The sequence below is a fragment of the Lathyrus oleraceus genome, chromosome 3, assembly GCF_024323335.1.
Source record: "Lathyrus oleraceus cultivar Zhongwan6 chromosome 3, CAAS_Psat_ZW6_1.0, whole genome shotgun sequence".
Taxonomy (NCBI): Eukaryota; Viridiplantae; Streptophyta; class Magnoliopsida; order Fabales; family Fabaceae; genus Lathyrus; species Lathyrus oleraceus.
The window spans coordinates 348,490,919-348,560,855 of record NC_066581.1 but is presented as its reverse complement, the minus strand read 5'-3'; the positions used below and the strand labels follow the sequence as shown (position 1 = coordinate 348,560,855).

Sequence of the window (69,937 nt, the reverse complement as noted above, 5' to 3'; positions counted from 1 at the left end):
CACAACCATTTCAAGCAATCTATAGTTTATTAGAATCAGCTCAAGAAGATCTTTCATAAATATATCATGGCATGGCAAAGGATTGAGTTCGAATACTTACTTGGTTTTGAAGCAAAATGTGAAACAGGGCTGCTTTGATGGTTACAAGTGCAAACAGATGCAGGCAATGCTTGGTAGTGAAGGATGCTTGAAGTCCTGTTGCTCAGCTATGCATGAAGATGTCCAAACCACAATCTGCCATTGTTGTATGCTTAGTGAAAACAGAACATGGAAGGTCGTGCAGATGATGATTGATTCTTGCAAAAGGCTTCAGATGATGGCCATATGATGGAGCAATGAAGAAAGGTTTGAGGGTTTTGGAGCTTTGAGCAGAAAAATGTCAATCGAGCCAAAAGGAAAAATGAGAGAATGAATATGTTTTCTGTGATGGCTGCTGTCCCTAGAGAAAATGAATCATGTGTGCAGTCAGTAGTGTTTTTCCATGACAGAAAATCTGATGCACCAAACTGTTATGTGTAAGTACAAGCATGGTTGTGGAAGTATGGTGCAAACATGTACTTTTCCAATTCTTAAGCAACTAAGACATGGCTTCTTGTTTTGCTGTTAATTTTAGGCTGCAAGTGAGGCTTCAAATGACAGAGAAATGACTTGCTAATTTTCTGTTTGAAGGTACCAAGGCATGGTTCAAATGCAAGCATGGAGAGCATGGGTGAAACTTGTACTTTTCTTCCAATTCAAGCAACCAAGCATGGATACATGATGGCCTCATGTACTGCATAATATGAGCTTGCAAACACATTCTAAATGATATTTCTGAGCTGTTCCAATTGGCCAAATGCTAGAAAAATGTTTATATCAAAAAGTCAAACATTGGTCAAACTTGCATTTAAATGAGAAAAGTCAAAATATGCCATCTTGATTGGTGAAGTTTTGGCTCATGAAATTTATATTTTTGGAAAGAGGGGATCAAATGTGACTTGTAGGAAAAAACCCCACCAAAATTGGCCAAACGGTTTGGGAGATATGGCCTTTTGAAGTTCAAGATTTTCTGAAATCGATTCGATCATAACTTGCCAACCACACATGGGAATTGAGAGTTCTTGGACTTTTTGGAAATGGGAGAACAAGATCTTCAACTTTCATGTTGGGCAAAAATTCATTTGAAGCTTGTATCATGATGTAAGTTTGAGGATCAAGACTTTCCATTTATGGCAGGTTTCAGTTACAGGTCCAGTTTCCATTTCTGGAAATTTTCTGTTTGACTTCAAATTCTTCCATGATGAGGTTGGACATGACATATGAGGCTTGTATAGACATGAATGAACTCCTTCAAATCAATTCCATCCACCAAATCACTGATTAAATGGCCAGTTGACCAAGTTTGACTTTCTGTTGACTTTTCTAGGGTTTTGCATGATTGAACCACTTCTGATGAATTCCAAACCCTAATTCCTTGAGACCTTGATTTCCAATGATGTTCCAAGTTGTGTGAACTCTTGATTATTGGTCATGGTGCCCAAATTCTGCAAGAATGGCCATCATCCATTGCTTTGACTGACTGTTGACTGTCTTTGACCTAATTGCTGATAATTGCTTCAACTGCAAGCAACAAGGTTAGACTGACAATATTTTTGTACTTTTTGGATGATAAACATATGAAAAGCAATAATATACAAATGCAAAACATGCTTGGTGATCAAGAACCACACACACAAGGCAACCTACCCACTAGGAGGGAAGCAAAGGCATGCAATGATCCTTGAGGCTATGATATGAGATGATATGGGCCATGAGGGATCTTAGGGCCAAAATTGGGGTCTTACAGAATGGAAACTGTTGTTATACGTAAACTCGATCAAAGGCAAGAAACTATCCCAATTTCCTCCTTGTTCCAAAACACAAGACCTTAAAAGATCTTCAAGTGACTGAATAGTCCTCTCCGTTTGACCATCAGTTTGCGGATGATACGCCGAACTTAAACGCAACTTCGTACCCAAAGCACTTTGCAAACCTTCCCAAAATCTCGAAGTGAACCTCGGATCTCTATCCGAAACAATGCTCGACGAAATACCATGCAAACACACAATCCTCTCGATGTACAACTTAGCAAGTCTCTCCATCGAATAATCCATCCTCATCGGAATAAAATGAGCACATTTCGTCAACCTGTCCACAACGACCTAAATCGCCTCACAATTACTCGATGTTCTCGGCAAACCCAAAACAAAATCCATAGAGATACTATCCCACTTCCACTCGGGAATGGATAACGGTTGCATCAAACCAGACGACTTTTGATGTTCAATCTTTGACTTTTGACAAGTCAAACATGAATACACAAATTCCGCTACATCCTTCTTCATACCTTGCCACTAAAACATCTTCCTCAAGTCTTGATACATTTTAGAAGCACCAGGATGAATACTCAAACCACTTCTATGCCCTTCCTCGAGAATTCTCTTTCTCAGATCCGCAACATCCGGAACACAAACTCGATCACGACACCTCATGATACCATTCTCATCAATCCGAAAGTCACCACCTTTGCCTTGATTAATCAATGTCATAACATCGGCCAATTTCAAATCTGACTTCTGACCTTCTCTAATCTCGTCAAGAATGCCACACGTAAGCTTCAACATACCAAGCTTAACACACGAAGGCGTCGCTTCACAACCCAAACTCAAATCTCTAAATTGCTCCAACAATTCAAACTCTCGAATCATCAACATAGACATGTGCAATGACTTCCTACTCAATGCATCGGCTACAACATTCGCCTTTCCAGGATGATAATTCAAACCAAAATCATAATCTTTCAAGAATTCCAACCATCTTCTTTGCCTCATATTCAATTCTTTCTGATCGAACAAGTACTTCAAACTCTTGTGATCACTAAACACATCAAATCGCGATCCAAACAAGTAATGTCTCCAAAGCTTCAACACAAACACAACGGCGGCCAACTCTAAATCATGCGTCGGATAATTCCTCTCATGAACTTTAAGTTGCCTTGAAGCATAAGCTACCACTTGCCCTTTTTGCATCAAAACACCTCTCACACCCAACAAAGAAGCATCACAATACACCACGAAAGTTTCTAACGGATCCGGTAAAATCAAAATAGGAGTCATAGTCAATCTTCTCTTAAGCTCTTGAAAATTCACTTCACACTGCGAAGTCCAAATGAAAGCTTGACATTTCCTAGTCAACTGCGTCAACGGTAACGACAACTTAGAAAAACCTTCAATGAACTTCCTATAATAACCAGCCAAACCAAGGAAACTTCGAATCTCAGCAACAGACTTAGGAGCTTCCCATTGAGATACAGCTTCAATCTTCGTAGGATCCATAGAAATACCACCACTCGAAATCACATGTCCAAGAAAACTTACTTCACTCAACCAAAACTCACATTTGGAGAGTTTAGCAAACAACTTCCTCTCTTTCAACACCGATAACACAACCTTCAAATGCTCGGCATGGTCCTCTTCGCTCTTGGAATAAATCAATATATCATCGATGAACACAACAACAAACTTATCCAGATAATCATGAAAAATTCTATTCATATACTCCATAAATACACCAGGTGCATTAGTCACACCAAAAGGCATCACGGAGTACTCGTAGTGACCATACCTTGTCCGAAAAGCAGTCTTTTGAATATCCTCAGCCTTTACACGAATCTGATGATACCCAGACCTCAAATCAATTTTGCTAAATACACAAGCTCCAACCAGCTGATCCATCAGATCGTCAATCCTCGGAAGTGGATACTTGTTCTTAATCGTCACTTTATTCAGTTGTCTATAATCAACACATAATCTCATAGAACCTTCTTTCTTCTTGACCAACAGAACAGGTGCACCCCACGGCGACACACTAGGACGAATAAACTTCTTCTCAAGCAAGTATTCAAGTTGACTCTTCAACTCTTTCAACTCAGAAGCAGACATTCTATAGGGAGCCATCGATACAGGACTAGTTCTAGGAACTAAATCAATCGAAAACTCAACCTCACGTTCCGGCGGTAAATCCCTTATATCTTCCGGAAATACCTACGCAAACTCACAAACTATTGGCAATTCTTCAATCGTCCTCTTCTCATGAATATCCAAAGTTGCCAATAACATAAACAACTCGGCACCATCTTGCACCGATTCATCAACTTGCTTAGCAGACACAGACCAATCTTCCTTAGCACCAACCTCAGGAAAAATAACCGTCTTCTCAAAATAGTTGATATACACCCGATTAAATTCTAACCAACACCCTCCTCGAATCCGACCTCTCTTCGGGTTCAGGAAAAGCACAACATTCTCAAAATAGGTTAACTAGCCAACACTGCACTCTTGCATGCAACACATAATGTCCAAGCTCGATACAATTGGAACATCCAAGAAAAGCAGACGCTTCTCCCCCGCTTATTTCATTCCCAACCTGCCAATGGAAAATAAAACAAGCATCGACAGTGTTCTCACACACATGTCGCATACTAGGGAACAAACATAATTAAGCAACCTGGTCGGACGGACCGACCTGCTCTGATACCACTAATGTAACACCCATTTTTCTATCCCAAAATACTTAACATATAATCAGAGTAAATAAGCACGCATATAAACAAAAGGGCGTCACATCGACGTTTTCAAAAACTAAAAGCTTTCAAAAACCAACATCATTCATCATCAATATACAATACACCTGGTCATTTAAAATAACATATTTCAATTATCATGAATATTCAAGAATATGCGTTCGCAGCGGAAAATAATGAATACTCATGCATTTCATAAAATGATCCATGTCCCATACCATGATCATCTCTCAATAATCTCCTCAAGATAAAATAAAATCATATCTAGAATATTTGGCACTATGGCCTCTCAGACAGCAATTGCAATCAAACATGTTCACAGGTAATAACATAATACATATCCAATTAAGATATGAGTTCGATACTACTAATCTACCCCGTGTTATGTAACACCCTTCTAAAATACCCCAAATATTTAATTAAAATAGCAATATATCAATCAGAGTAATTATGCAATTAAGGGTGTCACACAATCATTTCACACCATTCACCATAATAACTGTCATGCTCTTTTATTAATTCCAAACATAAAGCATTTGCACAATACGCAGCGGATAGAAATCAAATCAATCATGCAGAACATGTAACACATTACATGTAAAATTATTCAACAAGGTAAAACATCCCGTCCCGATGTTACATCTATCAGAGCATGACCCACTAAGGAGACTACACTAGACTCCAAGCACTAGCTTCTACTCAATCACTGCTCGTTACCTGAAAAATAGTTGTAAGGGTGAGTTCCTCAATCGATATAATAAGCATTATAAAATATCATGCAATGTTAAGTAATTTAACACATTTCATCACCCTAATCATAACACCCATTCAGTAACGGCACATCAACTCAAACATCATACTCAACACCAACATAAAGCACACGTATAATCTCAATTCATACTCAACACCAACACAAAACACACGTATAATATTGGAATACATCCATTCATATTATACGCCATACATACATTATGCAATGAGACTCCATGCATGCGGTACCGACTATTCGTGAACATATAGTTCACCTCACCGATCAAATCCAGATACGGCTACCAAGCCCACTAGTCCCACTCATTTGAGACCTAGTGACTCACTCACTAATTCCTCACCACGGGAATTAGCTACCACCAACTCACTAGTTCCTCACCACGGGAATTAGCTACCACCCCAAGGGCTATGCTATGCACGCTAATCACCTAGCATGCAAACATCAACAACAATCCACAATGATTTACTCACTAATTCCTCACCATGGGAATTAGCTACCACCATAAAGGCCACAATATGCATGCTAATTCACCTAGCAATGCAACATCATCAACAACAATCCACAATGGACATATGCTCACACTCTAAGCCATAAAACAGTCCATTCACCAACACATGCATAACATATACATTCACAGCATTATGCATACCATCATACATTCATCAACACATGTATCAAAACATCATATCATGTCAAATAATTAATCACAGTATTAGCACACTCCACTAATACCTATACTGCTCAAAACAGCGGGAATTAATCCCTATTACATCATACGCCCATATAGGCCAAACACCAATTATGCACACATTATTCAAATATTAATTTTTTACTTTTCCAACAGTGTTAACCGGTTAACGCCCTGGGTTAACCGGTTAACGCAAGCAAAACAGCAATACTTCACAATTCCTAACAGTGTTAACCGGTTAACACCCTGGGTTAACCGGTTAACGCAAGACAGAAAGCTGTTCCTGCGCTAACACGAAGCAGAATGCAGAATTCTCCGCATTTTCCGCCGTTGGAGGACTTCCGGACCTCCGATTCCGATTCCGTAAAAAGCTATACGTTCGGGAAATCACAACTCACACAAATACAGATTCAATTACAACTTTAACACAACTTATCCAACACAATTTTTCAGCATTCAACATCCCAATTAGGGTCAATTCAACGGTTTATCACTACCCATTACATATTAACCCATAATACCCATTAAACGACGATAAACCCCCCTTACCTGAGTTAATCCGGCAAATCTTTAAGCTTCAAGCTTTTCTCTTCTCCAACCTTCGTTCTCTTGCTCTGTCTCTTTGCCCTTTTCCCCTTTTTGAGCCGCTTCTCTGTTTTCACGTGAAAACTCTTTTTACCAAAATGGAACTCTTTTTCCTTATTTCCAACTTATATATTTTCCAATAATTATTATTCCAATAATAATAATAATAATAATCCAAAAATTCCAATTATTTAATTAAATTAATAAATATAATATTAACTTAAATTAAATAATTATCTTATTTTTATCGGGGTGTTACAACTCTCCCCCACTAAAAGAGTTTTCGTCCTCGAAAACATACCTCAAGCGAATAACTCCGGATAAGACTCCTTCATCTGACTCTCAAGTTCCCAAGTCACATTGCCACCTGCTGGTCCTCCCCAAGCTACCTTTACCAAAGCAATCTCTTTACCCCGCAACTGCTTCAACTCTCGATCCTCAATCCTCATAGGTGATGTTTCAACAGTCAGGTTATCTCTCACCTGTACATCATCTATTTGGACTACATGCGACGGATCAGGAATGTACCTCCTCAACTGAGACACATGAAAAACCTCATGCAAATTCGCAAGTGACGGCGGTAAAGCGATACGATAGGCTACCTCCCCTATCCTCTCCAAAATCTGGTAAGGACCAATAAATCGAGGTGTCAACTTCTTCGACTTCAAAGCTCGACCAACACCAGTTATCGAAGTAACACGAAGAAACACATGATCTCCCTCTTGAAACTCAAGTGACTTCCTCCTCTTGTCGTGATAACTCTTCTGACGACTCTGAGCAATCCTCATCTTCTCCTGAATCATCTTAATCTTTTCCGTAGTTTGTTGAACAATCTCCGGTCCAACCACAGCACTCTCACCGGACTCATACCAACATAAAGGCGTCCGACATCTCCTACCATACAAAGCTTCAAACGGTGTCATACCAATGCTCGAATGAAAACTATTGTTGTAGGTAAACTCAATCAAAGGCAAATAACAATCCCAAGCACCTCCCTTTTCCAAAACACAAGCCCTCAAAAGATCCTCCAGTGAATGAATCGTCCTCTCAGTCTGACCATCAGTCTGTGGATGATATGCAGAACTCAATCTCAGCTTAGTTCCCAAAGCCTTCTGCAAACCTTCCCAAAACTTCGATGTAAATCTAGGATCTCTGTCCGAAACAATACTCGACGGGATACCATGCAAACTTACAATCTTCTCAATATACAACTCGGCTAATCTCCCTAACGGATAATCCATTCTGATCGGAATGAAATGAGCCGATTTCGTCAATCTATCGACAATCACCCAAATAGCTTCAAAATTCTTAATCGTTCTCGGTAAACCAGAAACAAAATCCATACTGATACTATCCCACTTCCACTCTGGAATAGCCAACGGTTGCATTAGCCCAGACGGCTTCTGATGCTCAATCTTTGACTTCTGACAAGTCAAACAGGAATAAACAAAACTCGCAATTTCTTTTTTCATTCCCGGCCACCAAAATAACTTTTTCAAATCATGATACATCTTCGTAGCCCCAGGATGAATACTCAAGCCACTACGATGTCCTTCCTCAAGAATACTCTTCTTAAGTTCGGTAACATCCGGAATACACACCCGACTACCAAATTTCAAAACACCACTCTCATCAACTCTGAATTTACCACCTTGACCTTGATTCACTAGAGTCAACTTATCAACCAAAAGCACATCGGATTTCTGACCCTCTCTAATCTCATCCAGAATACCACTCGTTAACTTCAACATTCCCAATTTAACACTATTGTGAGTACTCTCACACACCAAACTCAAGTCTCTAAACTGCTCAATTAAATCCAATTCCTTAACCATTAACATAGACATATGCAATGATTTCCGACTCAATGCATCAGCCACTACGTTTGCTTTACCCGGATGGTAATTCAAACCAAAGTCATAATCCTTCAGAAACTCTAACCATCTCCTCTGTCTCATATTCAGCTCTTTCTGATCAAACAAATACTTTAAACTTTTATGGTCACTGAAAACCTCAAATCTTGACCCGTACAAGTAATGCCTCCATAACTTCAGAACAAATACCACCGCTGCCAACTCTAAATCGTGTGTCGGATAGTTCCTCTCATGAACCTTCAGTTGTCTCGAAGCATAAGCCACAACCTGCTTATTCTGCATTAACACACCACCTAAACCCAACAATGAAGCATCACAGTAAACCTCAAATAGTTCTGACGGACTCGGTAATATCAGAATAGGAGCAGTAGTTAACCTTCTCTTTAACTCTTGGAAACCTTCTCCACATTTTGAGTCCCAAACAAACGCTTGCCCCTTTCTAGTCAACATCGTCAATGGTAACGCCAACTTAGAAAATCCCTCGATGAATTTCCTATAATAACCAGCCAAACCAAGAAAACTCCTTATCTCAGAAACTGACTTCGGAGCTTCCCACTTAGATACCGCTTCTATCTTAGACGGATCAACAGCAACACCATCTCTTGAAATCACATGACCAAGAAAACTAACCTCTTCTAACCAAAATTCACACTTTGACAGTTTAGCAAATAACTTCTTTTCCCGCAGAACTCCCAAAACCACTCTCAAATGTTCAGCATGCTCTTCTTCAGATTTCGAATACACCAAAATATCGTCTATAAACACCACAACAAACTTGTCTAGGTACGGATGGAAAATCCTATTCATATACTCCATAAATACACCAGGCGCATTAGTCACACCAAAAGGCATTACAGAATACTCATAATGTCCATACCTTGTTCTGAAAGCAGTCTTCTGAATATCCTCAGTTTTCACACGTATCTGATGATAACCCGATCTCAAATCTATTTTGCTGAACACACTCGCACCAACCAACTGATCCATCAAATCATCAATCCTCGGCAAAGGATACCGATTCTTGATCGTCACTTTATTCAGTTGCCTGTAGTCCACACACAACCTCATAGTACCTTCTTTCTTCTTAACCAATAACACTGGTGCACCCCACGGTGACACACTCGGACGAATAAATTTCTTATCCAACAGATCTTCCAACTGACTCTTCAATTCAGTTAACTCAACAGCAGACATACGGTACGGAGCCATCGATATCGGCCTAGTACCAGGTACCAAATCAATCGAGAACTCAACTTCACGCTCTGGCGGTAATTCATTCACTTCTTCCGGAAACACATCAGGAAAATCACACACCACAGCTAGATCGCAAATCACCAGTTTATCTTTAGCCTCCAAAGTCGCTAACAGCATAAACAACTCTGCCCCATCTGCTACTGCCTCATTCACCTGCCTCGCTGATAGAAACAAACTCTTTCCTTCCTCAATCTCAGGAAAGATCACAGTCTTATCAAAACAATTGATATAGACTCGGTTAAACACCAACCAGTTCATACCCAGAATAACATCAATCTGCACAAGTGGAAGACACACTAGGTCCATCCCAAAGTCTCTACCAAAAATACTCAAAGGACAATTTAAACAAACTGAAGTAGTAGTCACTGAACCCTTCGCAGGAGTATCAATCACCATACTTCCATGCATCTCAGATATCTCTAACTTAAGTTTCACAGCACAATCCAAAGATATAAAGGAATGAGTCGCACCTGTGTCAATAATAGCTACAAGAGGAAAGCCATTAATATAACACGTACCTCGGATCAAACGATCATCTGCAGAAGTCTCAGAACCCGATAAAGCAAAGACCTTGCCTCCCAACTGGTTCTCTCTCTTCAGCTTAGGACACTGTGGGCTAATATGACCCAACTCTCCACAGTTGAAACAAGTCACAGTCTTCGACCGGCACTCTGCAGCCAAATGACCACCTTTTCCACACTTGAAACACTTCCTCTCAGCACTGGTACATTCATGGACACGATGTCCAGCCTGACCACATCTGTAACACTTAGCAGGGGCACTAGAGTCTCCCCCACTAGGCCTCTTCATTCCACTCTGTCTCTGGAAACCTTTGCCAGCTGCATACGGTTTCCCACGATCATTCTGATTCTTGCCTTTCCTATCAACCCTCTGCTGATAGCTTTCCGCTCTGGCCTTGGTATCCTGTTCAAAAATCCTGCAACAGTCAACCAAATCAGAAAACACTCTAATCCGCTGATATCCAATAGCCTGCTTGATCTCGGGACGCAACCCGTTCTCAAACTTCACACATTTTGAAAATTCCCCAGTAGCCTCATCATAGGGAGTGTAATACTTCGACAGCTCTGTGAACTTAGCAGCATACTCAGTAACAGACCGGTTGCCCTGCTTCAATTCCAAGAACTCTATCTCTTTCTTTCCTCTGACATCCTCTGGAAAGTACTTCCTCAGGAATCTCTCTCTGAACACAGCCCAAGTGATCTCAGCATTCCCAGCAGATTCCAACTCAGTGCGGGTAGCAACCCACCAATCATCTGCTTCTCCTGACAGCATATGCGTACCGAAACTGACCTTCTGGTTATCGGCACACTCAGTCACTCGGAAGATCCTCTCGATCTCCTTTAACCACTTCTGAGCGCCATCTGGATCGTATGCTCCCTTGAACATTGGAGGATAGTTCTTCTGGAACTCACTCAGTTGACGAGCAACTCCCATTCCCACAACATTCGGATTTCCCCTAAGTACTCCAGCTAGCATACCCAGAGCCTCAGCAATCGCAGCATCGTCTCTCCCTCTTCCAGCCATCTCTATTCTGAAAACCCAATCAAGCTAAAACAATAAGTACTGATAGGGTTACACAACACCTTTCCCGTACAGGGGAAACAGAATAATTACGACTCGACTCGACCGACTATGCTCTGATACCACTAATGTAACACCCTTCTAAAATACCCCAAATATTTAATTAAAATAGCAATATATCAATCAGAGTAATTATGCAATTAAGGGTGTCACACAATCATTTCACACCATTCACCATAATAACTGTCATGCTCTTTTATTAATTCCAAACATAAAGCATTTGCACAATACGCAGCGGATAGAAATCAAATCAATCATGCAGAACATGTAACACATTACATGTAAAATTATTCAACAAGGTAAAACATCCCGTCCCGATGTTACATCTATCAGAGCATGACCCACTAAGGAGACTACACTAGACTCCAAGCACTAGCTTCTACTCAATCACTGCTCGTTACCTGAAAAATAGTTGTAAGGGTGAGTTCCTCAATCGATATAATAAGCATTATAAAATATCATGCAATGTTAAGTAATTTAACACATTTCATCACCCTAATCATAACACCCATTCAGTAACGGCACATCAACTCAAACATCATACTCAACACCAACATAAAGCACACGTATAATCTCAATTCATACTCAACACCAACACAAAACACACGTATAATATTGGAATACATCCATTCATATTATACGCCATACATACATTATGCAATGAGACTCCATGCATGCGGTACCGACTATTCGTGAACATATAGTTCACCTCACCGATCAAATCCAGATACGGCTACCAAGCCCACTAGTCCCACTCATTTGAGACCTAGTGACTCACTCACTAATTCCTCACCACGGGAATTAGCTACCACCAACTCACTAGTTCCTCACCACGGGAATTAGCTACCACCCCAAGGGCTATGCTATGCACGCTAATCACCTAGCATGCAAACATCAACAACAATCCACAATGATTTACTCACTAATTCCTCACCATGGGAATTAGCTACCACCATAAAGGCCACAATATGCATGCTAATTCACCTAGCAATGCAACATCATCAACAACAATCCACAATGGACATATGCTCACACTCTAAGCCATAAAACAGTCCATTCACCAACACATGCATAACATATACATTCACAGCATTATGCATACCATCATACATTCATCAACACATGTATCAAAACATCATATCATGTCAAATAATTAATCACAATATTAGCACACTCCACTAATACCTATACTGCTCAAAACAGCGGGAATTAATCCCTATTACATCATACGCCCATATAGGCCAAACACCAATTATGCACACATTATTCAAATATTAATTTTTTACTTTTCCAACAGTGTTAACCGGTTAACGCCCTGGGTTAACCGGTTAACGCAACACAGAACACGCTTTCTGGCAAAACTCAACAGTGTTAACCGGTTAACGCCCTGGGTTAACCGGTTAACGCAGACAGAACAACAATATTTTCACAACCCACAACAGTGTTAACCGGTTAATGCCCTGGGTTAACCGGTTAACGCAAGCAAAACAACAATACTTCACAATTCCTAACAGTGTTAACCGGTTAACACCCTGGGTTAACCGGTTAACGCAAGACAGAAAGCTGTTCCTGCGCTAACACGAAGCAGAATGCAGAATTCTCCGTATTTTCCGCCGTTGGAGGACTTCCGGACCTCCGATTCCGATTCCGTAAAAAGCTATACGTTCGGGAAATCACAACTCACACAAATACAGATTCAATTACAGCTTTAACACAACTTATCCAACACAATTTTTCAGCATTCAACATCCCAATTAGGGTCAATTCAACGGTTTATCACTACCCATTACATATTAACCCATAATACCCATTAAACGACGATAAACCCCCCTTACCTGAGTTAATCCGGCAAATCTTTAAGCTTCAAGCTTTTCTCTTCTCCAACCTTCGTTCTCTTGCTCTGTCTCTTTGCCCTTTTCCCCTTTTTGAGCCGCTTCTCTGTTTTCACGTGAAAACTCTTTTTACCAAAATGGAACTCTTTTTCCTTATTTCCAACTTATATATTTTCCAATAATTATTATTCCAATAATAATAATAATAATAATCCAAAAATTCCAATTATTTAATTAAATTAATAAATATAATATTAACTTAAATTAAATAATTATCTTATTTTTATCGGGGTGTTACATGTTACATGACCAGAGCATTGACTCACTACCTAGTCTTCAAACTAGAATACGGAAGCTCTCCGGCTAAATCTCGAATAAGTTACCTTCCACTTACTGCAGCAATACTACTCCTGAGTATCTGCACGATGCCCATGTAAAGGCAACATTCAAACAGAAAGGGTGAGAATTCAAATCATTATGAAGAAGTATAATAAGGCACAATGATTAAATCAACAATTAACGGAATTCATCACACCTTGTATAACCATGTCAATAATATTAACTAACATTTATTTCACATGTTTCAACATCCATCAAAACTCAAGGAGTATAATATTAAGATCCCATACTATATTTCCAAATATACACATAACTACAATTATCACATAATCATATATTTTGCCAAGTTATGTTTCCAAACATCACCCAATTCAATTACCATATCTCATACACACATCACAATCACATCAACGCATACATTCAATTTTCACATAACTCTAATGTGACTCAATGCAAGACATGTGACTCTATGCATGCGGTACCTCAATGTGAAGCCAACGTTTCACCGCTTTCCGATTCAATATCTAGAATCCAGGCCACGCTTCCGATCCGGACAAGATCAAAGCCACTACGCCTATTTCCAATTAAGGATCAACGTCTGCTACGCCTATTTCCATTCAAGGATCAACGTCTAATACCATGTGAACTCACAGTTTCACCGCTTCCACTATGAAGCCGACCATGCCATGAATGAATGTACAAATACCAATACATATGCAATTAAGATCATCTCTACCATTTTAACATTCCACATATCACCATAATTCAACTCTATGAATCATCCACCAATGGTACATATACACATTCATAACAATATATCATTCACAAATATAGGCTAATTATCAAATACGCACACTTAGATTTCATTTCAAAATGAATACAACTTTTAAAATCTCAATTTTTCATTTTTCAACAGTGTTAACCGGTTAACGCTTTTGGTTAATCGGTTAACGCAAAACAGAATACACTTCTTGGCAGATTTCAACAGTGTTAACCGGTTAACGCCTTTGGTTAACCGGTTAACGCAAAAACAGAATGCTATTCCTGCGTTAACACAAAACAGAATGCAGAATTTTCTGCGTTTTTCATCGTTGGAGGACTTTCGGACCTCCGATTTCGATTCCGTAAAAAGCCAAACGTTCAGAAAATTATAACTCATACAATACACTAAGTATATAAGGTTAATTTACAGTTTTAACACCATTAAATCACCACAAATCAAGAATACTCATCAAAACTTAACAATTCTAAAAACCATGAAATTTAGGGATTTCAACGTAAACATATTTCTACCCATTGACCCAATCATACTAACCCATAATAATAAGGATTCCCCCCTTACCTCTTCAATTTTCTGGAAACCTTAGCTTCTCTCTTGTTCTTCCCCTCTTCTCCTTACTTTTCCTCTTTTCTTTCTCTATTGCCGTCAAATGATTAAATGAATCCTACTTCTCACTCTCCTACCTCTTATTTATAGTATTATATTTGGGCTTAAAGAATGATACCTCTAATTTAATTATTAGGCCCAATAAGACCTAGTATTATAATATCTGTATTTAGTTCAAATAAATTAAACCAACACAATATACCCACCAAGTTAATTAATTCAATTATTCATTATATCTCATATCAACTAAATAATTAATTAACACACCAAATTAATTAATATAATTCAATTGTTATACTACCTAACAACCCATTAATTAATTAACACTCCAAATAAAATAAAATATAGTAATAATAATATAAGAAATAATTACTAAAATTGGGTTGTTACATCATGAGTTATCTTTGGTCCCAAATTGGCTTCCAAGAGCTGGAAAACGGGGAGTGTTCGAACCCAGTGGTTAACGAAGGTGCATATAGTCGGTGGGATGGTCCTCCTACATGGAATTGTTGAGCATAGATTGTGAGTGGAAGAGGCTAGGGAGCTTCTTGGATCATTTATGGCTACTGAGCAAGTAGGATAGGCGCACTGCGGCCGCTACTAGTCGTTGAGTAGCGAAACAAGTAGTTTTTGACGGTGTCATTGCTTCTGTTCTAGTGAAACAAAATTTGGGCGCAAATTCAGTGGAATTAATTGGATACACATATTTACATCCCGATTCGAGTGGATATGGATATAAGGTCAAAAAAATCGTGGTGATCTTAGAATTCCGATGTCGATTTCCACAGACATTGTCAATATTCCACATGAGGACAAGATGAGGATTGCTTAAATTGAACTACAACATAGCTTTGATTCTAATGTGCTTGGACGGAGCTAACTTGCAATATTAGTATTCTAATATTCAAGTTAGTGCAGGAAATGAATAGTAAAATTTCAAAGGGGGAGAATATACTTATAAATGGCGCACCAAATCTTCCTTTTATAACTGAAATGTCAAGGTAAAACGTAATATGCAGACGACTGTAGGATGAATCTTAGGGCTTTTACTAATTATCTCAAAAGATAAAGTTATTATTTAGTGTCAATATTTTTTTAATGACAAACATAATTAATATAAATAACATTCAAATCATACCAATATATTCTAAATTAATTCTGTAAATTACAATAATCAACAATATTAATTCAATAAAACTTACTCATATATCAAGTGGATAGACATTTATATTCAGATTAATTAAGTAATCCGGTTTGATAGACGTAAAACTTTTTTTATAGGTATTAAGAATATATTTAATTTAATAAAGTTAAACAAATTTTAAGTTAGGCAGACGACTTCTTTCAAATCTTACATATTTTCACCATTAACCATATTCTTAATTTTACTCTGTTTTTTATCCATAAAATAGAAAGAAAAGAAAAACAACACATTAAAGTGAATGAAGGAAGTCCATGAGCATTTAATTTGACATGGCATCCCATAGTTTTATATCGTCGAAATTGTTTTTAATTGTATTTTGAATGTAATTTATGTTTAAAAATTTTTGGTAGATTAAAATGAAATTTTCGATATGAATAAATTTTTTAGTAGTATATTTTAAATTTTTGATATAAATTTTTGATATGTTTAAAATAATTCTGAAAATTTAAAGTTTACGAGGTTATATCAAAAATTTCAATTAAAATGAAATTTTTGGTTTGTGTGAAATTTTTAACATTAAGAATTTGTTAACAGTTTTGGATGATTATGGTTGCACCGAAATTTTTTGTATTTATAAATTTCAAAATTTCTAATAAAATTAATTTTAAATAATTAATATCGGAGATTTTGGAATTTTCAATATAAAATCCTGAATCAAAAAATTTGGAATCGTCTAAGGATTTTTAAAAATTAACTTGAATACTATAAAATTCGAAAATAGGTGAAATACTTTTTTAAAAGGGTGCCAGATTTAATTGGGTTGACAGAGAAGAATTATGAATGTCCATCAATAATAAAAATTCACTGTGAGTATATATTAAATTGATTAACTTTATAATCGATTAAAAATATAATATTAAACAGTTTGTTGCACAGTTTTAATAAATAAGTCTGTATTTAAAATTATAAAAATAAAATTTAAGCTAAAATTAAATAATTTTATTAAAATACTATTATAAATTTTAAAAATTTCTCATATTAAAATTTATTCTAAACCACTATATATATATATATTAGTTCGACTTTGATTAAAATTTAAGGACAATCTAAATATAGACTCCATGCTATTTGATGTAAGTGATTTTATTTTTTTACAACAATAATGATATTTGTTGAGCATTATGCAAACACAATTGTCAACATGAAAATTTGCAAACTTTCCAACTTTCCTTTTTTTTCTCAAACATGACCTTTTCTTAAATTTCAAACATGACCTTTACTTAAATTTCTTATTCCTCTATTACCAGTTCCTTTATCTTTGCCACATCAGTGTGTGCTTTTCCCTCCATTTTTCTCTTTAGGGATTGCCTTAAATAATCTCCATACCTAACTTTCTGGTACATCTTGAGGTTTTGAGCATCAATCATATGATCAAAGGGCTCAACCTCGACATCATCTCGAGGGAACAAAAATGTCGCATAAGATGTCCTTCTCTTGTTCTTATTTGTCACTGCTCTGTGTTCTACACTCTTGTATTTTCCGTTACTCCATATCTGCTCACATCACAAAAGGATCACATTATTACATATATATCAAACACGACACAGATACTAACACTTAAATACGTATAATGAATATAACTAGATGTGTCTATGTCAGACACAAAATTATGTCAGACACGTGACATGTCTGTCTACTTTCAATCTACGGTCTCAGGTCTGAATATGTTGACACTTTAGCCGTTTTCTTTGGAACCATATGATTAAGACCAAAAAATTTACCTCTATCACATCTCCGACATTGACAACTAGAGCATTGGGTATAGGAGTAACCGGTACCCAGTTTCCTTCGTGTCGAATTTCTAACCCGGGCACATCATCATCTTGCATAAGTAAAGTAATGGTGCTTGAATCAGAGTGTGGACTCAAACCTAGAACTTCCTCAGGAGTATTACAAGGAGGGTAATAGTTGACGCGTAAACCTTGAAGTACTTCTTTATGTAGTCCAACAAGAACATGCTTCTCCAACCCCATGATAACAGACAAAGAACTCAGAAGTTCATCACCAACTCGTTTCACTTCACTCGAATAAGCCTCCGTTATCTCCCTGCATTACCACATGAATTCTATCAAAATTAAAACATGTACATATACTATTCGAGATTGAAATTGTAAAAATTGTATACTTGAATTCCAACGGTGTTCTTGGCCAAAACTGAAGTTTTCTGAAACGGTTGGGATATATGAGTAAGAATAGTGTATCTGTCCAATCAAGTGTCTGGTCTTCAGAAACAACATACGCATGTCCATAACCATGTATGTCGTTTGAGAGCATTGCATACTTGTCCTTCTCTTTTATCGGAAGTTTGAAAAACTCATATGCTACATTTCTCATATTTTGCATAAGTTCTTTTTGCACACCATGATTCACTATCTGCATAGTAATATATTTGAAATTTTAAGCCGCAAGTGATGATTATTAGTTATTAGTTATTTTGTATTTGAGGAATTACCTGAAAGAAACCCCACTCTTTGCAAGCTATGTCAAGTTTCAGCATCTCCTCCATATTCCTATTTGAAAGCAGTGTCAAATCAATGACAGGAATCTCAGAAGAAAGGTGAGGCTTGTAATTTACTTTCTCCATTTCTTCTTGATTCCTCATGTATCTTATAGGAACTTGAAAAGGATTCATCTTCACCATTTCTTGAACATTTGGTACGGGTAAAGATGGACCAAAAATCGGTGCTTCGTCTATGTTGACACTCATCTTTTGTTTGCTTAGTGTAGATTGTTAGCTTTGAGAACTTTGAAAGAGTCACTACATTTATGTAGTTTTTTTTGAGTTTGTTTGTTAGTAGAGGGAATCTTGAAATTCTCTAGAAATAAATATACCTCTGCCTAGTCGATCCAAATGGAAATTATCAACTTTAGTACTAATATTTTTATGTAATTGTTTTGGTTCTATCGAAACTATGTTTCGGAGATTCCAAATGAACAAGGTAAATTTCAGTGACAAGGACTAGTTTAGTAGTAAGTAAATAGACACAAATTTATTCATTAAGAATTATACAGGCACAATTGACAACATGAAAAAGGCAACAAACTTGAGGGGGAACAACTTCATTTTCCTTCAAAATTCGTTTATCTTTGTCGCCCTCACATGTGTTTTTCCTGCTAACTTCTTATCCCGGACGTGTCCGAAATACTCTCCATACGTGATTTCCTTGTACATCTTGGGATTTTCATCATCTATCAAATGCTCAAATGGTCCGATTTCAGCATCATCCCGAGGATACAAAAACGATACAAAAGTAATCCTTCTCTTGTTCTTATTCGTCAGTACTCTGTGTTCCACACTCTTGTATCTCCCATTGCTCCATATCTGTCATGATTACAAAAGGAAGATGAAACAGAAAAGTGACTCTATATCTTCTATAAGTATTCACTAAAGAAATGAATAAGTACTTACCTCTATTACATCTCCAACATTGATGAGTAAAGCACCTGGTATTGTTTTAATTGGTATCCAACCTCCTTTGTATCGAATTTGCGTTCCCGTTGCAGTATCATCTTGCATACCTACTATAAGGGTCCTTATATCACAGTGTGAACTCAAACCAATCACGTTCTCAGGCGCGTTACAAGGAGGGTAATAGTTCGCACGTAAACCTTTACATAATTCTTTATGTAGTCCAAGAAGAACATCTTCCTCCAACCCCAAAAGCAATGACACGGAACTGATAAGTTGCTCACCGACTCGTCTAATTTCACTTGAATATGCCTCTATTATATCCCTGTTAGATAATCCTATGAGATAAACTGAGATACTATGTGACATGATAATATAACAAGAATACCTACTTCAATTCCTCGGGCCAAAACTGAAGCTGCCGGAACCGGGTTGGGTAAATGGTTAAGTTAACACGATCAGACCAATCAACCGGAGCATGCCCATAACCTTCTAAACCACCCGAGGGCATTGCATACTTGATCTTTTTCTCTATCGGAGATTCGAAAAACTCAGCTGCTGCATCCTTCATTCTCTGCATCAGGTCTATCTCTACGCCGTGATTCACTATCTGAAAAAAGTAACTGCATTGCAAAGATATTAATGCATTGATGTCAACTTGCCTAACCTGTTATTATTACAAATATGTATAGAAAAAAAACAGATCAAAATTGTAAGTTTCTATTATATCATGGTACAGATAGAACTGTGTGTTGGTGAAGACAAAGATAGTTACCTGAAAGAATCCCCACTCCTTGCATGCTATGTCGAGTTTGGAAAGTTCATCTTTGTTTCGATCCAAGAGTAGTGCAAAATCAATGACTGGAAGCTGCGATGAAAGTTGAGGCATGAAAAGAGATTTTTGAATTACTTCTTCACTTCTTGTATACCTTTGAGGAACCTTGAAAGGATCATTCCTGACAGATTCTTGAATATATGGAAAAGTGGGTGATTCATCTTTGTTCTGAGTAACATCAGCTCCGTTCAGACTCATCTTTGGTGTGGTTATGGTTGAAGGTTTTTGGTTTTGTGTTGATAGATATCGTTGGCTTCGGAGATGAATGAAAGATCCACGGGAGAGGAAAGGTGGATAGATTCGTGATAATAGCATTGGGAAAAAGAGAATACCTTGCTTTACTCGTGTTCTTGTCTTTTTCCAACGCGTATCAATCTGTAAGATTTTTTTGTGAGACAGTATCTGTCTATAAGAGGTAAGCTAATATTTTTTATATAACACTTGTGTGTAATAATAAGTTTACAATAACTATTAACTTCGCACGGGTCGCGCAATTGTAATAATTTATTTTAAAAAAATTAAAATATAATATATTTTATTGTTTATATATATATATATATAAATATATATATATATATATATATAGTTGGATCAACGTACACAAATTTATTATATATGAGTTTTTTTTAATGTAATGGATGTTAAATGATCAATAAATAGGTTCAAAAAATTTCCACAAATAACTTTTTCCAGTTTGGAACATAATAAAGTAAAACATTATTAATTTATAGTAATATAATTTGCTTAATTTTTTTTATACTATATTAAGGAAATAATCAAAAAATATAATACAAAAATATTTTTACAATTTATTGGTATATTGATATATAATAAATATTCCATTGTTAAAGTTATGAATAAACATTCCATTTATCATTGAGATTTTGGACATAAGAAATAAAAATATATTTATTTAATAATGGATGAAATTTTCCAATCTGTTACTAATTTGAGATATAAAAGCGCAAATATTAACCTTCATAATAAATAATTATTTAACCAAAATACATAAACCATGTAAAAGAAATACCAGAACTTCATTTGTTTTAAAATATAGTAATGAATACTACCAAATGTTAAAATTAATTATAATTGATACAGTAAGGTTTAATGCAACAAAAGATATTGAAACAAAAGGTTCACAATTTTAGTTAAAATTGTGAGAAATAAGTCCAGCAACAAAAATATTTAACTTCGTACAATTCTTTGGTCCTTAAAAAACTGAGTTTATACAAAACCTGCCCGCAACCTTTTAGGAAGTGATGATTCATTACCCTGTAAAAAACAATTACATCCATATAAACAAATGTTAAAACATAATGTATATTTTATACAACTCATTCAATAAAATTCTAATAATAAACAACGGCATTTCTTGATATAATATAACTAATGAAAAACTTATGTTCTATAAGTTTTTAAAAACTTCTTTGAACACGGCGTTTGTTGTAGAATTCAATGGATGATTATCCTTGTCATGGATTAATATCTTAAGCCCTTTTTTGCTTTTGACCCTTGATATTGCAACATATAGTTGACCATGACTAAATACACTTCTAGGCAAATACAATCCAACATAATCCAATGACTGACCTTGAGATTTGTTAATTGTCATAGCATAACATATAGTTATGGGAAATTGCTTTCTAGTCATTTTGAATGGCCACTGATTTTTTTAGGGTTGAAACACGTGTATTGGAAGTTGCATATCTGTATCCATTACATTTAAAATGGTATAATATTGTCAGTGGTTTTGGAATAGTGGTTTTGGAATATTTTGAGTTATTAAGTGGGTAAATGAGATTAATAATGATGATAATAAATATTAATAAATAACAATATTAATAATAATAATATCAATTTATTCAATTAAATAAAACCCTAATTTTCATCGAACCGTTTCATATTACTTCTCCCTCTTTTCATATTCTCGGTTTGACATCTCAGAAAGACCACTTAAAAAATCAGTATATTTATTATTAAAAAAATTCATTTTGTCATTTAAAGAAAATCAAGTAACGATAATATTTGGCAAAAAAACTACAATAATAATTAATTTGATTTAAGAATATTGATTTCATTTTGGAATGATAAGATTGCAACAACAATAAAATAACGGTAATATTTATTATTAAAAAAAATTCATTTTGTCATTTAAAGAAAATCAAGCAACGATAATATTTGGCAAAAAAACTACAATAATAACTAATTTGATTTCAGGATATTGATTTCATTTTGGAATGATAAGATTGCAACAACAATAAAATAACGGTAATATTTTTTAGTAGTATAAATAAGTAATTTATTTTATCACATTTTTCATTCACATCTAGTCTAAATTTGACCAATTTATTTTATTTACTTTTAATTTTTGTGTGTACACATTTCATTTGAAAATGAACCTCAATCAACATAACACATGCTCCAATTTTATGCAAAATGATGGAAGTCCTCTTTGTATCCCAAATCAACAAAACACCCCATATTTTGGAAATCCACCTCATATTCCAAATCCACACCATAATTCAAGATTTCAAAATTCTCTTTTTATCCCAAATCCATAAAATAATTCACCCATTAGAAATTACTCATATCATACATCACCTTACCCAATGAAAAACTCTCTTTTAATGTATTTTGATATATTTGAATCAATTTTTTAATTATATTTTATATAATATATAGTGGGATTTAGTGGGGCCCATTTTCTTAGCCCACTTTAATTATTTACAATCATTTTCTTGTACAACTAAATGTATAAAGAATTGATATTCTTATTGATTTATTACAAATCATGCATAACATTAATTATCTTACGGCTGAATTATTTTAATACTCCACTGACCTAGCCAATAGAAAGGAGGCAGTGGGCATAATTATTCATTTCAACCCCCAACTATATTTTGGCAAATAAATAATTTAAATATGTTGAGTTATAATACTATATATGATGACGTGAGATTGGTAAAAAGTATAGTTGCATGCTTAACTTAATCATTTCAAACAAACAATGTAGATTTTCCATTACCAATCAAAAGACAATTCACTGTATATGATAATTATACCTTGTTTTTTTTTATAAATCCTTAATTCAGTTGAATGCAAGATTCAAACATTGCTCCAACATTTCTGAACTACCTGCAATTTTAACATATGTATTAGACTTTGAAAAAAAATTGTAAAAAAATGTGTTTTCTATAATTAGTTTTGAAGGATTTCATAATAAATTTTTATGTAATTGTTTTTTTAATTTCTAACACCATTAGGCATGCTGAAACCAAACATGACATGCAATAATCTATTTATAATTTAGTCGTATACACATATTTCATAAGATGACAACGTATTTTGTTATCAATCTAAAATACTTATTAACATTTGAAGATATGATACTCATATAAATTTTGTAGTTGAAAGAACACACAAAACACAATGTTCAACATAACAACATAGGATTTTGAATAATTTCACACACATGAATTAAATACTCATTATCATCCTTTAAACCATACATGAAATATAAATGTCAATTGTAATCCCACAAAATAAACACTTCAAAAAAGTAAGAACACATCCTAGAACCAAAACATATCATGTTCTTAACAACTTCATACTTAAACTCATTCTGGTGCTAAAAAATTCATAAAATATATTTCAATATCAAATTTCCGAAAATTCTAATTAAGAAGATGATTCTATCTTTACTTTCTTGGATGGTTTGGTGCCTGATAATTGCGTAGCGCCAGACGCTTCAAAATCAACTTCTTCACCCTTGTCAGCAATTACAACATCCTTAGCCGGAGTCATTAGAATGATTGATTCTGGATCATTTTCACCAGATGCAGATAATGTTTGCTTGCAATATAAAAAATTAATTGTCAGATATAAAATGAATTATAATAATACAATATTTATCATAGAAAATTATTATGTTAACAAATGAAGATACTTACTGCGGAAGTTTCCAAATTTTCTTTGTTAGGGACCAACTTTGCATATTCAGTTTTAGACTGATTCTGCACATTGAAACATTGAATATTTATTATACTTGTTAAATGTTTAAATAATACATGAATTAAGTGAATATTATACGTCTTCTACTATGTAGTCATTTTCAATCTCTTTAACAAAAGCTTCATCATCACAAAGCTTCCAAACAGACGCTTGGGAAAACATTGGCTGCACCTTAACTCTAAAAGCCATTTCTTATTCAACAGCATTTCAAGCTCATCAGGATAAACCATTGGATCATCTTCTCCATTCTAATGGAAAAATAAAATATCAACCATGAGTGATAATCTGAACTTTACAACTCGATAAACTATTAACATTTTAACTTATGTATAACAATGTACCTCCACCATAGAGTTATGCATAAATTCAGCAGTCATTCCAAGTATAGCAGCACATTCGGAATCCCAGAATACAAATCGATATTTTGATTCACCATTGCTAACATATATCTCAATCTTGTACCTATAGTATTTTAAACGAAGAAAATAATATGATTAATAACAAATCCATTACCAAATTTATTTATAATTCATCTAGATTATATGTACCTTGGTATAGGCTGTTCGACTTTTTGCCCACATGAACATTCATAAGCTTTTTCAGGATTAGGTGCCTTCGAAGAACACCTTGTGCAGCTATAATAAAACCATCCATACTTTGAGACAACAAATTTCAATGTGGTTGCTACAGTAACACATAAAGTTTCCTAAAAGCAAATCAAAAATGATATTAATTTCAAAAAGCAAACAATATAATTGTAATAGTAAAGATAAATTCGGCTCTATAGTATTCAACTTACATGTTTGATTTTGCAGAACTGACTTAAGGACATACATTTCGCATTATGAACAAACCTTTCTACTAGCGAATACTGAGAACCACCAGACCAATTAGAAAGAGATTTTGCAGATTGAGTAGGCTTTTCCTTCTGTTCATTAGTAGGCAACCTATAGAAATAAGATTGTTTTTGAAATTAAAAATTATGTATAATAATCTGAATATAAATAAATAAATAAAATCCATACTTAGACATAAAATCTTGAATTTCAGGGATGTCTTCATTTATCAACAATTTGGAACCACTCCATGCATTTGACACTGTAAATTGTATAATTAATATAAAAATTACTGAACGTATAATGAAAAATACAAATCAGCTATGTATTTATAAAGTCTGATAGTGTAATACCTTGGCCATCTTTTACCATTGCATGAGTGAGCAGAATTACAATAGCTCCATTATTTTTAGGATCATTGTAGTAAGCCAAAAATTTTGATCCATAGATTTCCCATAAATTGCAATTTATGCAATTACCCCTATTTTGCAATATAAATAAACAATATTATATGATGGGATTCAGTGATGCAAAATATATAAATTTATCAAACACATAAGTTATGAAAACAATGCGCATTACTTCAAATCTTTCAGCACAACAGAAACAACAACTTTCTTCCCCGGAGTGTTGGATTGGATATGGTTTATCTCACTAACAACACCAATAATATCTACATTAAAGTAAGGTTCATTATTGAATGTGTTTGCAAATATATAAGTTATATAAGTTATAATAGAATTTAAATTACCTTCCAGTCTATCGGTTTTGCATTTGCCTTGAAGTATCTCACCAAAATCTTTAAAGAAATATCCTTTAGGTGGAATATTTTGAAGTTCGATTGCCTTCATTGTGGTACCACCAAGAAACACAATTTTTTTTGAATGATCACATACCTTCCATTGAAAATCATTGTTATAGACACTGCCATTGTTTATAATGCAGTTCATATTCTCCTTAATGACCTCTTTCCATTTCAGTAAATGGTCATGACGAATAAAGACCTGAATCCGATCACCCTAACAAAATAAAAATAATCTTCTTTTTATATGTTATACAAAAAAGCATTTTGTTGTAATTACTAACTATCATACAAAAATCTATACTTAAAAAAAGAAAAGCAATTTACCAAGGAATCCATAACAATCATCTCCAAATGTTCAATACCCTTATTATTCACAACACTCCAAACATCCATTATTCGAACAACAAGACGCCAAGTTTCTTTTGAGTCATTGATGTCTTTCACAGAATCAACCTTTCTACTCATTTTCACTGAAAAAAAATTCAAAAATTAATGTAACTGCAAATTTAGATGACTATAAAATTACAAACCTAATAACCTGGAAAAGAAAAAGAGTATATAAATTTGATAGAGGTGTCTGGCAAAATGCTGAAAAGGATCCAACCTTTGATGTTACACATATATAACATCGAATTGATTAGCAGCATTCTTGAAGAAGAAGGCGTGAAGACTGTTGTGTTCCCAAGGAAATTTTCGGCGTGCAAGTAATAGGAAAATGCGTTTTTTTATGTTGTCGAGACAAATTTATTAAATTGTAAAATGGTAGAGTTAGTTAAAATGGTATAATATTGTCAGTGGTTTTGGAATAGTGGTTTTGGAATATTTTGACTTATTAAGTGGGTAAATGGGATTAATAATGATGATAATAAATATTAATAAATAATAATATTAATAATAATAATAATAATATCAATTTATTCAATTAAATAAAATCCTAATTTTCATCAAACCGTTTCATATTACTTCTCCCTCTTTTCATATTCTCGGTTTGACATCTCAGAAAGACCACTTAAAAAATCAGTATATTTATTATTAAAAAAATTCATTTTGTCATTTAAAGAAAATCAAGTAACGATAATATTTGGCAAAAAAACTACAATAATAATTAATTTGATTTCAGAATATTGATTTCATTTTGGAATGATAAGATTGCAACAACAATAAAATAACGGTAATATTTATTATTAAAAAAAATCATTTTGTCATTTAAAGAAAATCAAGCAACGATAATATTTGACAAAAAAACTACAATAATAACTAATTTGATTCCAGGATATTGATTTCATTTTGGAATGATAAGATTGCAACAACAATAAAATAACAGTAATATTTTTTAGTAGTATAAATAGGTAATTTATTTTATCACATTTTTCACTCACATCTAGTCTAAATTTGACCAATTTATTTTATTTAATTTTAATTTTTGTGTGTACACATTTCATTTGAAAATGAACCTCAATCAACATAACACATGCTCCAATTTTATGCAAAATGATGGAAGTCCTCTTTGTATCCCAAATCAACAAAACACCCCATATTTTGGAAATCCACCTCTTATTCCAAATCCACACCATAATTCAAGATTTCAAAATTCTCTTTTTATCCCAAATCCATAAAATAACTCACCCATTGGAAATTACTCATATCATACATCACCTTACCCAATGAAAAACTCTCTTTTAATGTATTTTGATATATTTGAATCAATTTTTTAATTATATTTTATATAATATATAGTTGAATCAATTTTTATGTTGTCGAGGCAAATTTATTAAATTGTAAAATGGTAGAGTTAGTTAGAGTATTAAATAGAGTTTAGTACGAAATTACTTATAAGAACATGAAATTAGTTGTATTATGGATTGTAATTAGGGTAATTAAGTAATTATGGTGGTAATTAACTTTTATATATTAAAAGTAGATAAGAAAAAAACAAATAAAATATGGGATTCCACGTTTAATAGAAAAAATAATTATATAGTGAAAATAATTAAGAAACACAAAAAAAATTAAGTAAAATAAATAAACATATTTGAAAAGGTTACTTATATATAAAAGAGAATAAATAAAAGAAATAACATACTCTTTCAAATACGTTTTTCTATTTTATTTTTAAAATATAAAAATTATTAAAATTACATTAATGCTATTAATGAAAATTATAAATTTTTATGTTTTTTCTTCAAGTTTTATAATACTAAAAACTAAAAAGTAAGAAGCAAAACACAACTAAACTGTTTCACTTTTTTGCTTTTAAAAACTGAAAAATAGAAAAGAGTTTTTAGAAACACTTTTGCAAAACATTATATTCAAACAAGTTTTTAAATTTTAAATTTTCAAAAACTAAAAAAGAGTTTTTAAGATGCATTTCAAACAGACCCTAAGTGTTATTTTCTCTATAGATATGGGATATGTAAATGTATCTATTAGAAAAAAAATGCAAATGTTCCACTTGTGCATAAGTTGTTAAGGAACTAAGGAGGGATTAGAGAAAAATTGCTCCATAAGAGTAGAGTTCGATTCAATTCAAAATTTGTACCAACCTTTGTCCATTGCAATTTCTATAGATTTGAGAGCAACATAAAATTCAGCAAGAGGAGAAGAAGGCCAAGTAACAATACCAACAAATGCAAGAATAAATGAGTCATTGTTATCACGAAAGATACCATCATAACCAGTTTTAAAGGTGGAGTAGAGAAAGCTTCAACACAGTTACACTTAATCCAATCAAGAGGAGGGGGTGCGACAAGGATTCTATAATTTTAGGAGCTTTGGGATGGTTGGTGTTGATTTTGAAAGCTTTGAAGACCTTGAAGTTATCTAGAGAGGAAGAAGAGATAGAGTTGGAGTTGTTACTGACCAGAAGAACATGACTTTTAATTTTTTGGATGGAATGAAAGAATTTAGGCTTTGAGTTCCTAAATCTGACCTAGTTACGGGTTTCCCAAAGGTTGTTCATGATGAATGTGATGACAACTTTAAGAAAAATGGATCACTAATTCAACCTGTTAGCACAAAGGGACCACCAATCTTCTAAGTTAGAGGGAAGGTTGTTTATATTAATCATTATGTAGAACCAACACCAAATCTTCTTGACAAAAAGACAGTCAAAAAACAAGTGCTTGGTTGTTTCCTCCTCCTTACTGTAGAGACTACACATTGAGGGAAAAATGCAGTCATGAATGTCAAGCTTATCATTAGTTGGAACCTTGTCCAACTTCAGCTTCCAAATGAGAAAAGATTTGGACGGAGGAATGTCCTTACACCATATATATTTGGCCCAGGGAAGGAGCAAGGATGGAGATTTATATATGTAAGCATATTTTGTGGAAAGGTTTCCCGAGGAAGAAAAAGGCCAAATGATAATGTCTCTTGATTACTGTTATCCATAGGAATTTGCAGCAGACTCTAATGCATGAAAGGAAAGAGAGTATCCCATGTGCTAGGAATTTCCCACTGACATGCAACAATAAAATCTGAAACTCAAGAACTTTCTTGGGTTCCTTGAGAGTGAAGGAACTCCAAATTGGTGCTTATGATCAAAGGAGAACCACACCAAGAATCATGCCAAAAATAGATGGAGTTTCTTGAGCCAAGAGACCAATGATAGTTACTTGTGTTGTTGTGATATTTAGTTTTGATGGTGCACCAAAGGGTAGAGAAAATGTGGTGTCTTATGGCTCTATAAGGTTTGATGACTCTTGCTTTCAGAATTTAGGCCCAGGAATCTTGACTAGAAAGTAAGTCCCAACCAAGCTTTAGATTACCAGCTTTATTAAGCTTTTTAATAGATCTAATGCTAATACCTCCATGGGATAAAGGTCTGCATATTTTGTTCCATGCCACAATGACCAACTTCCTTTTATCCACCACTCCACTCCAAATGAAATTCCTTATGGATCTTTCCATGGTTTTAAGCAAGTATGCAGGCCAAAAGTATATGGTCATAGTGTGAGTTGTAACAACCCAATTTTAGTATTTATTTTATTTTATTTATGTGGAGTGTTAATTAATTAATTGGTTGTTCGGTAGTATAATAACCGATTATATTAATTAATTTGGTGTGTTAATTAATTATTTAGTTGATAGGAGATATCATGAATAATTGAATTAATTAACTTGGTGGATATATGGTGTTAGTTTAATTTATTTGAATTAAATAGAGATATTTAAATATTAGGTCTTATTGGGCCTATTAATTAAATTAGAAGTATAATGACTTAAGCCCAAATAGAATACTAATATAAATAGTAAGAGGTAAGGAGAGTGAGAATTAGGATTTATTTGATCATTGAAGGCAATAGAGAAAAAGAAGAGGAAAAGTAAGGAGAAGCTAGGGTTTCCAGAAAATTGAAGAGGTAAGGGGGGAATCCTTATTGTTATGGGTTAGTATGATCGGGTCAATGGGTAGATGTATGTTTAGGTTAAAATCCCTAATTTTGTATGGTTGTTTGAAATTGTTAGGTTGATGAGTATTCTTGATTTGTGGTGATTGATTGTGTTAAAATTGTAAATTAACCTTATATGATTAGAGTATTGTATGGGTTATAATTTTCTAAACGTGTGGCTTTTTACGGAATTGAAATTGGAGGTTTGAAAGTCCTCCAACGATGAAAACCGCAGAAAATTCTGCATTCTGTCCGTCGCAATCGCGGGCCCTTTTTTATGTTTTTTGATCGGAATCGTTTTGGTCATAACTTTTGATCCGTAAGTCCAAATCGAGTGCCGTTTGAAGCGTTGAATATCTGAAACAGAAGACTGTAACTTTATTTCAGGAATAAAATAATTTTGGAGATTATTTCATGGATGTTTTTGGGGTTGAAGAAGATGAAAATTATGTTGGAAAATTTAGAAAACAACAACTTTTTAGTAACGCCTTCGTGCACGGTTTTATTCATAACTTTCAACTCGTGAATCATTTTGGGTTGGGGTTTAAAGCATTAGAAAGGTGACTCTAATAGATATTATGTGAATGGTCTATTTGTTATGAATGTTAAGATGGTAGATATGATCTTAATTGCATAATTGTGAATGATATATTGTTATGAATGTGTATATGTACCATTGGTGGATTTGTGAATGATATATTGTTATGGATGTGTATATGTACCATTGGTGGATTGTGAATGATATATTGTTATGAATGTGTATATGTACCATTGGTGGATTGTGAATGATATATTGTTATGAATGTGTATATGTACCATTGGTGGATTTGTGAATGGTGTATTTGTTATGAATGTGTATATGTACCATTGGTGGATAATTCATAGAGTTGAATTGTGGTGATATGTGGAATGTTAAGATGGTAGAGATGATCTTAATTGCATATGTATTGGTATTTGTACATTCATTCATGGCATGGTCGGCTTCATAGTGGAAGCGGTGAAACTGTGGGTTCACATAGACGGTGATCCTTAATTGGAAATAGACGTAGCACAGGTTGATCCTTAATTGGAAATAGGCGTGGTAGATAGACGGTGATCCTTAATTGGAAATAGACGTAGTACACGTTGATCCTTAATTGGAAATAGGCGTGGTAGATAGACGGTGATCCTTAATTGGAAATAGACGTAGCACACGTTGATCCTTAATTGGAAATAGGCGTGGTAGATGTAGCACACGTTGATCCTTAAATGGAAATAGGCGTGGTAGATGTATCACACGTTGATCCTTAATTGGAAATAGGCGTGGCAGTGGCTTTGATCTTGTCCGAATCGGAAGCGTGGCTTGGATTCTAGATATTGAATCGGAAAGCGGTGAAACGTTGGGTTCACATTGCGGTACCACATGCATAGAGTCATGTGTCTTGCATTGAGTCACATTAGAGTCATGTGATAATTGAATGTATGTATTAATGTGATTGTTGTTGATTCTAAGTGTTGGCAGCAATTTTGGTAAAACAAAGAGTGTTCACAAGATGTTATGTGTGATGTCTTAACATAAGATATCCTATGTACCTGCTGGAGTTCAAGAACATGTTCATGCAGGATTGTTTCAGAATGCCACATACAATGCCATGGCTTCTGATATTGGATGTACCTGCTGGAGGTTAAATGAAAGAAATGTTCATGCAGGATTGTTTCAGATGACATACACAAGGTCATGACATCTGATATGGCTGTACTTGCTGGAAGTTATAAAAGGAATTATTGGATTATGCAGGATTTTTCTAGGATGTCAGACCCGATGTCATGACATCCTGTACACAAAACATTCAATATGAATGTCTGGTGTTTTGTGATTGCACAATTACTGGAAATCTTTGTATGATTGAAGATATGATTAGCTGGCGCATTCAATCATGGATTACAACCAGATTTACTTATTTTCCAAGGAGATCTAACCAACTGTTATAAAAAGATTTGATTGGGAAATAGATTTAGGGTTTTCAAGATGTCCAAGCCCAGCTGGATGCTTCTATAAAAAGGGACTTAGAAAACCTGTTTGAACACACAACCAATACTGAGCGAAATATAGAGAGAGAGCTAGGGTTTGTGTCTGTTTAGTCGTGAGACTTGTCGGTCATTCAAGTCATCCATTGATGATTGAATTGGACTGATTTGTGGTTGTAATTTGTCACTCTAAAGCTGTTAAGCAAGAGTGTGTGTCTTCTTGATCAAAGTTGTGAAGCAAGATCAAGAGTGTGTCTTCTTGATTGAAACTGTGAAGTAAAATCAAGAGTGTGTAATTGAAAAGTATTTTCTTTTCACAAGGGATTATTGTTTAAAATCACTGGTGTGTGATTGTAGAGAAGTGGGTGGGTTCTCATATCTAAGAGTGCTTAGGTAGAAATTGCACGGGTAGAGATTAGGTGAGAAAGACTGTAACTTGTTGAAGTGTACGGAGAGTCTTTGAACTAATTCTATTTTAGTGAATTTCCTTCCTGGCTTGGTAGCCCCCATATGTAGGTGAGTTGCACCGAACTGGGTTAACAATTGCTTGTGTTATTTGATTTACCATTTTGTATTTTTTATCCATTCTGTGTTAACAGATATTAATGTCGTGACATTACCTTCGACATCTTATATCTGATACCAGAATTTCAATTGGTATCAGAGCAGACATCCTGCTCTGGTTCTGGGTGAGATCTAGGGGCAGTACTTTCTGGTACAATGGAGAGAGATGGAGGATCTGTTCATAGGCCACCAATTTTGGATGGTTCTAACTATGACTATTGGAAACCTCGAATGGTAGCGTTTCTGAAATCCCTTGATAACAAGGCTTGGAAAGCTGTGCTAACAGGTTGGGTGCATCCTGTCATTACTAAAGAAGGAGAAGCCACTACTGAGAAGAAGCCTGAAGAACAATGGTCCAAGGAAGAGGATGATCTTGCTCTTGGAAACTCTAAAGCATTGAATGCAATATTCAATGGGGTAGACAAGAATATTTCCAGGCTGGTAATCAACTGTGAAGTGGCCAAAGATGCTTGGGACATTCTTAAAACCACTCATGAAGGCACCTCTAGGGTAAAGATGTCTAGACTTCAGCTGCTCACCTCCAAGTTTGAAAACTTAAGGATGAAAGAAGATGAAAACATTCATGAATTTCACACGAGTATCCTTGAAATTGCTAATGCTTCAGGAGCCCTAGGAGAGAAGATGACAGATGAAAAACTGGTAAGGAAAATACTCAGGTCACTTCCTAAGAGATTTGCAATGAAGGTGACAGCCATAGAAGAGTCTCAAGATATGTCCAACATGAGGGTAGATGAGCTAATTGGTTCCCTCCAAACCTTTGAGATGGGATTGAATGATGGAACTGAAAAGAAAACCAAAAGCATTGCCTTCATATCTAACACAGAAGAGGAAAATAGTCAAGATGTGGATGAAGAGTGGGCCAATGAAGTTGCAATGTTGGGGAGACAGTTCAACAGCTTGTTAAAGAAAATGGATGTAAGATCCAAGGCAAATGTCAAGAACATCTCACCTGACATCAGCAATAGAAGAAGAGTAAGGTCAGAGGAGAAGCCCAAAGAAGGAAAAGAAGTAAAGCGTTATGAATGTGATGGGTATGGACACATTAGAACTGAATGTGGAACCTACCTCAAGAAGCAGAAGATGAGTCTTGCTGCCACCTGGTCAGATGAGAGTGATACAGAGGAGGTTGCAAATCTTGTGACTCCTTTGACAGGAAGATGGGGATCTCATGAAGACTCAAGTGATGGTGAAGTAACCTTTGAAGAATTGGCCTCTACCTACAGAGAGTTGTGTCATAAAAGTGTAGAGCTGAGCAAACAGGTTTTAAACCAGAAGAAAGAAATAACTCAACTTGAGAATGATAAGGTAGAATACTTGGAAACCATCTCCAAGTTACAAACAGAAGCAGTGGGTCTGAATGCCAAGCTAGTTGAAAATCCACAAGCTGAAAGTCAGAAGATAGTACAGTTGGAAAGAGAGAAGGCAGACCATGTAAAAACCATCTCTAAGTTTATAACTGAAGTTATGTTTCTAAATTCTAAACTAGAAGAGATGACCAAGTATGTAAGGATGTTAAGCAATGGATCTGACTCCTTAGACAAGATTCTCCAAACTGGACAAGTAACAGGAAACAAATCTGGAATTGGGTATAATGACTCTAAACCTGAGAGCAGTTACACTGGTGCCAAATCTCAAGCCAGACCTAAGTGCACCCATAATAAAAGTAAACATGTGATGTCACATCATATGTTCCAACATCAGAGGAGAAAACAGCAGAAAGAGAAACACCAGAGATGGAGATGCCATCACTGTGGGAAGTTTGGTCATCTGAAGCCATTCTGCTATAAACTGTAGGGTTATCCTAGGCATACTCATCATCAGAATCACTATCAATCCAGACCCAAACAGCACAGGCCTATATTTAAGAAACAATGGATTCCTAAGACTAATGTCACTAGTCTGATAGCTCACATTCCCCTCAGAATCTCAGCCAAAGAAGAATAGTACTTTGATAGTGGATGTTCCAAACACATGACTGGAAACCAAGACCTGCTAACTGATCTGCATCATCATACCATAAGCCATGTAACCTTTGGAGATGGAGCAAAAGTTGAAATCAAGGGAACATGTAAGCTTGATTGTCTTGGAGTTCCTAAACTTGACAAGGTTCTACTTGTCAAGGGCTTGACTGCAAATCTAATAAGCATAAGTCAATTATGTGATCAAGGTCTGAATGTTAACTTCACCAAAACTGAATGTCTAATCTTTGACAAAAATAGTGAAGTGATTATGAAGGGAATCAGGACCAAAGACAACTGCTACAGGTGGAGCTCTCAAATGGATTATCCCTTAAAATATTGGATGAGTATAGATGCTCTCAAGAGTGATGAAAAACAAGTCCATGGGAAATGTCAGACAAAGATGTCACACCAGAAGCTCAGAGGAGAAAAGGTTATGATGGCTCAAAAAAATGAGAGGTTAGATAAAATAGGTGGACATATGATCAGTCATAGGCAGAATGGAACTGCTGGGACTAGGCCACAGTGGACTTTATGTTTATCTAGAAACAAAAAGGCCAATAACAATGTGGAGAAGATTGGAATGACACCTACTTCTACACATATGAAAGGTATAGAAGATGGAAACAGTTGGGCTCAACTGGGTTGGATGAAACTATTGATGATTGCATACAGTTTCACACACGATGTCATGTCATTGTGTTATGACAACCTGAATGCTGAAACTAGGTCCAAAAATCAGACTCAGCACAGATGGACAATATATTATTTTTGCCATTATCACCTCATTAGAAAATTCGTGGAAGACAAACTCAGAAGCCTAAAGCATGGACTGGAACTAGCAGACAGGGTTGCAAGGAACTTGGGTGAAATTCAAATTGGATATGAGGGAGGAAAATTAGGGATTTGGACTCTTGTGAAATTATGGCTATTAAAAGGGAAAAATAAAAGAAATAAAAATAGTGTATACCCTTTTAAAAGAAAGAGCCACATTAATGACAAATCATTCCCCAACATTGAAAATAATATCTATTCCCTTAGCACACGCTACCTAAACACAGCAACCTCCATTTCCATTCAACTTCTCAGAGAAGCTCAGTTAGGGCAAAGAAACTTTTCTCAAAAGTTCTACAACATGTCTCAACATCCATCAGCATCTGGTTCAAAATCCTCTCACCATGCACAGACTCCCTCCATGGAGTTTGAAGATGAAGATGTGATGGACGTTACTCCTCTTTGCATGATACCAGGCGACACCCCAGGTCCCTCTTCCAAGGCTGGAGATAAGCAAGGTAATACCTCTGGTAACTCCTCTCTTCCAAAAGACATGCATTATGCTGATCGTGCCATAAGGAACCTAGTCACTAGGATTCTAAGTGAGGGGCATGAAGTCAAAGGGGTTTCTACCCCTCTGTCCAGAAGGGACCCCTCTTCTAAGGAGGAACCTCATGTTGATAAAGATGATGACTCATCTAGATCAGAAAAGGAAGATGCTGCTGAAGGGCTATGCTCTCTAGGTAAAACCCTACCTAGCAAGAAACCAGCAAATATGTCTCAGGAGAAGGTTATTGACCTACAGGAAGAAAGCTCTGAAGAAGAGGATGATCCTTTGGTTAATCTTGTAAAACCTAGTGTAGCTGAGAAACTGAGAACTAGGAAAGGGAAAAGTGTGGCTAAAATGAGAACAGGAAGAGTGAAAAAGACTGCTGGTATAGGACCCTCAAAATCTTGGAGCAAAGTTGAGGTTAGGAAAAGGAAAGAAAGAGATAGCTCTGACTCTGAGGAAGATGTCAAAGATGATGTCCCAGACATCTCCCATGCAAAAAGGCAGGTTGTTCAAAAGTCTCCTGGCAAGGCTGCTGCTGTGCACCTAGACAATATCTCCTTTCATTTAGAGGATGGTGCAGCAAAATGGAAATTTATCATTCAGAGGAGAGTAGCTATTGAAAGAGAGCTTGGAAAAGAGGCTGTGGAGGTAAAGGAAGTAATAGAGTTGATAAAAAATGCAGGACTAATGAAGACTGTGGAAGCTCTACCCCAATGTTATGAGGGGTTGGTTAAAGAGTTTATTGTTAATATCCTTGAGGATATTTATGAAAAGAGCAGTAGGGAGTTCTGCAAGGTGTTTGTAAGGGGAAAATGTGTGAAATTCTCACCAAGTATTATCAACAAGTTCCTAGGAAGAGGAACTGATGGAGGAGTAGACCTAGAGACTACAGCCAATGAGGTCTGTAGGGTTATCACAGCTGGCCAAGTTAAGGAATGGCCTAGTAGGAATCACTTATCAGCTGGGAAGCTCACTGTTAAATATGCCATCTTACACAAGATAGGTTCAGCTAATTGGGCGCCTACTAGTCATGTCTCTACCATCTCCATTAGTCTTGGAAGAATCATTCATGCAATTGGAACAAGGGTTAACTATGATTTTGGCAAGTTCATATTTGATCAAACCATTAGACATGCTTCTACAAATGCTGTGAAGTTACCCATTGCCTTCCCCTCCCTTATTTTTGGCATTATCCTGAGCCAACAACCAGGCATCCTGAGTACAAGTGACATTCCAAGCAGGAGAAAATCCCCTCTGACCATTCATTATAAGATGTTTGAGGGAAGTCATGTCAATGATGTCATGACATCTGCCAGAAGGGAGCCTACATCTCAAGGGAGCTTGGTTGATCAACTAAAAGAAACCTGCAAGGAATTGGATAATGGGATAAGGGTGGCCAAGGATAGAAAAGAAGCTTTAGAAGTTCTTATCTGTAGCCTGGAAAAGGAAGAAGTAGAGAAGGCTGGTAAGGATTCAAATGCAAGATCAAAATCCCAATCCAGTGGCAGCTCTGGAAGCTCTGAAGACTCTGAAGGTGAAGGTGAAGATACAGGTGAAGGTGAAGGTGATACTTCTTCTTCTGATTAATGGTTCCTGCCTGTGTTGAAGAATGGTAAGGTGAAGTCTGTGAGGTGTGCTAGAAAGGTTGATGGAAGCTGGTATGCTGTTTGGAAGGCTGTTGTCTTTATTGTTTTTTTGAATTATGTATTTTGTGGCAGTCCTCATTGATGCCTGTTATGTAATATTTAGGGCTCTTAAAGAGTTCCTTGGATTTGTTCATTATCTCAGCTATCAGCTGTGTATAATGATGGTTTGTAATTCCTGAATATTATGTTTTAACATGCTTAATGTTATAACATCTGATTTAACACTCTCTGCTAGGCTAATAGACATTTATTTTGTCTGATTGGTCACCTTTGGTCAATTTTGACTAAAAAGAGGGAGAAGTGGATATATGGAAGTTGTTGTGGAAGAGTTGTGATATGCATGTGGCTGGACAGAATGACAACTATTATTAGTGCACAGGAGGTGATGTCAAAGAGGATGTCTGATATGGTGCACATGTGTTGTTGTGGAAGCAGATGTCAGATTGACATTCTGGCTGGTACAGGTGCCGGAGTTACAGTAGCTGTTATGTTCATGAAGACTGTTTGGTGTGTGCACAGATTTAGGGGCAGAAGGAGTACCCTTGTGCAATTGTGTGTCTTACTAGTTGCATCCATAACTAGTAATTCTGTTTCTGTTGCACAGATTTAGGGGGAGGAGAAGTACCCTTGTGCATGTGTGTATTACTAGTAGCCATAACTAGTAATTGTTTTTGCTTCTGTTGCTGATTAAACTACTGTTAAGTTGTTTAACTGCTGATAGTTTACCTTGTGAACAAAAAGGACAGACATGTGTTTTAGCCAAAATTTGCCAAAGGGGGAGTTTGTTGATTCTAAGTGTTGGCAGAAATTTTGGTAAAACAAAGAGTGTTCACAAGATGTTATGTGTGATGTCTTAACATAAGATATCCTATGTACCTGCTGGAGTTCAAGAACATGTTCATGCAGGATTGTTTCAGAATGCCACATACAATGCCATGGCTTCTGATATTGGATGTACCTGTTGGAGCTTAAATGAAAGACATGTTCATGCAGGATTGTTTCAGATGACATACACAAGGTCATGACATCTGATATGGCTGTACCTGCTGAAAGTTATAAAAGGAATTATTGGATTATGCAGGATTTTTCTAGGATGTCAAACCCGATGTCATGACATCCTATACACAGAACATTCAGTATGAATGTCTGGTGTTTTGTGATTGCACAATTACTGACAATCTTTATATGATTGAAGATATGATTAGCTAGCGCATTCAATCATGGATTACAACCAAATTTACTTATTTTCCAAGGAGATCTAACCAGCTGTTATAAAAAGATTTGATTGGAAAATAGATTTAGGGTTTTCAAGATGTCCAAGCCCAGCTGGATGCTTCTATAAAAAGGGACTTAGAAAACCTGTTTGAACACACAACCAATACTGAGTGAAATATAGAGAGAGAGCTAGGGTTTGTGTATGTTTAGTCGTGAGACTTGTAGGTCATTCAAGTCATCCATTGATGATTGAATTGGACTGATTTATGGTTGTAATTTGTCACTCTAAAGCTGTTAAGCAAGAGTGTGTGTCTTCTTGATCAAAGTTGTGAAGCAAGATCAAGAGTGTGTCTTCTTGATTGAAACTGTGAAGTAAAATCAAGAGTGTGTAATTGAAAAGTATTTTCTTTTCACAAGGGATTATTGTTTAAAATCACTGGTGTGTGATTGTAGGGAAGTGGGTGGGTTCTCATATCTAAGAGTGCTTAGGTAGAAATTGCACGGGTAGAGATTAGGTGAGAAAGACTGTAACTTGTTGAAGTGTACGGAGAGTCTTTGAACTAATTCTATTTTAGTGAATTTCCTTCCTGGCTTGGTAGCCCCCATATGTAGGTGAGTTGCACCGAACTGGGTTAACAATTGCTTGTGTTATTTGATTTACCATTTTGTATTTTTTATCCATTCTGTGTTAACAGATATTAATGTCGTGACATTACCTTCGACATCTTATATCTGATACCAGAATTTCAATTGGTATCAGAGCAGGCATCCTGCTCTGGTTCTGGGTGAGATCTAGGGGCAGTACTTTCTGGTACAATGGAGAGAGATGGAGGATCTGTTCATAGGCCACCAATTTTGGATGGTTCTAACTATGACTATTGGAAACCTCGAATGGTAGCGTTTCTGAAATCCCTTGATAACAAGGCTTGGAAAGCTGTGCTAACAGGTTGGGTGCATCCTGTCATTACTAAAGAAGGAGAAGCCACTACTGAGAAGAAGCCTGAAGAACAATGGTCCAAGGAAGAGGATGATCTTGCTCTTGGAAACTCTAAAGCATTGAATGCAATATTCAATGGGGTAGACAAGAATATTTTTAGGCTGGTAATCAACTGTGAAGTGGCCAAAGATGCTTGGGACATTCTTAAGACCACTCATGAAGGCACCTCTAGGGTAAAGATGTCTAGACTTCAGTTGCTCACCTCCAAGTTTGAAAACTTAAGGATGAAAGAAGATGAAAACATTCATGAATTTCACACGAGTATCCTTGAAATTGCTAATGCTTCAGGAGCCCTAGGAGAGAAGATGACAAATGAAAAACTGGTAAGGAAAATACTCAGGTCACTTCCTAAGAGATTTGCAATGAAGGTGACAGCCATAGAAGAGTCTCAAGATATGTCCAACATGAGGGTAGTGTAAGGGCAAAGTGTCAGACAACATACGATCGCAAGTTTCGATGATGACAAATGACCATCATAGATGAATCGGCATTGTCGATTCCACGACTACAAACAAATGCAACACATCACCTATCGTATCCTTTCCTATGATTATCTAAATCTGTTATAATTCTTAAAAACATATGTGGACAAGATGTGGTCATGACAAAATGCATGAAAACCACAAAAACCAAAAATATGAATTTTTGCAGATTTACAGGGTTTGAGTCGACCATAGGTCAGCGCATGGAGGCTTTGAGTCGACCGCAAGGGTCAGCGCATGAGCCACGGGTCAGCGGATAACTCAGACAAACTGGAGATTGGTCAGCGCATACTTGCTTGAGTCGACCATAAGGGTCGGCGCATAGCTCACGGGTCAGCGCATAAATCCCTTGAGTCGACCACAGGACGGTGCATGGCATAGTGATGCTATCCACGGGTCAGCGCATGAAACCTTTGAGTCGACCATAGGGGTCAGCGCATTTCCCACGGGTCAGTGCACGCCGACCTATGGTCGACCGCTCGGGCGCAAACTCAGTTTTCTGAGTATTTTCCACTGTTTGAAAAGCTGTTATTTTTGGTTGGTAAGCTGTTACTATAAATAGAAGTCAAATTACTTTTATCAACAAACATTTGTCAATTTGAATTCAAGTGTTCAAGGAAACAAGAAAGAGTGAAAAAGGTGTCCAAGATTCATCATCTTCATCTTCAACGTTTCACAACACATCAACTACACACAATCATTTTTGATGTGGTTCGTGATCGATTAAAGGTGATAAGGTTCGAAGCTGTGATCGGAGAATCCGGTTCGGGTTGAAGCTTGTGGCAGGTTCTTTCTTGAATAAAACCATTAGGGTTTTGTCCTCCAATACCGGTTTGTGTTTGGGGGTTTTTGGACGAATTGCTTCATCAATATTCAGCCGAGCGAAGGTGATTGAGAAGAGGAAGTCTTCATCAGTCTAGTAGCGGATTCGGTGACATTGAAGTGAAGGATTCGGGTTCGACTCGTTGTGTTTGAGATCAACCGGGCCGAGGGTTTGAAGAACGGAAGATTCTTCAACAAAGGGGCTAGAATCGGAGGTCTAGCAACAACGATCGAAGGTCTTGATTCATCTTGAATCAAGGAGCAAGGATAGGAAGCATCATCCAACACATTCGAAGTTCTGTTGTTTACATGCTTTGCAATCCTTGTATAAACGGTTAAATTTCACAGGTGATATCTAATTAATCATCTCAATTCTAATTTTAGAATTGAGGGCAGACGTACCCCGAAGCGAGGACGGCGGGGGAACTGCCTCATCAAATCTCTGTCTTCTTTAATTTTCTGCATAAGTGTTTTTCAGCTTAAAAATTAAGTGATTTTAGTTTAAGCAATTTTACCAAACGTTGATATAAGTTGAGTAAGAGATTAAGACTATTGTTTGAATCCAAAGTACAATAAGTTTATTGTACTAGATAAATCTGAATTACTTACTCAACTCCAATATCACTTGGAGTGTTTATGCACACCAAGTGTTTGTTAATTTGCATAAGCCAAAGTTGTCTTAAGTTTGCATCCAGTTTAATTTGGTATTTTGGATCATTGGAACTAGGCTTGCTAGTAAGTGAAATATATCATTGAGTGTGCAAATAGTGTAGTGATTTGTATTTCACTTTATCTCTAATCCATTAGCTTAACGCATATCCGGTTTTCCAATAACGGTTCGTTTTAGACTAAAATTTTCCTCGGCCGCTTCCGCACTTAAAACAAATTTTCAAAACCAATTTTCTTTTAAATTGGTAGCGCCGACTCAAGTTTTTAATTGGGATCTATTCAATCCCCCCTTCTAGATCCATGCCATAGTCTAACAAGTGGTATCAGGAGCTCCGGTTCATTCCGTGCTTCAAAATACAACTTTGATAGAAAATGGCTAACGAACCTAAAGGGGCTTACAATAGAGCTCCCGTTTTCAATGGTGAAAATTATAGTTATTGGAAAGACTGTATGCGGGTGCACATAAATTCCATAGATAGAAAAATATGGAATGTTATTCTCAATGGTCCAATTCAAATAACCATGACCAATGAGAACAACGAATTGGTGCCTAAGCCCGAAGCACAATGGACCGATGATGATGAAAAGAAATACAATTATGATTGGAAAGCCAAAAATATCCTAATCTCCTCATTAGGTGTAGATGAATACTATCGTGTATCCCATTGTCCTACTGCTAAGGCTATGTGGGATTCACTACAAATTGCCCATGAGGGGACGAATGATGTTAAATTGGCTAGAATCAATACACTAACACAAGAGTTTGATCTCTTTTTCATGGAGCAAGGGGAAACCATTGCTGACATGCAAAAGAGATTCACTCATCTTATCAATCGATTACATTCACTTGGTAGGCCTGTTTCCAATGATATTGCTACTAATAAGATCTTAAGATGTCTTAACAGGGAATGGCAGCCGAAAGTGACCGCCATCAAAGAGGCAAATGATCTTACCACATTGGACTTGACAACATTGTTTGGTAAACTACAAGAGCACGAACAAGTTCTCTTGAGCCTGGAACAACACGAAAAGAAAGATAAGAAGGACAAAGCAAAGGTGAGTGAAAAGAAATCAATAGCTCTAAAGACTTCCTCCTTAGAGTCTCAAGCAAAAGAGCAAAGTGATTATTCATCGAGTGACGAAGAAGAAGAGGACAAGAGTGAAGATATGAGGCTGTTCGTTAAACGCTACAATCGTTACGTGAGAAAGAACGGCATCCAACGCTCCGAGAAGAACTTGGTAAACTTCCGGAAACAATCTAGGTACTCTAAAAGTGATGAGTCAAAAGGAAAAATGACTAGAGGGTCGTGCTATAAGTGTGGAAAGCCGGGTCATTACAAACCGGACTGTCCGATGAACAAGAAGACAAAGGAAAAGGAATCATACAAATCACACAAGAAGTCATCAAAGCCAAGGAGAGCATACATTGCTTGGGAAAGCGATAGCGACTCCTCCGATGATGATAGTTCTAGTGATGAAGATGAAAATGCAAACCTTTGTCTATCCGCGCATTAAAAGAACAAGAAGAAACAGGTACGACATGCTAAATATGAAAAATCCTCTAGTATGTCTCATCATGAATTGCAAACTGTTTTTGATACTTTACACTGTGAAGCGAAAGAGGCCTTTAAAAGGCTTGCCTCAAATAAGAAATTTTTTTCTCATTTGGAACATAAAATTCAAGAATCCGAACGGAAACTTGAGGCACTTAAAGCTTCTATAGTGGAAAGCACAAAAACAAGTTATGAGGACCTTAGAAGTAAAATGATGAACTTTGGGTGTGATACTTGTTACATTTGGCCAGGTGAAGTAAGAAATCTAAAGGCCAAACTTGACAAGTCTCTTGAGCCCAAGATTACTTTTGCTATCGACAAATCAAACTTTCGAAAAAGTATGGTTAATCCATATCAAAAATATAAATATGTTATAAAGGATGAAGATAGCAAAAGCAATCCAAATGTAAATTTCTCTTGTCTCTATTGTTGCAAGAAAGGCCATTCCATTGCTAAATGTAGATTTAGGAGGTTTTTAGTTCCTAAAGGCATTTATCAATGGATGCCCAAATGCAACCATTTCGTTGCTCACCACTCAGGACCCAATAAGCAATTGGGTACCTTCTCTTGTTAATTATCTTATCACAGGTACAATGCCTCGAGACTACCGAGAGAAGATGGGTTCTCGACAGTGGATGCTCAAGGCACATGTCAGGAGACATATCTCTCCTCATTGACTTCGTGGCTAAGAAGAAGGGATATGTAACTTATGGTGACAACAAACGATTACTTGCTGTAGAAGAGTCTGTACATGTTACTTTTGATGAATCCAATCCGAGAAACGTCGGAAAGGGTAGTGTTTTTCATGGTGCAGGTACATCTACCGAAGACATACTCAAGGGTGGCGAGCCGGGGATTGATCAACCCGACATAGTCAAAATTGAGGAGGACAAAGATGTACACCATAAGGAAACCGAGGCAGTTCATCCGCCTTCAAACGATGATCTCCCTCAAGCTTGGAAGTCTTCCAAAGACCATCCAATCGACAACATTCTCGGAGACATCTCAAAGGGTGTAACAACTCGATCTAAGCTAAGTAATTTCTGTTATCACTTCGCTTTCATTTCGCAGATGGAACCTAAAAACCCTAAAGAAGCCCTACTCGATGAACACTGGTTTTTATCAATGCAGGAGGAACTTAATCAGTTCACCAGAAATGAGGTTTGGGACCTTGTCCCTCCTCCGCGAGATCATCGAGTAATCGGCACCCGATGGGTGTTTAGGAACAAGCTGGACGAAAACGGGGTAATAACCCGTAATAAGGCGCGTTTAGTCGCGCAAGGGTATAACCAAGAGGAAGGCATCGACTATGAGGAAACTTATGCGCCGGTTGCCCGACTCGAGGCTATACGCCTTCTCCTTGCTTTCGCTTGTGCGAAAGACTTTAAGTTATTCCAAATGGATGTCAAGAGTGCGTTCCTTAACGGTCACATAAATGAAGAGGTTTATGTCGCACAACCTCCGGGTTTCGAATCCCATGAGTATCCTGATCATGTTTATAAACTAAAAAGGGCTTTGTATGGTCTCAAACAAGCTCCTAGAGCTTGGTATGAGAGACTAAGCAAATTCTTACTCGATCAAGGCTACTCAAGAGGAAAGGTTGACACAACCCTCTTCATTAAACGTCAAGGAAAGCACTTGATATTGGTGCAAATTTATGTAGATGATATCATATTTGGATCTACTAACATGAATCTTGTGAGAGAGTTTTCTAACCTTATGCAGGGCGAATTCGAGATGAGTATGATGGGGGAGCTCACATACTTTCTCGGTCTACAAATTAAACAGCTCAAAGAAGGAACTTTCGTGAGCCAAACAAAGTACTGTTTGGACCTTATCAAGAGATTTGACACGGCAAAAGCTAAGGCCATAGACACCCCCATGCCTACTTGTACAAACTTGAACAAAGATGAAGACGGTAAGGAAGTAGATGTACAACGGTATAGAGCTTACTGTTCACCAAGTCACTCCGGCATCGAGGTGATACTGTTCCTCTCTTTATCTCTCTGCAAAGTCTCATGATTAAAATAGTTATACCTCATAATGATGTTGTTTATATATACATGATATCTCTCTTTGGATGTTTATTATCGTATGGCATTCTAACTATGCATCAAACTTGTCAACGTATGTGCAGAAAAATGTAAAACTGAAATCTTTGCTGGTTGTTTGATTGTATTCATTTCTCTGTTATGCTTGTTTGTGCACAATCTATTTTAATGATTAATGTTCTTTTAATTAATGATTATCATTCAGTAATGATATTGGTGTGATATTATTATCTGTCTGTGTTATTTCCTATGGAATTTTTTATGTTATGTTGAATAATTGTTCCTTGTCTCTTTTTGATGTTGTCAAAGGGGGAGAAGAGTAGAAGCAGCCAAAATGTTCGCCACAATTAACAGTCGGTTTTGCAGATAGCGTTAGATTACAAAAGAAAGGGGGAGTGTGCACAATGTGTGTAAATACTGCATGTTGTTTGTCTCTTTGGCTGAGCACAGGTTGTCATCATCAAAAAGGGGGAGTATGTAAGGGCAAAGTGTCAGACAACATACGATCGCAAGTTTCGATGATGACAAATGACCATCATAGATGAATCGGCATTGTCGATTCCACGACTACAAACAAATGCAACACATCACCTATCGTATCCTTTCCTATGATTATCTAAATCTGTTATAATTCTTAAAAACATATGTGGACAAGATGTGGTCATGACAAAATGCATGAAAACCACAAAAACCAAAAATCTGAATTTTTGCAGATTTACAGGGTTTGAGTCGACCGTAAGGGTCGGCGCATAGCTCACGGGTCAGCGCATAAATCCCTTGAGTCGACCACAGGTCGGTGCATGGCATAGTGATGCTATCCACGGGTCAGCGCATGAAACCTTTGAGTCGACCATAGGGGTCAGCGCATTTCCCACGGGTCAGTGCACGCCGACCTATGGTCGACCGCTCGGGCGCAAACTCAGTTTTCTGAGTATTTTCCACTGTTTGAAAAGCTGTTATTTTTGGTTGGTAAGTTGTTACTATAAATAGAAGTCAAATTACTTTTATCAACAAACATTTGTCAATCTGAATACAAGTGTTCAAGGAAACAAGAAAGAGTGAAAAAGGTGTCCAAGATTCATCATCTTCATCTTCAACGTTTCACAACACATCAACTACACACAATCATTTTTGATGTGGTTCGTGATCGATTAAAGGTGATAAGGTTCGAAGCTGTGATCGGAGAATCCGGTTCGGGTTGAAGCTTGTGGCAGGTTCTGTCTTGAATAAAACCATTAGGGTTTTGTCCTCCAATACCGGTTTGTGTTTGGGGGTTTTTGGACGAATTGCTTCATCAATATTCAGCCGAGCGAAGGTGATTGAGAAGAGGAAGTCTTCATCAGTCTAGTAGCGTATTCGGTGACATTGAAGTGAAGGATTCGGGTTCGACTCGTTGTGTTTGAGATCAGCCGGGCCGAGGGTTTGAAGAACGGAAGATTCTTCAACAAAGGGGCTGGAATCGGAGGTCTAGCAACAACGATCGAAGGTCTTGATTCATCTTGAATCAAGGAGCAAGGATAGGAAGCATCATTCAACACATTCGAAGTTCTGTTGTTTACATGCTTTGCAATCCTTGTATAAACGGTTAAATTTCACAGGTGATATCTAATTAATCATCTCAATTCTAATTTTAGAATTGAGGGCAGACGTACCCCGAAGCGAGGACGGCGGGGGAACTGCCTCATCAAATCTCTGTCTTCTTTAATTTTCTGCATAAGTGTTTTTCAGCTTAAAAATTAAGTGATTTTAGTTTAAGCAATTTTACCAAACGTTGATATAAGTTGAGTAAGAGATTAAGACTGTTGTTTGAATCCAAAGTACAATAAGTTTATTGTACTAGATAAATCTGAATTACTTACTCAACTCCAATATCACTTGGAGTGTTTATGCACACCAAGTGTTTGTTAATTTGCATAAGCCAAAGTTGTCTTAAGTTTGCATCCAGTTTAATTTGGTATTTTGGATCATTGGAACTAGGCTTGCTAGTAAGTGAAATATATCATTGAGTGTGCAAATAGTGTAGTGATTTGTATTTCACTTTATCTCTAATCCATTAGCTTAACGCATATCCGATTTTCCAATAACGGTTCGTTTTAGACTAAAATTTTCCTCGGCCGCTTCCGCACTTAAAACAAATTTTCAAAACCAATTTTCTTTTAAATTGGTAGTGCCGACTCAAGTTTTTATTTGGGATCTATTCAACTCCCCCTTCTAGATCCGTGCCATAGTCTAACAAGTGGTATCAGGAGCTCCGGTTCATTCCGTGCTTCAAAATACAACTTTGATAGAAAATGGCTAACGAACCTAAAGGGGCTTACAATAGAGCTCCCGTTTTCATGAAGACTGTTTGGTGTGTGCACAGATTTAGGGGCAGAAGGAGTACCCTTGTGCAATTGTGTGTCTTACTAGTTGCATCCATAACTAGTAATTCTGTTTCTGTTGCACAGATTTAGGGGGAGGAGAAGTACCCTTGTGCATGTGTGTATTACTAGTAGCCATAGCTAGTAATTGTTTTTGCTTATGCTGCTGATTAAACTACTGTTAAGTTGTTTAACTGCTGGTAGTTTACCTTGTGAACAAAAAGGACAGACATGTGTTTTAGCCAAAATTTGCCAAAGGGGGAGTTTGTTGATTCTAAGTGTTGGCAGCAATTTTGGTAAAACAAAGAGTGTTCATAAGATGTTATGTGTGATGTCTTAACATAAGATATCCTATGTACCTGCTGGAGTTCAAGAACATGTTCATGCAGGATTGTTTAAGAATGCCACATACAATGCCATGGCTTCTGATATTGGATGTACCTGTTGGAGCTTAAATGAAAGACATATTCATGCAGGATTGTTTCAGATGACATACACAAGGTCATGACATCTGATATGGTTGTACCTGCTGGAAGTTATAAAAGGATTTATTGGATTATGCAGGATTTTTCCAGGATGTCAGACCCGATGTCATGACATCCTGTACACAGAACATTCAGTATGAATGTCTGGTGTTTTGTGATTGCACAATTACTAGAAATCTTTATATGATTGAAGATATGATTAGCTGGCGCATTCAATCATGGATTACAACCAGATTTACTTATTTTCCAAGGAGATCTAACCAGCTGTTATAAAAAGATTTTATTGGAAAATAGATTTAGGGTTTTCAAGATGTCCAAGCCCAGCTGGATGCTTCTATAAAAAGGGACTTAGAAAACCTGTTTGAACACACAACCAATACTGAGCGAAATATAGAGAGCGGGCTAGGGGTTGTGTATGTTTAGTCGTGAGACTTGTAGGTCATTCAAGCCATCCATTGATGATTGAATTGGACTGATTTGTGGTTGTAATTTGTCACTCTAAAGCTGTTAAGCAAGAGTGTGTGTCTTCTTGATCAAAGCTGTGAAGCAAGATCAAGAGTGTGTCTTCTTGATTGAAACTGTGAAGTAAAATCAAGAGTGTGTAATTGAAAAGTATTTTCTTTTCACAAGGGATTGTTGTTTAAAATCACTGGTGTGTGATTGTAGGGAAGTAAGTGGGTTCTCATATCTAAGAGTGCTTATGTAGAAATTGCACGGGTAGAGATTAGGTGAGAAAGACTGTAACTTGTTGAAGTGTACGGAGAGTCTTTGAACCAATTCTATTTTAGTGAATTTCCTTCCTGGCTTGGTAGCCCCCAGACGTAGGTGAGTTGCACCGAACTGGGTTAACAATTGCTTGTGTTATTTGCTTTACCATTCTGTATTTTTTTATCCATTGTGTGTTAACAGATATTAGTGTCGTGACATTACCTTCGACATCTTATATCTGATACCAGAATTTCAATTGGTATCAGAGCAGGCATCCTGCTCTGGTTCTGGGTGAGATCTAGGGGCAGTACTTTCTGGTACAATGGAGAGAGATGGAGGATCTGTTCATAGGCCACCAATTTTGGATGGTTCTAACTATGACTATTGGAAACCTCGAATGGTAGCGTTTCTGAAATCCCTTGATAATAAGGCTTGGAAAGCTGTGCTAACAGGTTGGGTGCATCCTGTCATTACTAAAGAAGGAGAAGTCACTACTGAGAAGAAGCCTGAAGAACAATGGTCCAAGGAAGAGGATGATCTTGCTCTTGGAAAATCTAAAGCATTGAATGCAATATTCAATGGGGTAGACAAGAATATTTTCAGCCTGGTAATCAACTGTGAAGTGGCCAAAGATGCTTGGGACATTCTTAAGACCACTCATGAAGGCACCTCTAGGGTAAAGATGTCTAGACTTCAGCTGCTCACCTCCAAGTTTGAAAACTTAAGGATGAAAGAAGATGAAAACATTCATGAATTTCACACGAGTATCCTTGAAATTGCTAATGCTTCAGGAGCCCTAGGAGAGAAGATGACAGATGAAAAACTGGTAAGGAAAATACTCAGGTCACTTTCCTAAGAGATTTGCAATGAAGGTGACAGCCATAGAAGAGTCTCAAGATATGTCCAACATGAGGGTAGATGAGCTAATTGGTTCCCTCCAAACCTTTGAGATGGGATTGAATGATGGAACTGAAAAGAAAACCAAAAGCATTGCCTTCATATCTAACACAGAAGAGGAAAACAGTCAAGATGTGGATGAAGAGTGGGCCAATGAAGTTGCAATGTTGGGGAGACAATTCAATAGCTTGTTAAAGAAAATGGAAGTAAGATCCAAGGTAAATGTCAAGAACATCTCACCTGACATCAGCAATAGAAGAAGAGTAAGGTCAGAGAAGAAGCCCAAAGAAGGAAAAGAAGTAAAGTGTTATGAATGTGATGGGTATGGACACATTAGAACTGAATGTGGAACCTACCTCAAGAAGCAGAAGATGAGTCTTGCTGCCACCTGGTCAGATGAGAGTGATACAGAGGAGGTTGCAAATCTTGTGACTCCTTTGACAGGAAGATGGGGATCTCATGAAGACTCAAGTGATGGTGAAGTAACCTTTGAAGAATTGGCCTCTACCTACAGAGAGCTGTGTCATAAAAGTGTAGAGCTGAGCAAACAGGTTTTAAACCAGAAGAAAGAAATAACTCAACTTGAGAATGAGAAGGTAGAATACTTGGAAACCATCTCCAAGTTACAAACAGAAGCAGTGGGTCTGAATGCCAAGCTAGTTGAAAATCCACAAGCTGAAAGTCAGAAGATAGTACAGTTGGAAAGAGAGAAGGCAGACCATGTGAAAACCATCTCTAAGTTTAAAACTGAAGTTATGTTTCTAAATTCTAAACTAGAAGAGATGACCAAGTATGTAAGGATGTTAAGCAATGGATCTGACTCCTTAGACAAGATTCTTCAAACTGGACAAGTAACAGGAAACAAATCTGGAATTGGGTATAATGACTCTAAACCTTAGAGCAGTTACACTGGTGCCAAATCTCAAGCCAGACCTAAGTGCACCCATAATAAAAGTAAACATGTGATGTCACATCATATGTTCCAACATCAGAGGAGAAAATAGCAGAAAGAGAAACACCAGAGATGGAGATGCCATCACTGTTGGAAGTTTGGTCATCTGAAGCCATTCTGCTATAAACTGTAGGGTTATCCTAGGCATACTCATCATCAGAATCACTATCAATCCAGACCCAAACAGCACAAGCCTATATTTAAGAAACAATGGATTCCTAAGACTAATGTCACTAGTCTGATAGCTCACATTCCCCTCAGAATCTCAGCCAAAGAAGAATAGTACTTTGATAGTGGATGTTCCAAACACATGACTGGAAACCAAGACCTGCTAACTGATCTGCATCATCATACCATAAGCCATGTAACCTTTGGAGATGGAGCAAAAGGTGAAATTAAGGGAACATGTAAGCTTGATTGTCTTGGAGTTCCTAAACTTGACAAGGTTCTACTTGTCAAGGGCTTGACTGCAAATCTAATAAGCATAAGTCAATTATGTGATCAAGGTCTGAATGTTAACTTCACCAAAACTGAATGTCTAATCTTTGACAAAAATAGTGAAGTGATTATGAAGGGAATCAGGACCAAAGACAGCTGCTACAGGTGGAGCTCTCAAATGGATTATCCCTTAAAATATTGGATGAGTATAGATGCTCTCAAGAGTGATGAAAAACAAGTCCATGGGAAATGTCAGACAAAGATGTCACACCAGAAGCTCAGAGGAGAAAAGGTTATGATGGCTCAAAAAATGAGAGGTTAGATAAAATAGGTGGACATATGATCAATCATAGGCAGAATGGAACTGCTGGGACTAGGCCACAGGGGACTTTATGTTTATCTAGAAACAAAAAGGCCAAGAACAATGTGGAGAAGATTAGAATGACACCTGTTTCTACATATATGAAAGGTATAGAAGATGGAAACAGTTGGGCTCAACTGGGTTGGATGAAACTATTGATGATTGCATACAGTTTCACACACGATGTCATGTCATTGTGTTATGACAACCTGAATGCTGAAACTAGGTCCAAAAATCAGACTCAGCACAGATGGACAATATATTATTTTTGCCATTATCACCTCATTAGAAAATTCGTGGAAGACAAACTCAGAAGCCTAAAGCATGGACTGGAACTAGCAGACAGGGTTGCAAGGAACTTGGGTGAAATTCAAATTGGATATGAGGGAGGAAAATTAGGGATTTGGACTCTTGTGAAATTATGGCTATTAAAAGGGAAAAATAAAAGAAATAAAAATAGTGTATACCCTTTTAAAAGAAAGAGCCACATTAATGACAAATCATTCCCCAACATTGAAAATAATATCTATTCCCTTAGCACACGCTACCTAAACACAACAACCTCCATTTCCATTCAACTTCTCAGAGAAGCTCAGCTAGGGCAAATAAACTTTTCTCAAAAGTTCTACAACATGTCTCAACATCCATCAGCATCTGGTTCAAAATCCTCTCACCATGCACAGACTCCCTCCATGGAGTTTTAAGATGAAGACGTGATGGACGTTACTACTCTTTGCATGATACCAGGCGACACCCCAGATCCCTCTTCCAAGGCTGGAGATAAGCAAGGTAATACCTCTGGTAACTCCTCTATTCCAAAAGACATGCATTATACTGATCGTGCCATAAGGAACCTAGTCACTAGGATTCTAAGTGAAGGGCATGAAGTCAAAGGGGTTTCTACCCCTCTGTCCAGAAGGGACCCCTCTTCTGAGGAGGAACCTAATGTTGATAAAGATGATGACTCATCTAGATCAGAAAAGGAAGATGCTGCTGAAGGGCTATGCTCTCTAGGTAAAACCCTACCTAGCAAGAAACCGGCAAATATGTCTCGGGAGAAGGTTATTGACCTACAGGAAGAAAGCTCTGAAGAAGAGGATGATCCTTTGGTTAATCTTGTAAAACCTAGTGTAGCTGAGAAACTGAGAACTAGGAAAGGGAAAAGTGTGGCTAAAATGAGAACAGGAAGAGTGAAAAAGACTGCTGGTATAGGACCCTCAAAATCTTAGAGCAAAGTTGAGGTTAGGAAAAGGAAAGAAAGAGATAGCTCTGACTCTGAGGAAGATGTCAAAGACGATGTCCCAGACATCTCCCATGCAAAAAGGCAGGCTGTTCAAAAGTCTCCTGGCAAGGCTGCTGCTGTGCACCTAGACAATATCTCTTTTCATTTAGAGGATGGTGCAGCAAAATGGAAATTTATAATTCAGAGGAGAGTAGCTATTGAAAGAGAGCTTGGAAAAGAGGCTGTGGAGGTAAAGGAAGTAATAGAGTTGATCAAAAATGCAGGACTAATGAAGACTGTGGAAGCTCTACCCCAATGTTATGAGGGGTTGGTTAAAGAGTTTATTGTTAATATCCCTGAGGATATTTATGAAAAGAGCAGTAGGGAGTTCTGCAAGGTGTTTGTAAGGGGAAAATGTGTGAAATTCTCACCAAGTATTATCAACAAGTTCCTAGGAAGAGGAACTGATGGAGGAGTGGACCTAGAGACTACAGATAATGAGGTCTGTAGGGTTATCACAGCTGGCCAAGTTAAGGAATGGCCTAGTAGGAATCACTTATCAGCTGGGAAGCTCACTGTTAAATATGCCATCTTACACAAGATAGGTTCAGCTAATTGGGTGCCTACTAATCATGTCTCTACCATCTCCATTAGTCTTGGAAGAATCATTCATGCAATTGGAACAAGGGTTAACTATGATTTTGGCAAGTTCATATTTGATCAAACCATTAGACATGCTTCTACAAATGCTGTGAAGTTACCCATTGCCTTCCCCTCCCTTATTTGTGGCATTATCCTAAGCCAACAACCAGGAATCCTGAGTACAAGTGACATTCCAAGCAGGAGAAAATCCCATCTGACCATTCATTATAAGTTGTTTGAGGGAAGTCATGTCAATGATGTCATGACATCTGCCAGAAGGGAGCCTACGTCTCAAGGGAGCTTGGTTGATCAACTAAAAGAAACCTGCAAGGAATTGGATAATGGGATAAGGGTGGCCAAGGCTAGAAAAGAAGCTTTAGAAGTTCTTATCTGTAGCCTGGAAAAGGAAGAAGTAGAGAAGGCTGGTAAGGATTCAAATGCAAGATCAAAATCCCAATCCAGTGGCAACTATGGAAGCTCTGAAGACTCTGAAGGTGAAGGTGAAGATACAGGTGAAGGTGAAGGTGATACTTCTTCTTCTGATTAATGGTTTCTGCCTGTGTTGAAGAATGGTAAGGTGAAGTCTGTGAGTTATGCTAGAAAGGTTGATGGTAAGGTTGAGTTCCTAAATCTGACCTAGTTACGGGTTTCCCAAAGGTTGTTCATGATGAATGTGATGACAACTTTAAGAAAAATGGATCACTAATTCAACCTGTTAGCACAAAGGGACCACCAATCTTCTAAGTTAGAGGGAGGGTTGTTTATATTAATCATTATGTAGAACTAGCACCAAATCTTCTTGACAAAAAGACAGTCAAAAAACAAGTGCTTGGTTGTTTCCTCCTCCTTACTGTAGAGACTACACATTGAGGGAAAAATGCAGTCATGAATGTCAAGCTTATCATTAGTTGGAACCTTGTCCAACATCAGCTTCCAAATGAGAAAAGATTTAGACGGAGGAATGTCCTTACACCATATATATTTGGCCCAGGGAAGGAGCAAGGATGGAGATTTATATATGTAAGCATATTTTGTGGAAAGGTTTCCTGAGGAAGAAAAAGGCCAAATGATAATGTCTCTTGATTACTGTTATCCATAGGAATTTGCAGCAGACTCTAATGCATGAAAGGAAAGAGAGTATCCCATGTGCTAGGAATTTCCCACTGACATGCAACAATAAAATCTGAAACTCGAGAACTTTCTTGGGTTCCTTGAGAGTGAAGGAACTCCAAATTGGTGCTTGTGATCAAAGGAGAACCACACCAAGAATCATGCCAAAAATAGATGGAGTTTCTTGAGCCAAGAGACCAATGACAATTACTTGTGTTGTTGTGATATTTAGTTTTGATGGTGCACCAAAGGGTAGAGAAAATGTGGTGTCTTATGGCTCTATAAGGTTTGATGACTCTTGCTTTCAGAATTTAGGCCCAGGATTCTTGACTAGAAAGTAAGTCCCAACCAAGCTTTAGATTACCAGCTTTATTAAGCTTTTTAATAGATCTAATGCTAATACCTCCATGGGATAAAGGTCTGCATATTTTGTTCCATGCCACAATGACCAACTTCCTTTTATCCACCACTCCACTCCAGATGAAATTCCTTATGGATCTTTCCATGGTTTTAAGCAAGTATGCAGGCCAAAAGTATATGGCCATAGTGTGAGTTGTAACAACCCAATTTTAGTATTTATTTTATTTTATTTATATGGAGTGTTAATTAATTAATTGGTTGTTCGGTAGTATAATATCGATTATATTAATTAATTTGGCGTGTTAATTAATTATTTAGTTGATAGGAGATATCATGAATAATTGAATTAATTAACTTGGTGGATATATGGTGTTAGTTTAATTTATTTGAATTAAATAGAGATATTTAAATATTAGGTCTTATTGGACCTATTAATTAAATTAGAAGTATAATAACTTAAGCCCAAATAGAATACTAATATAAATAGTAAGAGGTGAGGAGAGTGAGAATTAGGATTCATTTGATCATTGAAGGCAATAGAGAAAAAGAAGAGGAAAAGTAAGGAGAAGCTAGGGTTTCCAGAAAATTGAAGAGGTAAGGGGGGAAATCTTATTGTTATGGGTTAGTATGATCGGGTCAATGGGTAGATGTATGTTTAGGTTAAAATCCCTAATTTTGTATGGTTGTTTGAAATTGTTAGGTTGATGAGTATTCTTGATTTGTGGTGATTGATTGTGTTAAAATTGTAAATTAACCTTATATGATTAGAGTATTGTATGAGTTATAATTTTCTGAACGTGTGGCTTTTTACGGAATCGAAATCGGATGTCCGAAAGTCCTCCAACGATGAAAACCGCAGAAAATTCTGCATTCTGTCCGTCGCAATCGCGGGCCCTTTTTTATGTTTTTCGGTCGGAATCGTTTTGGTCATAACTTTTGATCCGTAAGTCCAAATCGAGTGTTGTTTGAAGCGTTGGATATCTGAAACAGAAGGCTATAACTTTGTTTCAGGAATAAAATATTTTTGGAGATTATTTCATGGACGTTTTTGGGGTTGAAGAAGATGAAAATTATGTTGGAAAATTTAGAAAACAACAACTTTTTAGTAACGCCTTCGTGCACAGTTTTATTCATAACTTTCAACTCGTGAATCATTTTGGGTTGGGGTTTAAAGCATTAGAATGGTGACTCTAATAGATATCATGTGAATGGTGTATTTTTTATGAATGTTAAGATGGTAGAGATGATCTTAATTGCATAATTGTGAATGATATATTGTTATGAATGCGTATATGTACAATTGGTGGATTTGTGAATGATATATTGTTATGAATGTGTATATGTACCATTGGTGGATTATGAATGATATATTGTTATGAATGTGTATATGTACCATTGGTGGATTGTGAATGATATATTGTTATGAATGTGTATATGTACCATTGGTGGATTTGTGAATGGTGTATTTGTTATGAATGTGTATATGTACCATTGGTGGATAATTCATAGAGTTGAATTGTGGTGATATGTGGAATGTTAAGATGGTAGAGATGATCTTAATTGCATATGTATTGGTATTTGTACATTCATTCATGGCATGGTCGGCTTCATAGTGGAAGCGGTGAAGTTGTGGGTTCACATAGACGGTGATCCTTAATTGGAAATAGACGTAGCACACATTGATCCTTAATTGGAAATAGGCGTGGTAGATAGAAGGTGATCCTTAATTGGAAATAGACGTAGCACACGTTGATCCTTAATTGGAAATAGGCGTGATAGATAGACGGTGATCCTTAATTGGAAATAGACGTAGCACACGTTGATCCTTAATTGGAAATAGGCGTAGTAGATGTAGCACACGTTGATCCTTAATTGGAAATAGGCATGGTAGATGTAGCACACGTTGATCCTTAATTGGAAATAGGCGTGGTAGTGGCTTTGATCTTGTCCGGATCGGAAGCGTGGCTTGGATTCTAGATATTGAATCGGAAAGCGGTGAAACGTTGGGTTCACATTGCGGTACCACATGCATAGAGTCACATGTCTTGCATTGAGTCACATTAGAGTCATGTGATAATTGAGTGTATACATTGATGTGATTGTGATGTGTGTATGAGATATGGTAATTGAATTCGATGATGTTTGGATACATAACTTGACAACATTTTTGATTATGTGATAATTGTAGTTATGTGTATATTTGAGAATATAATATTGGATTTTAATATTGTACTCCTTGAGTTTGATGGATGTTTGAAACATGTGAAATAGATGTTGGTGAATATTATTTACATGGTTATACGAAGTGTGATGAATTCCTTTAATTGTTGATTTGATCATTGTGCTTGATTATACTTTTTCATAATGATTTGGATTCTCACCCTTTCTGTTTGAATGTTACCTTTACATGGGTATCGTGCAGATACTCAGGAGTAGTATTGCTGAAGTAAGTGAACGGTAGCACTCGAGGTTAGCTGGAGAGCTTCGGTGCTTTGTTTTAGAGACTAAGTAGTGAGTCAATGCTCTGGTCATGTAACACTGGGTAGATTGGTAGTATTGAACTCGTGTCTTATTTGGATACGTTTTATGGTATTACTTGTGAACATGTTTAATTGAAGAGATTATTGAGAGATGATCATGGTATGGGACATGGATCATTTTATGAAATGCATGGATATTCGTTATTTTCCGCTGCGAACGCATATTCTTGAATATTCATGATAATGGAAATGTGTTATTTCAAATGACCAGGTGTATTGTGTATTGATGATGAACGATGTTGGTTTTTTGAAAGCTTTTAGTTTTGAAAACATCGATGTGACGCCCTTTTGTTTATATGCGTGCTTATTTACTCTGATTATATGTTAAGTATTTTGGGATAGAAAAAGGGGTGTTACATGAGTAAGCATGATATGGACAACATGATTAACAAGCATCACTCTACCTGCCATAGAGAGAATTGATCCTTCCCAAGAAGTCATTCATGAAATGAGCTTGTCAGTTATGGGTTGTAAGTAAGATGTCTTGATTCTATCTTTAAAAAGAAGGAATCCTAGGTAGTTGAAGGGTAAGGAGCCCCTAGTGAAGCCAGTCATAAGAACAAGATGAGATAACCTGCCTTGAGAGATGGAACTAAAGTAGATGAAGGATTTTGAGGTGCTAACTACTTGACCAAAAACAAGGGAGCGTATGTCAAACAACTTAACAAGAGCCTGAATATTAGAGACGTTTCCTTTGCAAAACATGAGAATATCATCAACATGCATGATGTGAGAGGAAATGCATATGTCCTTTGTACTCTTGATGAGACTCAAACCACCAAGTTATGAAAACTTATACTAAGTACATCTTGAGCAAGATAAAACAACAGAAGAGGCATATGGTCACCTTGTTTGACCCTTATAGTAAAATTGGAGAAACCATGGATAAAACCATTAATAGAGACAAATAAGTAAGCAAAGGTAAGAATGGAATGGGTCCAGTTACAGAAGGCAGAGTTGAAACCAAACCTCTAAAGGATATGAATCATGAAGCTCCAAGAAATGGTACCGAAAGCGTTAGTAATGTCTACCTTAAGGGTCGGGTTTCCCTCAAAGGAAGTGTTATCAAGGTGGTTGATAGCTTCAAAGGCAAAACAAATGCTAAAAATATCATCAGCATGCATGATGTGAGAGGAAATGCATATGTCCTTTGTACTCTTGATGAGACTCAAACCACCAAGTTATGCAAACTTATACTAAGTACATCTTGAGCAAGATAAAACAACATAAGGGGAGGATAGTCACCTTGTCTGACCCTTATAGTACAATTGGAGAAACCATGGAGAAAACCATTAATAGAGACAAATAAGTAAGCAAAGGTAAGAATGGAATGGGTCCAATGACAGGAGGCAGAGTTGAAACCAAACCTCTGAAGGATATGAATCAAGAAGCTCCAAGAAATGGTATCGAAATCATTAGTAATTTCTACCTTAAGGGTCAGGTTTCCCTCAAAGGAAGTGTTATCAAGGTGGTTGATAGCTTCAAAGGTAAGACAAATGCTAAAAATATCATTAGCATGCATGATGTGAGAGGAAATGCATATGTCCTTTGTACTCTTGATGAGACTCAAACCACCAAGGTATGCAAACTTATACTAAGTACATCTTGAGCAAGATAAAACAGCATAAGGGGCAGATGGTCACCTTGTTTGACCCTTATAGTAAAATTGGAGAAACCATAGAGAAAACAATTAATAGAGACAAATAAGTAAGCAAAGGTAAGAATGGAATGGGTCCAGTGACAGGAGGCAGAGTTGAAACCAAACCTCTGAAGCATATGAATCAAGAAGCTCCAAGAAATGGTATCGAAAGCGTTAGTAATGTCTACCTTAAGGGTCGGGTTTCCCTCAAAGGAAGTGTTATCAAGGTGGTTGATAGCTTCAAAGGTAAGACAAATGCTAAAAATATCATTAGCATGCATGATGTGAGAGGAAATGCATATGTCCTTTGTACTCTTGATGAGACTCAAACCACCAAGGTATGCAAACTTATACTAAGTACATCTTGAGCAAGATAAAACAACAGAAGGGGCAGATGGTCACCTTGTCTGACCCTTATAGTACAATTGGAGAAACCATGGAGAAAACCATTAATAGAGACAAATAAGTAAGGAAAGGTAAGAATGGAATGGGTCCAGTGACATGAGGCAGAGTTGAAACCAAACCTCTAAAGGATATGAATCAGGAAGCTCCAAGAAATGGTATCGAAAGCGTTAGTAATGTCTACCTTAAGGGCCGGGTTTCCCTCAAAGGAAGTGTTATCAAGGTGGTTGATAGCTTCAAAGGAAATACAAATGCAGTCTTTGATTCATCTAGGGGTTTCCGCGGTTCAGTATGGATCGGTTTGAGCTAAAAACTCATTCGATTCAAATATAAATTTACTCGTGGTTCGGTTTTGGATAATTGATTAGAAAATTTTGATTCGATCCGATCCAATTTTTTGTGGTTTAATTTGGATCGATTTTTGGATATCTAGAATATAAATTATATTTTTTTTAAGATTCTAAAAATGATAATAAATAATATATTTGATATAATATATAACATATAATATATTAAAAATTAATATTACGAAATGAGAATGATAGATTATGGTTGAAACAAATGATGTAATAAAAATAAATAGATTAAATTAAACTAATAAATAGTATTAAAAGAATAAGTATCATCAAATAATAAATTATAAGAATATATCATATTAAAAATAAGAATAAAAATATATAGACGCGGTTCGATTTGGTTTGGGCCGATTTTGAAAAGTCAATCTGAAATCCGATCTGAACTGAGTGATTTTTTACAAAAGAACATTCAAATTTTTTATGGTTTTTATTTGGATCGATTTAGATTTGAACACCCCTAGATGCATCTACCTTGTATGAGGGATCTTTTCTCCTTGGACACTAAAGCATGCATGAAAATAGCTAATCTATCAACAAGAATTTTATTGATGATGTTAAATTTAAGTTGGTTAGGGCAATAGGCCTGAAGTGTTTCATAGCATCAACATCTTTGATTTTGGGGATCAAAATGATTGTGTTAGAGTTGAACTTGGGAATAATTCATCCACTCTTGAAAAATTGAAGAACATCATCATAGAAATCTTGCTTTACAATGGTCTAATATGTATGGTAAATAACTCATCCAAAACCATAAAGGCTCAGAGCACTGTCTTGGTTCAGACTGAAAACTTCCATTCTTATCTCTTCATGAGAAGGAATCCTTGTGAGAAGGGTGTTCATGTTTGAATCTGTCATACCCCAATTTTGACCGGGCATATTTAAATGTTTGTAAAAATCGATTTCATTTTAATTTGCATCATATGCACAACATGACATGCATTCCATCATGAATAATAACTAAAATATCAGTCAGAATAAATTTATTGAAAATACAGACAAATCGTTTGAATCATTTCTCAAGAACGTCCAAAAATCAGCGGGTAAAAAGTTTCAAAATTAAAATTGCAAACACCAGTATTATTAATCTACGGTTCACGTAGTTTAAGCTGGTGTGCTCGTCAAATTTTTTAGCGACCGTTTCGGCTACGTTTTGACCCGCCTGAGCCTGTTAACCAGTAAAAATTTATTTCAAAATTTAAAGAAACGCTGTATTTTTTCAATAAGTATATTTTGTGCTGATCATTTTAGTGCATCCGATTTAATTTTTCGAGCAAATTTTTGCCCGACCTTTATTCATTTTTAGTCGTTTTAATTTTGTTCTTTCGTCAAAATAGTCAGATTAAATAAATAGAATTTCCCAGGTTATCATTTTAATTTTATCATGATTATTTTAAAAGTTGTGAATTTTATTTGATTCAATTGATTGAAATCGATTAAGTCATCTAAAAACAACATTATAGGCATTTTAATTTATTTAAATAGTGTATGCTTCTTGGTGTGTTTCTTTGATTCGATCCAGACCATCAATTCGAATTAATCAATGTTCCATGTTAAGCAATCCACACTTATCCTAGTTTATCCAATCAAAATTTAGGATTTAATAGTAAGTAATTAATAAATAAAAAATAATAGTTATTGAGTGGCTGACATGCTACCACTCCTTAATAATACCTCTCTCTCTCTTCTTCCAACGGTAACAAAAAAATAATATTAAAAAAAGAAAAGAAAAAGTAATAAAGTCTCCCATCTCTCACTGGCTTCAGGGGGACGAAAAAGAGAAAATAATAAAAGAAAAAGAGGTGGGTCGTTCCTCTTCTTCCTCAAGACCCACTTTTTCTCTCACACAGAACCTCTCTCTCTCAAAAAAGAAAATTAAAAGGAAACTCTTTTCCTCTTCTTCTAAGACGTTACACCACCACTCCTTCAAACCGCGCCGCCACATCTTCATCTTCCTCCGTCTTCACCGGTCAGCCGTCGCCGGAAAACCCTTCACCCTTCGCCGCTCACCAACACACCGAACAACCACTCGCCTCCGATTCCATCACAGCCGTCCATTCGGATCCGCAGCCGCTCCACGATACAACTACGACGATGAAGGATTCGAGTGTACCGCACCATGCGGCATGTTTGACACGAGAGGTTTCGCGTCGGAACATGGAGTTCAGTGGGTTGTAATTTGGTGAACTTAGAGCTAAGATACGCATGTTCGCGGAAAGACTCCCGAAGCTTCTAGAAGATTCCTCACCTTCCAGCGACAATCCCCACCGCCATAACTACCGGCTTTTCGCCTCCGAACCACCGTGAAACCGTCGCGTCAACGAGCTCCCTCCTACCGTGATTCACCGTAGATCGCACCACCACACATCGCCACGAATTTGGTACTATCTGCAGCTACATTGGGTAACAATTTTGATTATAATTATATTTTGAGTGTGTGGTTGTTTTGCAATTTTGTCACAATATTTTTTTATCATTTCATATTGTTTGAAACTAATATGATGCTTGATGTGTTATGCATTTCATTATCTCGATTGTGTTGTGTGAATCTTGATTGCTTACGATTTTGAAATTTAGCTGTGAAGATGAATTGCTAATTGTTGTTTTGGACCATGGTTTTATTCACTGCATTTATATTGTTTGTGCTGATAGAAAAAAGAAGATGTTGGATTTGATAAATTTGGCTTGGTTCTTATTTTTTCATTTATGCCATTTCGGAAATAAAATGAAGGAATGGTGTAGCTTTCTATTCTATGTTTTTTATTCATAGGTTGTACATCTGTTCATTTGAGCAGTATTGATTTGTTGAAAATTCAACTTTGTTATTTTATATACCATCATTAAATTAAATTGTTAAAATTGTAATTATATTATTAATTGTTTTTGTTAAAAAAAAACTGTAATTATAATGTTAATTATTTGTTGAATATTGTGGTGTCTATAGATGTCGGTCTGACTACGTCGCGGTGTCGATTATAGTAACATATTGTAAACCTTATAAATAATGATGAATTGTTACTTTTTAACTTAATCACACCGTTAACCAAAGTTCTAATCCACGGATGCAACAATTACATGATGTTATGCCGACAAGATTTCATTTGATATATTAATACAATTTCGCCATGTTTCAGTCCATTACATACGACATTTTGATTTCATTGTCGTTGTGTATAAATCCGTTTGAGCACATTGTATATTAATTTGCTTCAATTATTTTTAAAGTCGACTTAGTTTTAATCCGATTAATTAATTAATTAATTAAAGTTTGTTTAAATTAGTTAATTTTTATGATTAAATTCAATTATCTTGATCATTTGATTTAATCAAATAATTTTGATAATTAATTTTTATTATATTAATTGGTTTAATTAAATTTTAATCAATTGATTTTGTTAAATAAAAAATTAATCGACTTATGTCATAATCATTTCTAAACCAATACCAATTCAATTTCATCATCAATCCAAACCAATTTCAAAACCACTTTAAACCACTAAAAATCACACAGTTCTTGATTCCAAGTCAAGCCCATTTTCAAACACCTTTGTAAGTCATCGCTTTTAAAGCATCGCCATCAACCTCGCATAGCTTACTCTTGGGCTTTCGTACAATGAGACCTATTCGGTTATTAAATAATCGATTAGATGATTGATTCACTTAATAAAATACAATTTATTCACAAACATCAATTCAAACCTCGATCTAATATCGAGCATTTTTATTCAAACTCAATTAAAATACCCAATCAAAATTAAATACCATTTCATTTGGAAATGAAAAGGGGGATGGTTTTGAGTTTTCAACTCCTCTCCTCGATTATTTGAATACAAATTCTTTTACTCGGTTAGTCGGAAAATCGTCATTAAGCACAAACAAATCAAATCCTTTTATAATAAGAAATGAAAAAGGAGATGACTTTGAGTTTTCAACTTCTCTCCTCGACTATTTGAATACAAGTTCTCTTACTTGGTTAGTCAAATAATTGTCATTCCTCTACAAACTTCCAAACCCCGATTAAATCAAATTATTTTTATTTTAAGCTAAATGAAACGGGAGTTGACTTTGAGTTTTCAACTCCTCTCCTCAATTGTTTGAATACGAGTTCTCTTACTCGGTTAGTCAAACAATTGGCATTTTTCCGCAAACATACAACTTAATCAAATCATTTTCTTAACAAATTATACGAAAAAGGAGATGGTTTTATGCTTTCAACGTCTCTTCTCAAATGGTTGGATGCGAGTTGTTTTACTCAGTCATTCAAGTACTTGTCGTTCATCCTAAAATACGTCAACCATACGCAAACTTATTTTCACAAATACTCAGATGAAATAGAAAACGGTCTAGAGTCTTCTATTCCCTTTCCCGATTATTGGGATACGAGTTGTCTTACTCGATTATCCAAGTATTCGTCATCCATTAAAAACACCTTAATTACTATCAAATCCTTTCTATAATTAAGGATGAAAAAGAAAGTAGTCTAGAGTCTTCTATTCCTCTCCTCGACTATTAGGATACGAGTTGTCTTACTCGAATATTCGAGTAATCGTCATCCAACAAAAAGTCTCAACACATCAAATATATATCTTTCTCGCCCCCGTGCGATCAAAACCAATCAAACAAAACGTCAAACATATTAATCCAACTTGTCACCCCCGTGTGACCAAAACTATTTTCAGGAAGGACACCACTTAATCCTTTCTAATGTGCATAACAAACTAGCGCTTAAGCCTCCGCCGAGAGTAGACAAGCCATCGTTTAGCCTTTAGGATGCGATCTAAATAGTTGTTCGATAAAAGACACCAACAAATCATAGTCCCCGAACTACGAATGCTCTGACTTCATTATTATACCATAAGGATACGTAGGCAGGAGATTGTTGTATCTTCGCGAGCACACTAATAAAAAAAACCTCCCCTTTCCCTTTCTGAGGTTCTCATCCATTTCTATTTTCAATATTTTATAACCCAAAGATAACAAACAAACATGAATTAACACTCGAAACACAAATTAGAACTAAAAGATTCCCGTTGAGTACAACGGACGTGAGGGGTGCTAATACCTTCCCCTTGCGTAATCAACTCTTGAACCCGAATATGGTTGCGACGACCATTATTCCATTTCCTATAGGTTTTATCGATATTTTCCTATTCCTTCATTGGGATAAATAAAGTTCGGTGGCGACTCTGTTCGAACATAAATATTTTCCGCGACCATCGCGAGGAATCGTATTTTTCGAGATGCGACAGATGGCGACTCTGCTGGGGACTAGCTCCAAGCAAAAGAGAGTGAAGCCTAATTTAATTCAGTTTCTGTATTGTGTGTGTTAATCTTGTTTGTTTGTTATTTTTATTCTGTTATTATTATTCTGTCATAATTATTGTTTGGTGTTTTATTGGCTATGTATTATTGGGGTTCTCTCTGTTAATGGTGCTTTGTGAGATAGGCTCTCCACCCGAGTCTGAGAAAAACCATAAGATTAAGTTGGTGGTTGCGTAGTGGACACCTACAAGGAGTCTTCCTTGTTGGGAAGATACGAAGACCCAACCTAGAAGAGATTCTCTTGAGATATTATTGCCCAACGAGTTTTCGTCACGACGATAGTATTCTTAAGTTGGATCAATGACTCTAGGGACCTTTTAACCCACTATATACGGCGGTTATGTAGTATTAACCTACTAAGTTTCAGACTTGTTGGGTTAATACGAAAGCCCCAATCAGATGAGATCCCTTGGACGTATTACTATCTTACAGTAATATTTCCAACCTCAATCTATGACTCTGAGAACCTTGTTAGAACCCTGGACTCGAGAGTTGTGTAATAGAATCCCCATGGAGCCTTCCTTGTTGGGATAATACGAAGACCTCACCTAGACGAGATCTTCTTAAGGATATTATTATCCGACGAGTCTTCGTCACGGCAGTGACGTCCTCAAGAAATATCCATGACTCTGGGAACCTACCAACTGTAGAGCCTATCCACGGGGTTCCATTAATCAGAGATACTTGTCATTTACCCATTATTCTGATCTATCTGAAAACACTTTGAACCTGTGATCCTGAACATGTCACTACACTCATACACATATCATTACATCTGCATTCATCATGCATTGCATATCATTTTCCACACAAAATATATACAAAAAAACTCATCCATCCTTCATCCATAACCTGCAGTTGATTTCCCAACACTCGTATTGGACTTGAGTTAGCTATTGGGAGACCATGGATCCATTGAAGCAAAGTCACATTGCATTAAGAGGAGATGTTGACTCGATAAAAAACCAGATATACCAACTTGTAGAGGCTATGATAGCTTTAGAAAAGAGGGAGGACAACATTCAGCAGACTGCAGTCGTAGAGAATGTTATTCCAGCTCCAGTAAATGGTCCTACCCAACCTCAGCTTGTGCAAACCCCAGTTGATAACTCTATTGTACAAGAACGTCATGTTGTTCAAGATTCCTCACGTCATGATGCTGTTGAGTATCACAGTTTTGCATTCTCCGTGCCAGATTCCCATGGAACAAGCCTAGTGGTTAATGCTGAACAACCACAAGATGATGAGATTGCTAAAAGATGTTGCGTACTAGAGAAAAGACTCAAGGCCATAGAAGGACAAGATATTCTTGAACTAAATGCTTTAGACATGTGTTTGGTACCTGGCTTGGTTATACCCCCCAAATTCAAAGTACCAGAATTTGAGAAGTACAAAGGGGATAGCTGTCCAAAGCACCATTTGGTGATGTTTTGCCGAAAAATGACCTTTCATGCCCACGATGATAAGCTAATGATTCACTGTTTTCAGGATAGTTTGACTGGGGAATATTGAGTTGGTACATGAAGTTAGAAAGGAGTCGTATTCAATCATGGATGGACCTAGCTAACGCCTTCTTGAAGCAATACAAATATAATTTGGACATGGCTCCCGATCGCATGCAGCTGAGGGCCTTATCTAAAGAGAACAGCGAATCCTTCAGAGGGTATGCCCAAAGATGGAGAGAGTTAGCGGCTCACGTTGAACCACCACTCTTAGACAAAGAAGTAATGGAATTATTCAGGGATACCTTGCGAAGTCCTTAATTCGAAAGGATGATTAGCATTGCAGCAGCAGACTTCGCTCACTTGGTGTCAATTGGAGAACGCATCGAGCATGGCCTTTAAAGTGGAAGAATCCAATGCGCCTTGCATAGCCAGAGCACTGAGAGTGAATTTGTTGCCAGTTCCCAAAAGGAAGAAGAGGCTGAAGTTAATACAGTCTGGGAAATCCCACAAGCTCCATATTAGAGACCATTCTCTCCTCATGGTCAGTATCCTATAAATCAAGGATCTCTTCAGTATCAACGACAGATTCCACCTCAACAGCCATACAAACGACAAGATTTTCCACATCGACAGCGTTAACATGCTCAACCAAGGCCAAGAAAGCCAGACAGACACATTGATCCGCTTCCAATGCCATACAGTCAAGTACTTCCGTATTTAATTGAGAGAGGACTGATAGTGCCAAAGGAGCTAAAACCAGTAAGTCTTTCATATCCACCAGGCTTTGACACCAATGCTAGATGTGACTTCCATGCTGGGGCACAAGGGCATTCAATTGAAGACTGCAAAGTATTCAAGAGTAAGGTACAAACCCTGCTTGATTCCAAAATGTTCTCCTTTGCGCCTCGAAGCTTGAAAATCAATAATACTCCTTCGCCTAGCTATGCGGGTCCATCAGTCTAAACTGTGGAAGAGATTTCCGAGAATAGGTCTGAAGATGATTGTCATACTAGTCTCGACGAGCAGAACTACCACCACTATGAAGAAGGATAGCCCAACAGTGAACCAAACACGAGAAAGCTTCCTCTACACTGGAAATCATTTGACTATTTTAGCATTTTCATTTGTATTTTTCTTTGCATGTTTAAGTACTTATCTGCTTTCAAGTATTGTTGGTTTCCTTTAATGGCAATATTAATGAAACGATTATGCATGTTTTGAACGAATCCTTTCGTATTCACACATCTTTTTCCATTGATATAAAAAATATTACTCCCATTCACTTATCAAATTGTTTTTAGCAAAGATTGAAGGGAGGATGACGAAAAGGAAATACCCATAATTGTTGACTGTATGCTTTCAGATAAAATCCTACTGATGATGTACATGCATTATTTCAAATCCCTAAACACTGGAGAGATAAAGAGTTAATCCCTAGTCAACCACTTCGAGCATAGAAGTAGGAGTTTCTTTCGGATCTATAAAACCCTTACACTTAACTTGGGAAAGGGTAGCATTCAGTTAATCTGACTCTGCATTCAAATTACAAGATGAAACATCCTGTATGAGGATCAACCACATGCCATTCTTCGCACACATCCTGAAGTGTAGAAGGAACCTTGAAAAATCCTAAAGTAATGTCGGTTATTCTTCAATGACCAATGACTTGGCAGTCATAATTTTCCAAAAAAAAATCAAAGAAAGAGCCTGCTAACCCCAAAGGCGACTTAGGCAAAAATTAGGGTAATCCCGGTGGACTAAAAGCTTCAAAAAGTGGTCCAGGCAAAAGTTAGGGATCAAAACAAAATCAAAAGAGGCAATGAAAACCCTCAACAAAAGAAAAACAAGATTTAGTGACCATCATACCAAAATCAAAGGGTCACAGACATCCAAAAAATGAAATAAGGTGGCTGCCATTTCAAGAGACCTTGAATCACCATCTTAATCCTTACACCTTTTAAAAAGACGAATGTGTATGTTGAATTAACTGAGCGTAGGATTGGAGATCATCGTGAAGAATGGGTGGGTACAAAAATAATTTTGAGCCTCATATCCTTTGTTTCGATAACCATGAAGCAAGCCACGTTACAACCCTTAAAAGACCTAACTGAGGCAAAGTTTATTCTGAAAGCATACTACAACAAGGTTGTGTAAACTGACTCCTAAATATTTGCTAATCGTCTGTATTGGCATCATATTCTCACTATATCTTTCACACACTAGCTAAATCAGCAATGCGTTTGAACTAATGGTTCATTCGTCACACACTATCACATCACCTAAATAAATGATTTTTCAAATCTGCATGAATATCATATTAAAATTACCATTGATTGAATAAACAATTTTAACTGCAAGTAAGTACTTGACATCAAGGAGCTTCGAAGGAACAATCAGAAGAACTTGATCATTCGTCGATGCTGACCCAAATCAAGACTAGTTCCTAACCCTATGGATTAAGAGCATGGTATCCAATGATTATGAATTGGTCAGTCAAAAATCCCCAAGCACCAGTGGATCAAGGAGGCAAATAATTTCAAAATATTTAGTCCGTTTGGGGCAAGCCTTTCAAAATCCCAGTCAGGGGAAAACTATAGAAAGATTCATACACTGGGGCAAAATTGGTTCAAGCCTTGGTATATTCATTCTCTAGGTATCTTTTCAAAGGATAATCCCTTCAAATACCATACAGGCTGGGGCAGATAAGTTGCAAAGAGCTTCAAGGAAGAGCAAGAGCACAATCATCATACATTGATTACGTCGCTACGCTCATTAAATCATTTGCAGTCTATCAAGGCATATCAAGCAAAGAAGTCGAGGTTCTCTCAAGAATAAACATGCAGTCTATCAGCAAGGGATCAAACTTGGGGAACCAAGAGCATCCATATTTATCCTTCAACCATCACATCATCCAAAGATCGAGTGTCGGGAAGTCAAAACCTTTCTCCAAAATCAAAGCCCAATCCAT

The 69,937-nt window shown here is 36.6% G+C and overlaps 3 protein-coding genes across 4 annotated transcripts; all 3 read right to left on the bottom strand.

Annotated features, from left to right (window-relative positions):
• Window positions 1–17,337: 17,337 nt before the first annotated feature.
• Window positions 17,338–18,993, bottom strand: LOC127127605 (protein SRG1). Its single transcript, XM_051056856.1, has 4 exons — window positions 18,587–18,993; window positions 18,260–18,507; window positions 17,856–18,180; window positions 17,338–17,627 (listed from the first exon to the last, which is right to left on the bottom strand). Exons 1-4 carry the CDS (start codon window positions 18,839–18,841, stop codon window positions 17,364–17,366), a joined length of 1,092 nt encoding a protein of 363 aa, XP_050912813.1. The 5' UTR covers window positions 18,842–18,993; the 3' UTR covers window positions 17,338–17,363.
• On the bottom strand, window positions 18,985–20,779 carry LOC127127604 (jasmonate-induced oxygenase 4). Of its 2 annotated transcripts, none has more exons than XM_051056854.1 (4): window positions 20,319–20,779; window positions 19,936–20,210; window positions 19,544–19,868; window positions 18,985–19,456 (listed from the first exon to the last, which is right to left on the bottom strand). In XM_051056854.1, the coding sequence occupies exons 1-4, from the start codon at window positions 20,691–20,693 to the stop codon at window positions 19,205–19,207; spliced, it is 1,227 nt and encodes a 408-aa protein (XP_050912811.1). In that variant the 5' UTR covers window positions 20,694–20,779; the 3' UTR covers window positions 18,985–19,204. The 2 variants fall into 2 exon arrangements, with proteins under 2 accessions (XP_050912811.1, XP_050912812.1); XM_051056855.1 differs by having other exon boundaries at window positions 19,936–20,153; window positions 20,319–20,777.
• Window positions 20,780–25,791: 5,012 nt separating this feature from the next.
• On the bottom strand, window positions 25,792–26,499 carry LOC127127603 (uncharacterized). Its single transcript, XM_051056853.1, has 3 exons — window positions 26,358–26,499; window positions 25,980–26,247; window positions 25,792–25,901 (listed from the first exon to the last, which is right to left on the bottom strand). Exons 1-3 carry the CDS (start codon window positions 26,496–26,498, stop codon window positions 25,807–25,809), a joined length of 504 nt encoding a protein of 167 aa, XP_050912810.1. The 5' UTR covers window position 26,499; the 3' UTR covers window positions 25,792–25,806.
• Window positions 26,500–69,937: the final 43,438 nt, after the last annotated feature.

Excerpts from the sequence above, each read along its gene's own strand:
- LOC127127603 (XM_051056853.1), bottom strand. The coding sequence starts at position 26,498 with ATGAGTAGAAAGGTTGATTCTGTGAAAGACATCAATGACTCAAAAGAA. Across the intron at positions 26,248-26,357 it reads TGATTGTTATGGATTCCTTG|GGTGATCGGATTCAGGTCTT; the intron begins GTAAATTGCTTT and ends TTATTTTGTTAG. Across the intron at positions 25,902-25,979 it reads CAAAACCGATAGACTGGAAG|ATATTATTGGTGTTGTTAGT; the intron begins GTAATTTAAATT and ends ACTTTAATGTAG.
- LOC127127604 (XM_051056854.1), bottom strand. The coding sequence starts at position 20,693 with ATGCTATTATCACGAATCTATCCACCTTTCCTCTCCCGTGGATCTTTC. Across the intron at positions 20,211-20,318 it reads AGGAGTGGGGATTCTTTCAG|GTTAGGCAAGTTGACATCAA; the intron begins GTAACTATCTTT and ends TAATAATAACAG. Across the intron at positions 19,869-19,935 it reads TTTTGGCCCGAGGAATTGAA|GGATATAATAGAGGCATATT; the intron begins GTAGGTATTCTT and ends ATTATCTAACAG.
- LOC127127605 (XM_051056856.1), bottom strand. The coding sequence starts at position 18,841 with ATGAGTGTCAACATAGACGAAGCACCGATTTTTGGTCCATCTTTACCC. Across the intron at positions 18,508-18,586 it reads AAGAGTGGGGTTTCTTTCAG|ATAGTGAATCATGGTGTGCA; the intron begins GTAATTCCTCAA and ends ATTACTATGCAG. Across the intron at positions 18,181-18,259 it reads AGAACACCGTTGGAATTCAA|GGAGATAACGGAGGCTTATT; the intron begins GTATACAATTTT and ends GTGGTAATGCAG.